The sequence below is a fragment of the Carassius carassius genome, chromosome 38, assembly GCF_963082965.1.
Source record: "Carassius carassius chromosome 38, fCarCar2.1, whole genome shotgun sequence".
Classification (NCBI taxonomy): Eukaryota; Metazoa; Chordata; class Actinopteri; order Cypriniformes; family Cyprinidae; genus Carassius; species Carassius carassius.
Window position 1 is genome coordinate 26,467,468 of NC_081792.1, and position 69,008 is coordinate 26,536,475.

Here is a 69,008-nt window from a genome sequence, read left to right on the forward strand (position 1 = left end):
AATACACTACAAAACTTTTAAAAATATAAACAGCTTTTGAAACACTAGGCTTAATAGACTTCACATATCTGTAGTATCATACACTAAAAATGGAGAATTCAGTGATTCTGAATACAACAAACTCGCAAAGAAACATTCACCTCATTGCTAGGAGATGCATGAAGTGATAAGGTTGGGAGCAGGCTTCACTATGTTTTTTTTAGATTTTCAGAGTGCTGGCCTTATATAACACATATGAAACAAAGTAAAGAGGCCGCACTATGCATATAAAACGTTTATTTTGCACAAACGCGTTTCGGCGTGTGCCTTCTTCAGTGTGCAATCAGGAAAGCTTGTAACCAATCTTAAATACCCACACCCATTGTCATTGACACACCCATCGTCGTCAACATCATCAAAAGTGATACCAGGACCAATGGTGTCGCTATATACTGCAATATAATACACATAATACATCAAGAATTTTAACACATTCCATACACATGTAGCATTAACCTGCATTTATAGGAAACAGCTTAGTGACAGATCTTCATTCATCCCGTGCGGGATGCAAGTATTCAAATTAAAAATATGCCAAGCCTCTCGCTGCAAGAGGAGGTTCTCACGGTCTCCACCTCTTGGAGGCCGATTGACCAGCTCCAAGCCCATAAATTTGAGCATGTTGGCATTATGTCCCACAGAATTAAAGTGTCTTGCAACTGATGATTTATCGTCATTCTTTCTGATGGCACATTTGTGTTCGAAAATTCGGGTTTTCAATTGTCGCTTTGTTTTGCCCACATAAAGTAAACCACAAGGACACGTTAGTAGATACACAATAAAAGTTGATAGACATGTGATTCTGCCCTTTATTTTATACACCCTGCCTGTTTTTGGATGTGTGAAGGAATTTTCTGTGATCATAGAATTACAAGCAGCACAATTCAAACATTTGAAATTCCCGTATGGTATTCTAAAGGGAAAAGGCGAGTGAGTTGGCGCAGAAAGGTGCGAGCGCACTAGCTGATCTCTGAGGTTGGGTGCACGTTTAAAGCAACTGCGCGGCGGATCTTGGAACGTGTCGCCCAAGTTCGGGTCACTACTTAGAATGTGCCAATGGCGATGTACAATATTCTTTAAGTTATTTGAAATCTGACCATACGTGGATACACAAGTCACTGCAGTGTTAGCGTTATTCTTATCAGTCCGTTTGGTCAACAGATCAGTACGTTGGATGCTGCGTGCGCGTTCCAAACAGTCACGTACTAAATTATGTGTGTATCCCCTGTCAATAAATCTTTGACATAATTAATTTGCTTGTCGCTCAAACACCTCATCATCATCACAAATACGGCGTACTCTTAATAGTTGACTGTAAGGCAAACTGCGTTTGAGAGCAGGTGGATGGAAACTCTGGAAATGTAGGAAGGAGTTACGATCCGTTTCCTTACGATAAATTTCAGTGTGTAACACATTCTCTACTTTCCTTACCAAAACATCCAAAAAGGCCAAGAGCGTATCGTCATGGGTCAATGTTAATTTGATTGCTGGCAATCTCGTATTAACAAAACCATGAAAGGCAGACAATTCCTCTTTTGAACCCGACCACACAAAAAAAAATATCATCTATGTATCTGTACCACACTTTTAATTGTTGTTTAAAAGGATTATTGTTATGGATAAAATCCTGTTCGAATTTGCCCATAAATAAGTTTGCATAATTGGGAGCCATGGGAGAACCCATGGCAGTACCCTGGGTTTGTAAGAAAAACTTATTTTGAAACATGAAATAATTTTTCGTTAAAACTTCATTAGCTAATAATAAAATAAACTCTGAATGTGGTACTTTATTTATCTGTAGATAATATTCCAAGGCTGCTAAGCCTGCATCGTGAGGGATATTAGTGTACAAGCTGGTCACATCCATGGAACATAACACATCGGTTGGATTCAACTCTCCAATACCTGACAATTTAACCAAAAAGTCAGTGGTATCTTTTAGAAACGAGGGCAGGTTATGCACTAAATTTTTAATATGGTGATCAACAAATTTAGACAGCGGCTCAGTCACGGATTGATTTCCAGAAACAATTGGGCGACCAGGCGGACAAGCTTTCCTGATTGCACACTGAAGAAGGCACACGCCGAAACGCGTTTGTGCAAAATAAACGTTTTATATGCATAGTGCGGCCTCTTTACTTTGTTTCATATGTGTTATATAAGGCCAGCACTCTGAAAATCTAAAAAAAACATAGTGAAGCCTGCTTTACTTTTTACTTTTTCCTTTTTCCCACACTGACGATGGAAACGCCAGCTGATAATTGGGAAATGCAATACAATCAGCTGGAGGATTTACGTAAGAAAGAAACAAGAGCACTGATGCACGGAAGTGTACTCTCCCAGTACTGGAGAAATAAGCGCATACCCAGAGGATTACGGATAATGAAGGAACCTACATTGGGTCGGGATGATCCAGAGTTCTGTAAGAAATGGTGCGATATCCTCAATAAGTGCTCTCTTGATCTGATGCTGTTAATTGTTGACAATCAAAACAAGAAACTCGTTACAATCAACCAGGAGATTGCAGACCTAGAGGCACAACTCAAGACAAAATTCTCCTCATCGCAACTGAAAGAACTCATACAGAAGTGTGACGCGCAGATAAGTACCTATAAGACGGAGACGCAACATAAAAAAATGGAGAAATATCGTAGAGACACTATGGATTATCGCAACAACAATGTCTACCCCTGGCTTCGGGATAACCATGGCCTTGGAGGTGGTAGGCCGAAACCAAGGCAAAGGCAACGTAATACCGTGAGTAGCGCCTCATCTGGAGACTGGAGCACTGACACCGACTCATCCACAAGCAGGCGTTTTTTACGCTCCAACACCAGGGCTTTCCAAGGACCTCCCCGCACGTTTCAGGGCGGCACTACATGACGCGGAGGGGGAATAAGAAGCGCAAGAGGACAGAGTTAAAGGACAACGTCATTAACATCTCATCCAAACAGCTAAGTCAAGGTCAACTTTCTGTTTTATCCAAAGGTCTTTCATTCGTTCCTGTAAAGGGAAATGATCCTTTTGTGACTAAAATTGAATTGTTTAAGTTTTTTAGATCTATTCGTCTTAAGGCATTCTATTCAAAAGGAAATGTAAGACAATATAACCAACATGTGACTATCACATCTGAGGAACCCTCTCCCGTCTCTAAAAAGACGCTGTTTAAACCTAAGAGCACTTTTCTTCCTCCCATGAACAATTCTTCAGTAGAAACGTTTTGCCGGTTGGTAGAACAGGATGTTTTTTCCTGTCTTAAGCCCGGCAATTATTCGATCAGACAAAATCTTCTGACCTCGGAGAAAGAGGCATTACATGCATTAATGACTGATGATGACATCGTGATTAAATCTGCAGACAAGGGGGGTTCTATTGTCATCCAGGACAAGACTGCGTATGTACAAGAAATTGAAAGACAGCTTGGTGATGTTAACTTTTATGCTCGTCTACACGGAGACCCCATTATGAGGTTTAGTGAAGAGATAAAATCTATAATGAAAAGAGCTCTATCTGATGGAATCATTGATGAAAAAGAATACAAATATTTGTTACAGTCTAACCCCTTAAGACCAGTGTTTTATACCTTACCAAAAATTCACAAAAGGTTGGATAGTCCGCCTGGTCGCCCAATTGTTTCTGGAAATCAATCCGTGACTGAGCCGCTGTCTAAATTTGTTGATCACCATATTAAAAATTTAGTGCATAACCTGCCCTCGTTTCTAAAAGATACCACTGACTTTTTGGTTAAATTGTCAGGTATTGGAGAGTTGAATCCAACCGATGTGTTATGTTCCATGGATGTGACCAGCTTGTACACTAATATCCCTCACGATGCAGGCTTAGCAGTCTTGGAATATTATCTACAGATAAATAAAGTACCACATTCAGAGTTTATTTTATTATTAGCTAATGAAGTTTTAACGAAAAATTATTTCATGTTTCAAAATAAGTTTTTCTTACAAACCCAGGGTACTGCCATGGGTTCTCCCATGGCTCCCAATCATGCAAACTTATTTATGGGCAAATTCGAACAGGATTTTATCCATAACAATAATCCTTTTAAACAACAATTAAAAGTGTGGTACAGATACATAGATGATATTTTTTTTTGTGTGGTCGGGTTCAAAAGAGGAATTGTCTGCCTTTCATGGTTTTGTTAATACAAGATTGCCAGCAATCAAATTAACATTGACCCATGACGATACGCTCTTGCCCTTTTTGGATGTTGTGGTAAGGAAAGTAGAGAATGTGTTACACACTGAAATTTATCGTAAGGAAACGGATCGTAACTCCTTCCTACATTTCCAGAGTTTCCATCCACCTGCTCTCAAACGCAGTTTGCCTTACAGTCAACTATTAAGAGTACGCCGTATTTGTGATGATGATGAGGTGTTTGAGCGACAAGCAAATGAATTATGTCAATGATTTATTGACAGGGGATACACACATAATTTAGTACGTGACTGTTTGGAACGCGCACGCAGCATCCAACGTACTGATCTGTTGACCAAACGGACTGATAAGAATAACGCTAACACTGCAGTGACTTGTGTATCCACGTATGGTCAGATTTCAAATAACTTAAAGAATATTGTACATCGCCATTGGCACATTCTAAGTAGTGACCCGAACTTGGGCGACACGTTCCAAGATCCGCCGCGCAGCTGCTTTAAACGTGCACCCAACCTCAGAGATCAGCTAGTGCGCTCGCACCTTTCTGCGCCAACTCACTCGCCTTTTCCCTTTAGAATACCATACGGGAATTTCAAATGTTTGAATTGTGCTGCTTGTAATTCTATGATCACAGAAAATTCCTTCACACATCCAAAAACAGGCAGGGTGTATAAAATAAAGGGCAGAATCACATGTCTATCAACTTTTATTGTGTATCTACTAACGTGTCCTTGTGGTTTACTTTATGTGGGCAAAACAAAGCGACAATTGAAAACCCGAATTTTCGAACACAAATGTGCCATCAGAAAGAATGACGATAAATCATCAGTTGCAAGACACTTTAATTCTGTGGGACATAATGCCAACATGCTCAAATTTATGGGCTTGGAGCTGGTCAATCGGCCTCCAAGAGGTGGAGACCGTGAGAACCTCCTCTTGCAGCGAGAGGCTTGGCATATTTTTAATTTGAATACTTGCATCCCGCACGGGATGAATGAAGATCTGTCACTAAGCTGTTTCCTATAAATGCAGGTTAATGCTACATGTGTATGGAATGTGTTAAAATTCTTTATGTATTATGTGTATTATATTGCAGTATATAGCGACACCATTGGTCCTGGTATCACTTTTGATGATGATGACGACGATGGGTGTGTCAATGACAATGGGTGTGGGTATTTAAGATTGGTTACAAGCTTTCCTGATTGCACACTGAAGAAGGCACACGCCGAAACGCGTTTGTGCAAAATAAACGTTTTATATGCATAGTGCGGCCTCTTTACTTTGTTTCATAGGAGATGCATGACAAATGAAAACCTGTGATATAAAATATCAAAATATCAAATATGTTTGATATCATCTGAATGGATGGAATCATAGTCTGAATAAAAAAAAAATAATAATAATAATAAAATCCCCTTTTCTGTGAAGTTTGTCACTGGATTCCCAAAATCATCAGACTGGCTCTGACTTTCTTCAGCTTGTGTCAATACTAGCCGGGATTCCATCCAAAGTTGCAAATTTAACTTATGCGCAAAATTGGAATATCATGCAAAACATATGTGAACAAGTAACGTTTCCATCCAACGAGTCAAAGAGAATACTTCCTGATAAACTGGCACTATATACTTCACTAAGAAAAGTCGGATAATCTATTGAATATAATAATTTTCCTATATAATAAAAAATTATTTGCACCTCTGAATGAGTAGATGAAACACAATAAATTTGTTTTTTGTTTTCGGAGGTGGATGCTACTGTTTGGGAACACAGTTGTTTAACAGTTCTGGGAGGCAATTATATAAAAATACTTTGACAGACTTTGCTCAGGCATTTCCGAATGACCATATAACAACATTTCAGATGCTGTGGAACAAGATCGGTCTGCTGGTTAGTCAGGATTTGCCGCCCCATAGCACAAAGTCATATTACTTTTTTTTATATGCTTGGAGGAATTTATTTTCACAAAATGCATTTCCATCTCCCATTATTTGCATTAACCCTTTTTTTGCACAAGTCAAAAAACACCTCAAGCGGGTGTCAAAACTTTTTTGCGAATTTCAGTGTTTGCATCACTCAATTCTGATGCGATACTTCAAAATGCTCATAAAAGCAGGGTAACAGAAACCCAGCTACTTACTCCAGACTTTTAATCAGGGGAATAATCTGGGCAAAAGTAGCAAAATTGAAGGCTATTCCACCTTTAAGATGCTAAAAAATGTTGAATATAACAAAAAGTGGTTTCATTTTGTACGAACAGTCTAAATCACAAGACTCAGTATCTACAACACAGGAAACTGTTTAATGAGGTTGATGAACTAAACAAATTAGGGCGTTATCAAATCATAAAGTGTACTAAGCCGATGTTACAGTATGTACAGTACATGTGGTTAGAATTTGAAAATCTAATATTGCACACAGAGGAAAACGATATGCAATATCCTAGATGTGTTTAGCTGAAACAATACATTTGGGCACTGAGCTGTCAGTATATTTCTAGACAACAGGACAAAAGTGGTACAATACTAAGAGTATTTATTTTTACAAAATGCAAGCTGTCAAGACAGTCCGTAGTGATCTGATGTTGACTGTTTGATTAAAAGTAGTAAAGTTGACAAAATCAAAAGCGCTTTATGATGTTGGGGGGACAAAATGGGTAAATGGGAACTTATGTACTGGAAACAATTGTCAATGAAGATTTAACAGAGTTATTGAGAAGAGGAAGGAGAGTTTCGAGCATGATCAAAGAGGCTGTCTCATGTGACAGCGCCTCTTCTCATCATCGTTCTGAAACCCATATGTGGCTGAATGACCCCATTCCAGATTTGCCATCAACATGCGCCAAGCACGAAATCTGTCCTTGCATTAAAGAAAGTGGTCAGTTTCTGTCCATTTTTCTACTCCTCTTTTTCCAGGCCATTACAACACTAAGCTGAGCTTAAAAGTCAGCTGACGTGATCAAAGATACCAAATCATATTCCAGCTAACGAGACCCGAGTGTTCCCAATGCATGGGAGAGACCTCCCAGAGGACGGGGACCTGCGCCATCCACTCCGACATGGGAAAGGACAGACTTTTGTGGCCCGACCCCTATTACCCATTCCCATAATTCCTTTTTCCATTGTCGTTGCCCACTCTTCCTTCTTTTGCCTTTATTGTAAGCATACAGCTAAGGAAGCCTCTTGCATTCATCAGACTTGGATAGAGGGATCTTTTCTTATGTCCCCCTTCCATAATGTACATTTGGAGGGTTCGTGTTGAGCCTGCTTTTCAAGACATCATTGTCCACTCAACGGCAGCGAAGTCTAGAAAGGAACAAGAACAACAGGGGTCCCTCTTATTTGGCTATGCACTTATCTAGGTCTGGATGGGCTCTTTGTTTCCCATGGCCCCTGAATTGCCTCTTCCACCTGACCGACAGAAAAACATCAGGCTGGAGTGGTGCCTATTGAAAGTTCTGCTCGAGAGTCTCCACCTGGGCTGGAGGGAGGGAGAGAGTAGCCAACATCAACATGCCCTCAAATGGGTCCAAGCCCCAGGGCAGAGCAGCTGTGTTGGATGCGGGGGCTTGAAAATGGGGGATTAGAAGGGGAATGTGTTGGGCTTATCCACTATTATGTGTCGGCCCTTAGGTCTTTAGTGACCTCAAAGAGTATAAGGGCATTTTGCCGCCCAGAGAAAACAGAACACTGTCCGAGCAATATCTAATACGGTGGCAAATTTTCCTTTTTCCTGTATTTGCGCTAGTAATGCTAGACCTTGCTGTGACCTGTTGTATCCATGACAACCCAATATCTTTATTTGACAGATCTGGAAAGACCCACAAGAAATTGCTAATTGCTAATAATTGGGGAAGTCGTGGCCTAGTGGTTAGAGAGTTTGACTCCTAACCATAGGGTTGTGGGTTCGAGTCTCGGGTTGGCAATACCACGACTTAGGTGCCCTTGAGCAAGGCACTGAACCCCCAACTGCTCCCCAGGTGCCGCATTATAAATAGCTGCCCACTGTTTCGGGTGTGTGTTCACTGCTGTGTGTGTGCACTTTGGATGGGTTAAATGCAGAGCACAAATTCTGAGTATGGGTCACCATACTTGGCTGACTGACACTTCACACTAATTCGGTAATTTTAATGGTTCCGTTTGCTCTTGCCCCACGACTGACAAAAGTTTTCTGGCTTTGCATGTTTTCACTCTTATGTGATAGGAGGTGCTATTACACATATTTAGAAAGAGTACCAAATGTCTGGATCAAAACCCAGTGAAGAAGAAGCAGAAAAAATCAAATAAAAAATGTAATCAGATGCATATGTAAAAGAACGCCATCATGAAACATTGAACAGCATATACTGTAAATCAAATCTGCCATTACTGAGTGAAATGCCAACCCATGAAGCTGTGTAGGACTGTGAAGCTTTGGGGTGTTGATGGAGGCGATCTACTCCATTTATGTTTTGACCAGCATTCTGGATCCGATCCAGACGTTGACTTTGACAAAATTGCTATTTTCTCAGCTTTTTGTTCAAAATATTATTTTTTCATGAAACTCAACCACATTCAAGCATTGAATTTTTTTTTTAATCCTAGAATAAGACAGGTTTTTGTTTAAAAGCAGAGGCTCTGTTCTTTCTTTTGACATACTGCATATTCAGATATTCATACCACAGAATATTTTGGGGGCCATCAAAAATATTGTGAAGATAAAAAATGCTGGAGATGGCTGGCAAAGTGTTAAACTATATACTCATAAACTATAGACTCAACCTTTTTGCTTTACCTAAATCACCATTTTGCTAATTAATTTCCATCCAATTTCCAAATGCAATCTCAATGATACCATGAAGTTCTCTTCACCGTTCTCTTGTATCTCTGCACCTCCTATCATGTGAAGACAAGCCATTCCCTCCTCCAGCAAGTAAGGATGAGCAATTTGGTTCCCCCAAGCACAATCGCACTGACTTGGGGCCTGTCCCAGCCCGGCACCAGAATGATCCAAGTCTTAGCGGAAATAAGAAAACAGTTCATTGCAGTAACCACTGAAGTCATCATTCAGCCATCCATCAAAATATACCAACAACGCCACCCTCTCTCCCTGTTTACACAAGATTTGGTTAATTTTTTAAGTAACTTGGTTAAAGAGATGAGACGATATTTTTTGTGTATTTATGATTCTAGTGAATGAGAGCTGTCAGGGTAATGATTTAACAAAATGGCCTTAAAATGTCCCAGTCATACAGTATTTTTATGTCAAAAAAGATCAAGAAAAACTACAGATTATGAGGGGGAAAAACATATAGTTTGATATACATGGACACCACTGATATTCATTTACTCAGATGTTTTTATTTTCATAACTTGCATAAATGTTTTTCATTGCATTAGAGATTAGCTACTCGCTCTGGTAAATAAACTGCAGGACATGGCAAAGATCTAAAAAGTTAACTTTTAATATAATTTTCATTGATTCAAATAACTCATTAAAGCTTGCCAATGTGTTAAAATCCACTCCATTAAATGATTAACATTTGATTAACGAATGATTGACAAAGTCTGTAACTTTTGTCCTGTTGCTCTAGCCTCATGGAAATATATATACTCAACTTCACTCCACTCAGGACCATTCCACCTATCAACCACCAGATGTCACTTGGACACTAGCACCTCTCATACTGTTGCACCACAGCTGAACTACATTCCCCATGAGTCACTGCATCACAATCACCCTGCCACACCTGCACCTCATTCATCAGCCAATTTCCTTGCCACACCTGCACCTCATTTACACACACATAAAAGCAGCACACTCACTCTCACTCACTGCGAAGTCTTGTTTAGCCTGTCTAACATTTCCGAGTGTTTCTCCCTGTGTTTGTCATTCCCGTGTTTGATCTTTGGACTGATTACTCCGACTCTGATTCTCTGCTGCCTGCCCCAATCTTAGCTTGTTTCTGGTTTCGATTCTGGTTATCCCTGACACACCTGATGCCATTCCTGATTTCTGCCTGTTTGACCATTCTTTAATAAAGCGCTGCATTTGGATCCGAACATCTCTGGCTCATCATTACAGTCAGCTCCTGTTAGACTGCTGTTTTTCGGCCAACTTTTCAAGCTGTAAAGTTAAAATTAATTTTGTCAGGACCAGTCCTGCTGCGTCCGGCTAAATCCTGCCCTGGGAGAGACGTGCTGAGTCTGTCTCTGTGGAAACCACTAATGGATACTTTCAACCTCCTCACTTTCATCTAATGTTTTTTTCTGTGAATAGAGAGAAAACAAGAAAAACTGTGCCTATTTAGCCTCAACTGACACTTCTCTGAAAGGGCACATCATTGACTTCTCGGAACTGGCGGTTTCTTTCCCTTTTGCTCATTTCTTTACAGGAAGAATCAATTCTCTGCAGATGACCTTATCATGGGACCTGGTTTTGACATTAAGCGCAGTGCCCTAAATCCCACCTTACTGTAAAAATGTAAGATGCCGACACTGAACTAATCACCTTTTTTTATTGATTAAAATCTGTGATATCACTGACTCTGACATCATTGGCTGCTGATTCAAATGTTTATTTGCATGTGCTCTTTACGTCTGAATCAAATTTTGCTTATTGTATATATGCAAATCGGAAACTGCAAAAAAAATTTTTAATAAATATATGTTCTTATCATAATGTTCCTTGTTGTTAATTGTTCAAAGCAAAAAGTGTTTTATATAGACTTTGGTGTGACTACACTTTGCGTTAATAAGCATTATTTACATAGAAATTTAAATATTTGATTCAAATACTATTTCTGTTCATTTAGCACTTGGTAAGATTAATTTTAGGTGGTTATCAAATAGGGATGAATCATGACAGCTGACGAGTTATCCAACAAGTTGATTAGGGATGTCAACTTCTTGTTGTTGTTTCTATTTTTAAATAATTGTAGGTTTGATATTTTTAGCAATGGTGCTTTTATTAGCATACTAATGGTATTTTAGCTAAGTAAACATTAAATTCATCCCCTTTTAAAGTAAAATTTTTGACTGTTGAATTTCGTACAGTTTAGAGCAGGGATCAGCAACCTTTTCGGCATGACGTGCCATTTCTTATTTTTATGGTTAACCACTGTGCCAAGTGTGCACAGCCCCCCCCCCCCCCCCACCCCGATATAATTCTGTATTTAAACGGTACATACACAATTTTTTATTATACGATAAAAAAAAGTTTAACGTTTAATCAACGTTAATGCACTGCTTTAATTGATGAACGTGCACACACAGACACACACACACACACACACACCACTCGCACACAGAGATCTGAGATCGTGCTGTGCAAAAAGTAGCATTCAGAAGCTCATAAACCTATGAGTGTTGTCACGCTACTTTTATTAAGCGATACTGAATCGCTACATTATATTTCTCAACAACAAAGGGGCAAAATCGCTTCATTGTCTGCAGAGAGACAATTAACCCCCCCCCCCCCCCCCCCCACTTTCTTTCTCTCAAAATGGCCATATTTCAGAAAATTTTTCATCACTGGATATAGCTTTAGGTCATTTAACATTTCTATGGTAAAACGTATTATTAAAAGTTGACTAATGTTAATTGATTTGCAGCTTCATCTTACCTCACTCTCTTTAACGTTAAACTGACGCTTCGCGCTCTGCTTCTGTGAACAGTAAACCCCGCCTACTTTGATCTGATTGGCCATCTCAGTCATTTTGACATTGACGAGTGCTGTTAGACCGAGGCTTTGATCTGAAGCACCTAGTATGTGCAGTGTTTGCACGTGCATCCATGCAAGTTAATTCTCACACTTTAATAGTATTTGTAGCTCCTAACAGGCTGTGTGACTATGAGAAGTTATTACATCAAACTGTTCGTCATTATAGTTTTCCTTATTGCTTGCGTGCCAGCGATTATCCCTCTGCGTGCCACTGTTGGCACGCGTGCCGTAGGTTGCCAACCCCTGGTTTAGAGGGACTTTCCATAAGTATCATGTCAACGTGAATTGAGTGTGAATAAGTTGACCTGAAATTTAAATTAATTTTAAATACATGTTATTGTTATTTTAGTGTCATAAAGATACTACGGTGTTGAAGTAGTTTTTATTTTATATTTTGCTTATTTTAATTATAGTTAGAATTTTAGTAAATGTGTTCTTTTTTGTCATCTTATACACACACACACACATATACTTATATATATATATATATATATATATATATATATATATATATATATATATATATATATATAGTACTGTACACTCAATCCATTTTTGAATACAAGAACGTTAAACCTAACAAAAAAAATATCCAATCCCACCATCCTAATTATGCATATAAAAACATGTAGTACTGCACATCCGTGTTAGTGAATGAGACACAGGTTGTTTAGTGAATTTGCCCCTCTGTGTCCCATAAGGCTCAGGGGTGATTGCCATTATTAACGTCTGATAATGGAGTAATACAAAAGATCTTGTAAGGACACAACAGAGCATGTTTCATACCGCTTGGTACGAACCACGGATAACTTCTAAATTAAAGGCATATATACATGTAATACTGTATCTTATGCCAGTCAGTCACAGTGTTAAGGCTTTGCTTTTCGTTTCTATCCTAACAATAGCCAGCCACATACAACACAATCCCTGAGGCAGACAATGTGGTCTGTGTCTCCCTGAGTTTGTGTGACATGGCGGGTAGCCCCACACAAAGACAGCATACAGCGATGACACATGCCCGAGAAAAGGACAGAGAATGCGCCATCAAACATGCAAACAAACTTCATGTGACAGTTTCTCCATGAACATCAAAACACAAATAAATCAAACATTTAACTGGAAAGTGATATACGTCACAATTTGAACTGGCCAACAACGATGCTAATTATGCACACAAGTCAATGTCCTCATGTAAGGGTCAGATGGACATGTGTGGGGTGAGAAGATGAAAAAAGAAAACATACAACACTACAGAAACTGCTTCCAAAGACACTACCATTGAACTCTGAATTATTTTGCATTTGTTTTACATCTCATCAGCTCAAACAAAAGACAATGGATGTGTGGTAACAGTAAAGGTCTGCACCAGGCATCCGAACACCAGCAATCACAACACTGTAGACTCCTAAGTATATTTTATAACATATTAGCATGAAGTCAGGAGTGTGTGGTCATTGCTAATGGCTTTTTGCCATTTTCAGGGTGGTTTCCCTTGCTGTCTTTAATCACTGCCAACAAACCTACCAACAAGACTTTCTCCTCAAAGGATTAGAAGAACACTGCCGATGATGTACTAAAGTGGTATTTTGCTATTTAGTCCCTTTCCTTAAAGCATACTTAGTTGTGTATATTTTGTGTAGAGCACATAAATTGCAAGACGCATAGTAATAAAATTAAGGAATAAAAAATAAAATGTAAAGAGATATAAATATGCTGCGACAAAATAAACATACAAATGCGAAAAGGCAAATGAAATGTACTTATGTGTACAGGTAATATAAATAAATAGAAATATATATATATATATATATATATATATATATATATATATATATACATATATATATTCTGTACTGATCTTGTATGCTGATCTTTTGTACTATTACTGCAGATTTTTGCTGTTTTTTAAATAATTATCTTATGCTCATTAAGGCTGCATTTTTTAATAAAAAAAAAAATTGCTAAATATTATTGCAATTTAAAATATCAGTTTTCTATTTTAATATACTTTAAAATACTTTAATATTCCTGTAATTATTCTGTGATTGTTCCTGTATTCCTGTGAAGCTGAATTTTCAGCATCACCGTTTTAGTCTTCAGTGTCACATGATCCTTCACATGAAATCATTCTAATATGCTGAATTATTATCAGTGTTTTTATTTTTGTTTCTTTGCTGCTTAATATTTTTTGCAACTTGTGATAATTTTTTCAGGATTCTTTTGATGAATAGATTGGAACCATTTTCATTCACAAATTCCTTGGAAAATGATGTTGCGATTAGATACAACATCTTGGAATTTGTTGAGATAATTTATAGCTAAACTAAAGTTAAAGCAAACATGAACACTTACTTTTTAAATTGTAACAATGCATTATTTTTATTCTAATGTTGAATTAAAGTTGTGATAACTTAAATTATGAAATATTTTTTGTGTATTGACAATGAAACAGCAAGACAATGGATTATGTGGTAGAAAGACTTACTCCAATAATAATTTTATTAAGTACAAAAAAAAAATAATAATATATATTTTTTTACAGGTATTATTTGATGTCTAAAATTAAATTAAACATAGTTTTTTTGTTGTTTGTTTGTTTGTAGAACACCCTTGGTTAAAGTTGGTTAAAAAAAAAAAGGTTATTGATACTGTGCTTAAATATACTTTGCACCCAGTGTAACAGGCCCTTCAAGTAACATTTTGACTGTAAGAGTCATTGTACCCATTAGTCCCTGGCATTCTGCTCATGGCTAGTTCTGCCCACTCCTCAGCAGTGAGAGGCACACAAGAAGAACTGTTTGTGCTGCTAACAAGGGGAGGTAAAGACACACGAGGGGTCTCATTGCAGCTGCCACAGTTCACCTTTCACATTCACAGTATCTCTAATAGCTGTTTAAAAAGTGATCTTTGCGGTTGTTTTTAAAGCAGGTACCATTTTAACTTTTTTACAGAATGGATTGTCTAATAATGTATATTAATAATAATGCATGATTACTGCACCGAGATAATCTGATGTCCTTCCAAAAAGGTTTTTTTTTTCAGTAAGTTAATTAAAGGACTCTATCTATTAATTAAAGGACTCTATCTATCTATTTGCAGCAGTAAATTACTTTGTAAAGCAGATGGAAGAGGAGACTCTTTAAGAAGTAATTCTAGGTGTCCTAAAGACAGCTTTGAATATAATTGCAGATGCAGTTGTCCAGAAAATTGCCTGTACCAGGCATAAAGGAGAACAAATATGTGTGTGTGTGTGTATATATATATATATATATATACACACACCTCAAACAGGTGGTGGTGGGAACAACTTGGAGTCATTTCAGAAAATGTGTAAAACAGACGCTCAGAACCATGCTGCCACCTACTGCAGTGTTACGGTAGTGCATGAACTAAATCCCTTGCCAAGTCACTGTTCTATGTAGAAAACAGAATTTATGGATAATGAAATGGGTGGGGAAAAAATTAAATGAATTATATTTAAGAAGGGAAAACGAGCACATCATGACCACATCCCACAACATCTCAGCATCATGTCTGTGAGTTCTGCAAGACTCAATAAAAATATACTGCATTGTTATAATTTAAAAACATGTCGCTTTTATTTAGTAATTGTTGGAATGCAAAGTGGCAAATGTAATCTCTGAAAGCTGCCATCAAGGAGCACAAAATGTTACAACTGTATTTCAGTTCCTGAGACAAGAATAGTTTGAATTAAATTCTTACAATTTAGGCAAAAGAGAAAATACAAGTCAACTTGATTGTCAAGTCTGCTCCCCTGTGATACGGTTTCATATTCATGAGTTTTTTTTTTACAAAAACACGATCCATCAGCAGTCCTCCATCACTTATTAAAAAATAAAGAAAGAATAAAACACAGAAGCTAGTCTGCATGAGGCTCATAACTCAACCTTGTGATTTTCAGCTGTAGAGTCTTTAGGTTCTGTGGTCGTTGGCTTGGTTTTCTTGTCATCTACAGTATTTTTAACAGTTGGTTTGCTTGTTTTCTTCTTTTTGTCTGATGTTACAGGTTTTGTCTTGTTAGCTGTTTTTGATTTCTTTTTCTCAGCTGTTGTGGTTTTTGTTTTGTCTGACTCTTTGCTCTTTGTTTTGTCTGCTTTAGCTTTTGTTTGGGTTTCTTTTTTTGCTGGCTTTTTTGATGTTTTTGCCTTTGGTTTTTCACTTTTCTTCACCACTTTGCTGTCAGTTTTCTCATCCTCTGTAGCTTTGGTAGGTTGTTCTGCAGATGTGCTTGTCTTTACGGTGTCTTTTTCAGTTGTCTTAGTAGAAACTGTTCCTTCAGGTTCAGAGGGTTTCGCTTCACTGTTCATTTCTGTTTTCTGGACATCAGCTTCAAGTGGGCTGGAAAACTTTTTCAGAAGTTCTTCAGCCTGTAAACGTTCCTGTAGACACAACAAAGTGCAACAAGGTTAGACAAAGAGGGAACTTTTAACAACTACAACTTAAGAGAAAACCGATCTGTGCCAGTTTAGTAGCCTATTATTTATATACTATTATAGGATCTTTTTTATTATTTTTATACTTGGAATTGGCTTTTATTTTTATATTTTCAGTTTTTATTTAACTCTTAGTTTTAAGTTTAAGTAATTTTGTTATGTGCTTTTGTCATTTTTATTAGTATTAATATTTATTTTGCTTGATTATTCATTTCATTTTAGAAATTTTTGTTCTTCAACTTATTTCATTTCAGTTTGTTGTAAAGGCCACATTTCTAATGTTGTTTGTTCTTTATTCAATATTTTAAATATTTAAAATTTAAATTTTAGTTTTAAGTTCTAGTATCTTTATTATTTGTTTTAATGTTTCTATTTAATTTTTATTTATTTATTTAGATTTAGTAATTTTGTACATCAACTTATTTTATTTCAATTAGTTGCAAATGCCACATTTCTAATTTCCATTTAAGTTTTACAGTTTAAGTTTGTTTAATTCAATATTTATTATTTATATTAATTTTATTTCAGCTTTATTTCTAAATTAACTAAATATTTTTAATAGTCTTAGTTAACAACAACAACACGGCAACAGACCCCATGAAAGTCTTAGTTTTCCTGTTTAAATCTTCAATTAATCCTGTTGCTTTATTTTACCATTAACAAAACTGCACTGAAAGTCATACTTGCCTTCTCATTGTGAAGAGGATCCAGAGTGAACCGAAGCACTACAGCACACCTCTGGCCTTTGGTTACTGCCATCACTCCATGAAGGGTCTCCTGTCCAGCTCTGAATCCCACGACTCTACCACACCGAGGCTTCACTACAGACTGAAGAGAGGGTAGAGTCAAATAATATCTCTCTTAGAAAACAGCACATTTTATCAACACAGTTAACAAGCTGCTGCATTGACGTCGACCAAGTCTAAAATAACTCACTAGCATTGCTGGGGAAGCTACCTTGAAATTGTAGTTTGTCAAGCAACAGTGCGATTAAAGTAGATAAAACCATATTTGACTCAGTTTACAGGAACCAGTAAAATAAGGATAAATAATAAAATATGTATTTAAATACAGAAAGCAAACATACATGAATCTCTTTTTTGAACTGGTTCATTGAAATGAACTGTTTGAAAAACTGATTTGCTAAAATAAATCAGACTTTCCAATGCTACTTAACAGTGAAGGCATATTCCAAGGTATAGTGTTTGATTAGTTAGATAGCTAGTTAAATCCTGGCTAAAACTACACATTTTTTTAGTAGTTAGATTACTGAAATATGTAATTTCATGTTAATAGCATTACTTATTTTACTTAGTTAGTTACTCCTCTACACAGCTCAATAGTCTGAATAAAAATAATGCAAAACATTTAGAAATCTTACAGAGACAGTTTTGCCATCTGACTCAGTGAAGATGAAATCTCCTCCTTCAAAGTTGTCATTGAGGTACAAAATGGCACTACAAAGCAACAAAAAGAATGTATTAGTGAAAACACTATAAACTAAATAACCATGATGCTAGACTGGTTCCTCAAGTGGCAAACCTGTAGCCTTGATCGCTGTATGCTGATGGATCTTTGATACAGCCGTTGAGCTCTGAGATGAGCAGACAGTCTGTGCGCTCCTCCTGTTTCTCTGGATTGAAAGAGAGACCAACATAAGCTTGTTTACGAACTAAATAGATCTGTGTCCAAGATGCAAAAATAATGTGTATTTCTCTAAAAAAAAAGAGTTTACCGATGGCAGATCGGCAGACCAGGTTTGAGCTAGAGTAATACAGAGGCGATTCCAGACCAAAGTTGGATTCCAGAATCTTTTGAATTTTCTCACTGAGGTCGGACAACAAACGTGCACTCTTCAAGGGAACCAGACCCTCCTGACCAAGGTATAAGGAAAAAAAAAGCTTTTAAGTGATGAATTAAAATACAATATACCTGTAAAGAAAGTCAACATGTTTCCAGAAAAATCAAAGAGCATCACATTTGTATTTGCAATACAGAGTCTCCTCAATTTAAATCTGCCTAATACCATAAAGGATATTATTTTCATATACTGAAAAAAATAAAGGTTCCTAAAGGTTGTTTTCACAGCAATGCCAGAGAAGAACCATTTTTCGTTCTTCAAATAACTTTTTAGTGAATAGGTCTTCTTTTTTTTTCCTTAGTTTGGAGTCCATTTTAAAAATGTAAAGAATCTTTTTCCCATATAAATAATCTTTTAATAGAACGATTCCATGAACTCTTAAGGGGCAATAAAGCATCTTTAATTTTCATTATGTTTTTTATACATTTAATTCAGTTCAAAAGTTTGGGTCAGTAAGATTTTTTTAGGTAATTAATACTTCTATTCAGCAGGGACACATTCAATTGATTTAAAGTGAAAGAAAAGAGATTTACTGTATAATGTTACAACATATTTCTATTTCAAATAAAAGCTGTCCTTTTGTATTTTCTATTCAGGATTCAAGAATCCTGAAATAAGAAAAAAATAAAGCAGCACATCTGTTTTCAACTGATAATAATCAGAAATGTTTCTTGAGCAGCAAATCAGCATATTAAAAATGATTTCTGAAGATCATGTGACATCAGACTGGAGTAATGATGCTGAAAATTCAGCTTTGCATCACAGGAATGAATTACATTTTAAAATATATTCAAATAGGAAAAATAATTTGATATTAATGTAAAAATATTACTTTACTTTTTATGAAATAAAAAGTGCAGCCTTGGTGAGCATACAAGGATTTTAAACAGTAGTTTATCAACAAAAATAGAAACTAAACAATTGACAAAGTGTTGCATGTTCCTTTAACTGATTAGAACATGGTGCAAATATTAGTTTCATGATTTCATTGAATTCAAGAGGATATTTTAAACCCTTTAGTAACGTAGGTGTCACCTGTAGAGCTTTGAGAACCATAATATCCTGAAACATCTCACTCGCCGACTGAGGGGAGGGTGTTGCTTTAAAAGCATCTTGAATAGCTGCTTCCTGCGAGATTTAGGTCATAGAAAATATAAATATTTAGTTGACTGCAGAAAAATACAAAATTATCTTTTTGTCTACTCTTCTGGGAAATAGAAAGAAATGTTAAGCATACACTTGAGAGGCGATGAAGCTCCTGACACTCGTCTGATGTGATTACACCATCCAGGACGATCCGCTGTGAACCGTTCAGAGATGAGGATGTCAGGGTTTCCGGGAGTTTGTTGGCAGTTTCTGGAGTAGGGGCTGGATTGATATCTGAAAAAGCACCAGTTGCAGGACCAGGTCTTGTAACTTGCTTATCCCTTCACATATGTTGAATTTTATTTTAAGTCTTACCATCTTTCACCAACTTGACCAGGTCTGATGAGTCTTTACTCTTCTCTTCTACAAGTGTCTCGATCTCTTTCATAAGGTTACTGATCTCCTCTGTAATCCTCGCAGCTGTTTCTTTGTCCGCCCTGCGTGCACAGAGGAAACCAACATCAGGTCAGTTTAACTTTTGTGTAAATAAATCACATGCAACAAAGGTATACTTACTTTTGTTTGTCTCTTAGTTTCTTAGGTATGATGTCCTCAGGGGTCCATGTGTCCTGGGACAGAATGAGATTTTATTATAACTATGTTTATAATAAATATGGGTATCATAGCACATATTAATACACTTACTGGATCAACAAAAGTTTTACCAAACATCTCATAGCCAAAGTAAAGAAGCTCTTTTTCCAGCAAAGACCTCGTAATGTGCTGCTTAACAACCTGCAACGAAAAAAAAAAATAATAATAATATATATATATTGTTCAAAATGAATCTGAAGTCTGCACTCAAAGCATGCACCATGTTGCATCATGTATTTCCATTGGAAATCAATTAATAATGTTTTAATTAACTGACATTACAAATGTGCTGTAGATCAAAAGCATGCTTGTGCATCAGTGGCACGTGTGGACGGCACCTCTCTGGCTGTAATGTTGACGGCTTTGTCGTCTCCCAGCACAGCTGAGTAGTACGCCAGGTTCTGAGCCATAACCGCATCCGCAGGGTGGAAGAGCAGGTATGTTTTAGCACACTCAATGGCCTGCTCGTATTTCTCACCTGGGAGAGCAAGAGATTAAACCTTTAAAAATGAACTCAGATATAAATAATACACTATGCATTTAAAACATTCTGCAGACTTTATTAGCAACACCCCAAAATATCTACCTGCTGTGCAAACTTTAATGTACCTAAATATACTACTAAAATATACACACAAATAAAATAATAAATATATATACTCATATATAATCTGATAAATCTTGCAGTGTTACTTTAGCATTATTTATATACAACTAAAATATTTGTTAATATTTGTAATTCACTTTTTATATTGATATTTAGTATTTTTCAGTGTTATTAATTTTGTACTTTCAGTACTTCAACTTATTTCTGTTAGTTGCAAAGGCAAGATTTCTAATTTCATTTTTTGTTTTTCAAATGAAGTTTTTCAAATGTATGCTTTTTTATCTAATATTAAATTTTATTGTAGATTTATTTCAACTACTGAAACCAGTGTTATTATAGTTAACTAAAATGAAAACCATAACAAAACATTTTCGTTATTTGAAATAAAATTAACATTAACTGAAATATATATATATATATATATATATATATATATATATATATATATATATTTATATAAAAATTAAACTTATTTTGTTTATGCTTTTCTATCTAATATTTTGTTTCACTGTAGATTTATTTCAGTAACTGAAACCAGGGGTATTATATTTAACGAAAATGAATTCCATAACAAAACATTTTCGTTATTTGAAACGGAAGAAACTTTAACTGAAGGGGAAAAAAAAACGTATTTTGTTTATGCTTTTCTATCTAATATTTTATTTTATTGCAGATTTATTTCAGTAACTGAAATAAGGATAGTTAACTAAAACTAAAACTATAAAAAAGGTAATAAAATATACGTAACTGAAATAATATATATAAAAAAGTAAACATTTTATTTAAGCTAATTTCCAAGACAACATTTCTAATTTTAATTTACTTTAATTTGACGTACTAAAATAACTAAAACTGAAAAAATAAAAAATAAAATAAAAAAACGATATAGACAGCAGTAAAGCAATATTGGTTTTGGTTTTAGTCAACAATGACAACACAGAAGTCTGGTCCTGAATATGCTTCTGCTGATGATGAGTGTATCGTACTGTTATAGTATGAGAACTGAAGGTAGTTAAAGTGCGATGGGAGGAAATCTTCAAAAGGCTTCTCTCTTCCAGCGGTGGATGCCAGATCCACAGCGCAGTTCTGTTTGCAGTTCAGAACGTGAAGGTAATGATCTGTGATCAATGCAAACATAGACATGAATCCCTCAAATAATAATAATAATAATAAATCCATATTTATAAAACATTTAGTGTAACAGAACTACAAATACCATTACTGTATATTTCAAAATAATTGCACCACTTGGTGTTATGCACTAATTGGTATTTATTAAATCAAAAGCATCAGAATACCACGTGCCTGTCATAGATTGAAAGAGATCGGCGTTGTACTCCATGTAGTTGTAACCATCATAATCGAAGGCTCCTTCGCAAAGAACTCTGCATTCTTCATAAGCAGTGAAATATTCTTCAACAGCAGCTTCAAAATGCTCAATGGCTGGGGCAAAATCTTCTGCACTGTAATGAATCTTGCCCTCTAAAAATTCAGCCTGGAAATCAGCAATTATAAATATTTTATAAGGCGGTAAGATTGTATGGACAAATTCTAGACGTATTCAGATTAATAAACATTGTTCGTACCATGTGCGGTCTCTCCTCCAGGTCCTTGAAATCTGTCTCTTGCACCCCGGCCATCATCATGTAGTACTCTAAATTCTGTTTCATCTCTACGTGGTCAGGGTTTGCTATGAAAAATGTATTTGCTGCTGCCACTGCCTTGTCAAGCTTGTTTATCTGTAAGTGCAAAGAAATATTGGTTAGAAAACACTCATGCTTCCCAAGTTATACTTTAGCGACAGAATTGGTCCTAGAATATAAATAAAACTTCCAAATAAATAAAAACATAAATAATCAGATTAAAAGTCATATTCTAGAATTCAGCACAACTGTTTTCAACATTAGTAAAAATTAATAATAATAATAATAATATTGCACATTACTTCTGTTTTACTGTATTTTTTATCAAATAAATGCCTTGGTGAGCATAAAAGAAAAATGATATGTTAAATTAATGACTATCATTAAAGTAGTGCTGTTGTCATTGAAGAAATCCCTGAAATGTGTGATAACTTTGCTGTTCATACTTGTTGATACTATAGTTTTTTTTTTTTTTTTAATACAACAACGATGCTTTTTCATTATTCCTAGTGGTCTGAGGATGTATATCTCATTTAAACCATCAGTTTTCAAGGCAGTGGTATTTTAAAGCCCCTCGGCAGTTCTAAAACTCTGCAAGGCTCCACCTAAAGACGTGGCACAGTGATGCGAGTTTAGGGGGGTTGGGGAAACGTGGAAGAGCTTCTTAAACGGTTAACCATTCAGTGAAAATGCATAAATGGCGTGTACAAAATCTGATCAAATGTATCTGATGCACTTTTATGCAGTGATAGAATGTATTGATAACTTGATAATCTTTGTTTACAAAAAGCTTCTTCTGAAAAGCATTATGCTATGCACTGATTTTATCCCCATGCCAGTTTACTAAAAAAAAAAAAGCCTTTGCGTTTTTATAAACAATTTTGCATGCATTTTTCTGGCCTCTTCTTTACCTTAAAGTAAGCTACTTGCAGGTAATTGTAAGGCGTCCTCTTCTTGAACTCCAGCTCTATAGTCTCACTAACTTTATGGAGTGTCGGTGGTCCCATTTTCTCGCGTTCACATGCATCCACACAATCGGCCCGTTTGAGAATCCTCTGGAAAAACGCTAAATCCTCCACGGCCCCGGTTCCTGGGATCGGGACACCCACACCTGGGAAAGTGTCCCCGAAAGCGGTGTGATTCGCGCAGGATAAGCGGCAGTGCGTCTGGATTTTACGCAACGCTGCTTTATTCCGTAAAGCCCTTTCCATGTTCAGGATCACAGCCAACCAGTCCTGCTTATAATACGCCTCCACCGCGTTATCAAAAAGCAGATCGTACGGCTCAAATATTCCATTGGCTTGAGTGTCACACAAGGTGAAATGGACACTGGAGAGGATTGATATCAAGGACAGTGAGATCCACATCTCGGAGACTGGAGGCCTGTGAGGTATGACTCGGTTTTGGAGAATGTCCGAAAGTCTTTGGAGAGGGTGGAGCTCCAGGACTGTGTGAAAGCCTGCCCTGGGCGAGCTGAGAGCCACTGTGGTCTAGTCACGGATTTAAAAGGTTTGAGTGACGCATTTTCAACTAAAACTAGAAAGTATTAATACTCTATAGTTTTAGTTGAAAATGCATAAATTATATAGACCTACAGAAACAGAATTGAGTTGGCAATTTTAGTTTTTGCTCTTTTATTTTTTCTTTGACTTTTATTATTATTATTATTATTATTATTTTTAATCCAGAATATAAGTAGTGTCTATTTCTATTTTTGTATTCGGTAACACTTTACTATAAGGTTCATTAGTTTACTACTTTAATTAACATGAACTAAGCATGAACAATAATTCCACAGCATGTAATCTTAATGTGAATTTCAACATTTAATAATGCTTTATTAAAATCAAAAGTTGTGCTTTTTAACATTAGATAATGCACTGTGAATTAACATGAATGAACAACTGTATTTTCATTAAGATTAACAAAGATGAATAGATGCTGTAATAAATGTATTCATTGTTTGTTTCTGTTAGTTATTATAGGCTAAATAACATTAACTGATGGAACCTTATTGTAAAATTTTACCTTATATTCATTTGCCGGGAATAAAAAAAGCTGGCTAACACTACAGTGACCTTTATTAAGTCATTAGGAAACATAATTTACCTCTTAAAAGTTCAGCAGTTTGTATACGTTCTCATATAATAAAATGTAGTATTCTTGATATTGGTCTGGTAAGCATCATTTAACCTAATGTAATTAATTATTATTAGTTATTGTTAAGTTTTACTGAATGTTCAATTTCACAAAAATAAATAATATATAAATTACCTGTGATCTTTCCCTCATTACAAATTATGCTTTATAAGGTTATTTTTAAGTTTTACTAAAAGTTACATTTCGCAGACTTTTTCCATATAAATACATAACCTGGATGTACTGTTGTTGTTGTGTGCAACTTCTTGCATAATTCAATAATATGAATCAATATTTTTAGTGCAAAACAAATGCACGGACTATCGGGCAGTTTTTTGGTTTCATAATTTCAAACTTAAATCTTACATAACTGCAGAAAACTCATATTTACTACATTTTCTGCAATCTACATAATAGGACAGAAAGGCTACCGCTAAACATGCATGATCGCTTTGTATTTGAGTTATCGATATAATAAATATTAATATACATTGTGTTGTTCAAAAGCATTATTTTAGAAACCCACGCTATAGTTTAAACACTCATTAAATATGTGTGTAAAGTATTATATGACAAAAATATAGGTATTTGTACACAGGCAACTATCACGACTACTACTCGATTCATTAAACACAGTAGGACCCCAGAAACCAAACTCCTCCTCCGTGTTTTGTTTTGTGACTCCTGTGAGAAGTCTCGTGTTAATTTGCTGAGCGCGACGGGAAGTTTAATTACAGAATGGACAAAACAATCTGTCTACCACAACAACCCAACAAAACCACCACGGGTAAGACAGTGCCTTCAACGGTAAACTCAGAAATTATTTTTAGTTTAGGTTTTCTGTTTTATTGAATTGGTCGAGTCAGTCATTCCACCGCACCATAGTAATGATCAAAACAGTGGTTAAATGTTTTAGATCCATTGTATTATCAGTGACAAAATATATGCTTGTTATAAGTTGATAATATTTTTGTAATGTTATGAAATGTCCCATTATTGCCATTATAGTCAGTGGTACTAAGCTACCAGCACTCACATGTTCAGAAGTTATAATTTGCCTTTATTTTAATTTTAAAACAATCTTTAATAAATAAATAAATAAACCTTAACACCACGTAGATCTACTCTGCACCTCCAGAGGCGCTTACTTTCACTCTTAAGAGGTTATCCAACCTGTTAAATAACAACCTTTACAAAATTCTCTGTAGTTTCTTGAAGAATTACTGTGGGATCTCAGATCAGTGCAGTGTATGTATGTATGTGTATATATATATATATATATATATATATATATATATATATGCGTGTGTGTGTATGTATATATAATATAATGTATAACACACACACACACACACATATATATATATATACAACCCGAATTCCGGAAAAGTTGGGACGTTTTTTAAATTTTAATAAAATGAAAACTAAAAGACTTTCAAATCACATGAGCCAATATTTTATTCACAATAGAACATAGATAACATAGCAAATGTTTAAACTGAGAAAGTTTACAATTTAATGCACAAAATGAGCTCATTTCAATTTTGATTTCTGCTACAGGTCTCAAAATAGTTGGGACGGGGCATGTTTACCATGGTGTAGCATCTCCTTTTCTTTTCAAAACAGTGTGAAGACGTCTGGGCATTGAGGCTATGAGTTGCTGGAGTTTTGCTGTTGGAATTTGGTCCCATTCTTGCCTTATATAGATTTCCAGCTGCTGAAGAGTTCGTGGTCGTCTTTGACGTATTTTTCGTTTAATGATGCGCCAAATGTTCTCTATAGGTGAAAGATCTGGACTGCAGGCAGGCCAGGTTAGCACCCGGACTCCTCTACGACGAAGCCATGCTGTTGTTATAGCTGCAGTATGTGGTTTTGCATTGTCCTGCTGAAATAAACAAGGCCTTCCCTGAAATAGACGTTGTTTGGAGGGAAGCATATGTTGCTCTAAAACCTTTATATACCTTTCAGCATTCACAGAGCCTTCCAAAACATGCAAGCTGCCCATACCGTATGCACTTATGCACCCCCATACCATCAGAGATGCTGGCTTTTGAACTGAACGCTGATAACATGCTGGAAGGTCTCCCTCCTCTTTAGCCTGGAGGACACGGCGTCCGTGATTTCCAACAAGAATGTCAAATTTGGACTCGTCGACCATAAAACACTATTCCACTTTGAAATAGTCCATTTTAAATGAGCCTTGGCCCACAGGACACGACGGCGCTTCTGGACCATGTTCACATATGGCTTCCTTTTTGCATGATAGAGCTTTAGTTGGCATCTGCTGATGGCACGGCGGATTGTGTTTACCGACAGTGGTTTCTGAAAGTATTCCTGGGCCCATTTAGTAATGTCATTGACACAATCATGCCGATGAGTGATGCAGTGTCGTATGAGAGCCCGAAGACCACGGGCATCCAATAAAGGTCTCCGGCCTTGTCCCTTACGCACAGAGATTTCTCCATTTTCTCTGAATCTTTTGATGATGTTATGCACTGTAGATGATGAGATTTGCAAAGCCTTTGCAATTTGACATTGAGGAACATTGTTTTTAAAGTTTTCCACAATTTTTTTTACGCAGTCTTTCACAGATTGGAGAGCCTCTGCCCATCTTTACTTCTGAGAGACTCTGCTTCTCTAAGACAAAGCTTTTATAGCTAATCATGTTACAGACCTGATATCAATTAACTTAATTAATCACTAGATGTTCTCCCAGCTGAATCTTTTCAAAACTGCCTGCTTTTTTAGCCATTTGTTGCCCCCGTGCCAACTTTTTTGAGACCTGTAGCAGGCATTAAATTTTAAATGAGCTAATTAAGTGGATAAAAGTGTAAAATTTCTCAGTTTAAACATTTGCTACGTTATCTATGTTCTATTGTGAATAAAATATTGGCTCATGTGATTTGAAATTCCTTTAGTTTTCATTTTATTAAAATTTAAAAAACGTCCCAACTTTTCCGGAATTCGGGTTGTATATATATATATATATATATATATATATATATATATATATATATAAATATATATATAAAGAAAGAGAGAGAGAGTGCTTTATACAATACTGATTGTGTCAAAGCAGCTTTACATTGTCAAACAGGAAAAAAGTTTGTCATTAATGCTGGAGGACAGTGACACAGAGTCATTTTTCCAATTAAAGTCAGTTCATTGATGATTCAGTGATGTCATCATCCAGTTCAGCTCTTTTCCAATAGTGTCTGTGCAATCAGTCATCATGCAATCAGGGGATCTGTGTCTGGGGCTCTTCTAGTTGACATTCAGGGCTGTAGAGGTCGTCTCCAGGTGCTGATCCACATGGTTTGGATCCATATGGCTACAGTGACCTCCGAATAAGAATAAAGGAGCCTGATATCAGCGTAGATGTCTTTTTTCTTACTATGTAACGAGTATTTATCTTATTATATATATATATATATATATATATATATATATATATATATATATATATATATATATATATATATATATATATATTAATATCTTATTTGAATTTCTCTTATTATGGCAATGGTGTAGTATACTTTAAGAAAAAATGAGGATGTTGAAGATCTCAGTAAGGATGAATAACATTGACAAAGTATATGTACTACCTTGGGTTCAACAGAGTTAATATCTTAAACTCTAAAAACCTTTTATACAGTTACAATTTACTACTCTTAATGTAAAAGAAGTTGCTTCTGTTGTAACAGCTGTGCTCTGTATGTTAATTAAGTTAGACACCCCGTTGTCTTAGATGATTCTCGGTGTCACATGGATGTGATCATCCCAAATCGAGCAGAAACAACATAACTGTTGACTATCTCCTTCTCTATAATAATAATTTTGGAAGATGAGCATGATTTAACATGCATTTTGGAGTGGAATCTGCCACTAAAATCATCTCTGTGCTGTGCAACTATTTTACATGTCAACAATGTTAATATTATAGTAACTTTGGTGGAGACCAGCAGAAACCCGAGTGGAATGGCACTGGTGAGCCCCTACCAGACTAACCGTGTTGGGGATCCCATGGATGTAGTTGCTCTGGCACAGCAAGTACAGAAGGTAGTGATACTTTAGCTAATTACTTTACTGATATTGATATAGTTATTTTTTTTTTATCATGGATTTATTTATTTCTTTTGGGAATTTTAGGGAGATGACTTTATTAGAGCCAATGCTTGCAATAAACTTACAGTAATTGCTGACCAGATAAGATATCTTCAGGAGCAAGCAAGAAAGGTGAGATTGAACTGTCACTCAAATGCTCATTTTGTTTTACAGCAGTACCGCAAATGTCCCTAGACTTAAAGGAATAGTTCATCAAAAGTGTTTTTTTTTTTCAATATTTAGGTGTTTCTTTTTTCACCAGAACAGATTTGCAGAAATGTAGCATTACATCACTCGCTCACAAGTGGATCCTCTGCATTTAATAAGTGCCGTCAGAATGAGAATGCAGTTAATAAAAACAATCTTCAAATAATCCACGATTCCAGTTTTGAAGTTAAAAACATCTTGATGAATTTATTTCTCGCAAACATGCTTTTTTTTACTTCACAAGTGATTGTGGTTTACTGTTGTGTATTTATCTTATTCTGACGGCACCCATTCATTACAAAGTAATGCTACATTTCTCCAACTCCGTTCCCATTAAGAAACAAAGCCATATACATCTTGGGTGGCCTGAGGGAGATTCATTTTAAGCTAATTTTCATTTTTAGGTGAACTATTCCTTTAACGTTTAAATATCTGTGATAAAAATCTAACAAGTGACAAATAAGTAATGGTTAAATCATTTTGTGTTTGCACTTTAGGTTTTAGAAGATGCCAAGAAAGATGCTGAGCTTCACCATGCTGCATGCAATGTTGTGAAGAAACCAGGAAACATGTATTATCTTTACATGCGTGAATCCGGACAGCGGTACTTCTCCATTCTGTCTCCACAGGTGAGTTGATTGCCACATTATGAGTGTCTGGGTCTCATCAGTTGACATGAGTGAGAAGTGAGGTCAATCTAAACTGGATGGCGCCAACTAGTAGTTCATTAATTAAAACAAAATATAGAAAAGACCACCAGAAAACAAATAGTTGTGTTAAAATAAAATATTTAACAGCTAATTTATTTAATCTCTTACAGGAATGGGGTCCTAGTTGCCCTCACAAGTTCCTTGGTGCATACAAACTCCAACATGACATGTCTTGGACACCTCAAGAGGAGGTTGAAAGGCGGGATGCTGAAATTGGCATCATGGATAAACTGTTGAACAGACAAACTGCTCTACCAGCCTGTACTGAGCCCAACTTTGAAGGTCTTTCACAGTGAAAGGGCGCAGCTCACTCACAGACTGTCTTATCTGGTCATGAAAGCCATGTTGTCTTAAAATAATTGTTTGTTAATAGAAATTGTTTGGCAAATTAAAATTTTCAGTTCTGCATACTGAAAACTTTGCCTTGTCACTACTACTGGACCTGTAAATCTGTCATTCCGTCATGCATTTAATGTGTCTATGGTCAGATTTCCCTTTTCTTTTTTCAGAGCTACATATATTTTTGGGTATGTTATTTTCATTAAATCATTAATCCATTTATTCAGTATCTTATATTGATTTTTCTTTTCATAAAACAGTAGGTTTTCACTGCTTACTCTACATAAAACAGCATAACATGTGCTCATATATATTTTATTAAACACATTAGTCAGTGATTTTATATACAGATACAACTGGTGTTACATAAAAAGAAGTCATAAAAATAAATTGAACTGGTTAAAATCAACTATGTAAATGAACACCTGCAATTCATCCATTTAGTCATCTGTTACTGTTGTGCTACAACGATCAGTAATGTTTTGGAGGTAAGAGTTCACAAAGAGTAACAGTTCCCAGTTGTCCGTTGCAATGCTGACCTGAATAGCATCTTCAGCCTGTGTAATCTTCAAAAGGACATGGCACGTGGGTGGAAGAAAGAACAATACTTTCCAAAATCTTTTGCTTTGCTGATCTGTAATAAGGTAACCCTGGAAATGTGTCTTGATGAGATCAGTAAGACTTTCATCTGCAGTTTTGAAACAGAAAAGACTAATGGCTGATTTGTCAGGATTCCCAGAGGCTGCGGCCTCCCAAATGCGGTCAAACACTTGCTCTTTGCATTCACAGGATGTGTTTGGCGGTAAAGGCAGAGGAAGGAATATCTCAGAGAACGAAACGCTCACATCAGGCAGTCGGCTATGCCAAGAACGTCCATCTTGGGTGGTAAATATGGCACTGACACATAAAGTAGTAGGGTAGGGTTGAAAAGGCTTGAGCTTGACTTTGACCTCAGGTGGCTTTCTATCTCTGAACACACATGGTACATGTATGTCATTTATCTTTGCGTAATTTGAGTCTTTCATCTCAAAATGCAGACAAATTGTAAACACTTTATCGAATAAATGATCTGTGTCTTTTGCATGAGTCAGACTGTATCTCAAGGTGACCTCAGAACCAAATCCAGATGTCTGAAACTGTCCTTGATAAACCTCCAACCAATTCTTAGCCTCTCCCGTTGTCTCCAACGTCTCTGAACTTTCCGAAGACCTTTGTGAGGTTTCTTCTTGCACCTTGATGAGTTGTAAAACATGCCGGTTAGTTTTGTGCACAGTTAGGTTACTAGCGATCCCCTCATTTTCAGCCATAATTGCAGAATGCGACCGCTCTTTGGCACGTCCTCCATCAAGTCCTTTGGCGAGAATCCCTGTCAGCTTTTCCCATGAAAGGTTGGTTAGCAGAGTGTAGTAGAAGCGAGCGTGATCCTTAATGTCCGTGTCATCATAATGTACCGATATGTATTGCAAAAGGTCAGCCAGCTCAATAAACACTTGATCAATGGAGGGATGCTCCAAAAGATTGCGACAAACGGCGAGAACTGCGTTCCCAACCTGCCAGTTGCCCCTTTCACACAAGTTGGAGTTGATTAGAATATTGAGAAGGAGGTAAATGGTGTTTCTCTGGGTAATCTGACCCTCTTTAGCCACTCGTTTCAAAACTTTCAAGTGGCAACTCAAATTATGAATCGTCAACTGCAGTGGAGGCATTTCCATAATGCATTTCTGAAGCCCTATCAACAACTTCACCGACCAGACTGGATCATTCAGATGCTCCTGGATGCGATTTGTGAGGCCAATCAAATTCGGAGCGAGTTGCGAATGTCTGGAATACATGTCGCATAATTTGTTGATCACCTTCTCTGAGAATTCTTTCATGCCATTGAAGTGCATGAGAAAAATGAACAATGCTCTGAAAGAGGTCACCACCACTTCTCTGCTACCATCATTGTCTATGATTTTCAAAAGGGCCATTATGTGTTCAAGCAAGTAGCTGATTCCTTTATCCGCTTCACCCTCATCTGCTTCAAGGTGCACCAAACAAAGAAGGTTTAGCCTGCAGAGCATAGTAGCACTATCATTGAAAACCGTTGGATGAAGAGACGCTGCAAGGCGTGGCGTAACCAGCACAGGTAAACTCTCTTCTCCACTGCTGGATATGGGCCGGTTCTCAGGGAAGTGCAGGATGCATTCCATGCAGAAGAGCTTTTCGGAAATTTTTAGGAGCGGATGCTGGGCTGTGCCCACGAGACGCTTGAGCAGGAAGTTCTCATCCTCGGCTGTGAAAAGACTATCTGTGAATGTGTCCTTCATAAAGAGCGTGGCATGCATGAGTGAAACGTCTGCCGTTCCGAAGAGTCGCAGAAGCTGCGATTTGAATAACGTTGGAGAAAGTCCCGGAACCATGGCGACAACTTCTACAAGTTCCCTAAGTAGGGCAGACTGGGAAATAGGCGTATGCAGGTAAGACTCTTCCAAGAGGGAAGACATTATTGATTTGAGTTCTTTACAATCCAAACCTGGTGGCAAACGTGGGACATGCACCATCATGTTTATTGGCAACAAGGTCATTTCTAACTGATTGCTTTTCCATGCAAAACCTTCATTTCCTCCTAAGATGCTCTTGAACTCTAGGTCAGTAACATTTTTTTGGGTAGTCAAGATCCTTATGGCGTTCTTCAGCCCTAGTGTATAAAGCATACAGTAGGACTGATGCAGAACTGTGGTTTCTTGCTGTTTTAGAAGATGCAAGGCCTCTAACTTTTGAGAAAGAAGACCAGGGCTACAGGTTTCCATTTCTCGTAGACACTCACAAGCGGTGGCCCTTATTGGCTGATGGGATAGACCGCATCTGTAGTCATTGGTGTCCTGAATCATCTGAAATAGAAAGTCCAGCCAATCTTCAGCCATCTTCGTGTGGTTAGCCAGGCAGGATGTGCATATTATCACATTGGTGATGGCCAGCACGACATTGCACTTAAGGATGATGGATTTCTGTGGTGTGTGAGAGAAGACTGACAATAGTTCAAGGGCTGTTTCCTCTCCCACAGAGGAAGAAGGGCAGAGAATGGTTGGATGCTCCAGTAGCACAGACACAATGAGAATCTTATAATAAGGAAGAAAAAAAAAATCACAATATTAAACAAAAGCAAGTCAATTACAAGGGAAATGCACAGCATTTAAACAAAGCTTTATAGTTAATTAATAGGTCTAGTTACTGGAAAAGGCTGCAAACATTGTGGAGTAGAGTTAATATTATTTACTAAAACCATTAAAAAAAAATTATGTAACACATTTAAATTAAAATAAATTAACTTTTAACTAAAATAAAATAAAAATGTATTTTATTTCAGCTAGTAGTCAAGGGAAAAAAATATTTATTTTAACTTTTTTATTTTTTTTTACTAAAATAATTAAAACTGAAATATAAAATGAATAAAAACCATACAATATAATATTATATAAATGAAAATGTAGAATATTATATAAAAAATATAATACACAATCAATTGAATAAATCTTTCAAATTAAAATGAAAGCAGAAAATATATAAACAAAACATGATTTCAAAATGATCATAAAACTATAATTGCATGCATTTATAGTAAAATGACCGTTTATTTTTACCTGTTAATACATGTATACTATTTCAACGTCTGTATACATGCACATACATATACATTTTATAAAATACAGTGTAATAATACGTGTTTGTCTGCTCTCGTTACCTTGAGTTGATCACTAGCCTTATCATTTCTCAGTTCGTGTAGAAGTTCAGCCAAGAAGCTCTCACAGGTGGTGGTGGCCAAAAACTGAGATGGGCTCAGTAGAAAGGCCGATATTTTCTGATCCCAGGGATCTGCGACAGTCATTCTGGAGAGAAACTGTGAAAACGAACAGAGGCATTTTTGTGAATGACATTGACGCCGATTGATTTAATAATGCAACATTAAAATAAAAAGTGCATTTATTCAATTTAACGACTCACCAATCAGATCACACTTAAAAACACAAATAAAGCAATTTGCTATGCAACATCCAACAATTGACGTCTGTGAAAATCATGTGTTCTGAAGCTGTCATATGATAAACCCGGACACTGATCTGTATATTTTTAAAATTAAAGTCTAAGCTGCCACTTTTTAAATATTCCATAATAATTTGCCAGGTTGTTTCCCTTATCGAATTGTATAGTACGTATTTTAAGATTTGTAAAATAATTTAATTTTAATTTTCCACTCATATTTTTTACATGTACATTGCTGAGCAGAAGCAAAGTGCTTTTATTTTGAAACGGTCATGTGACCTTGTTTTTTACAAACACTTTACTGCCATCATGTGGTGCGTCAAATATTTAGAGAAGTAGGTTAAAAAAGCAACCTAAATTAGAAAATTAAATAAATAATTAGAAGTGATAAAACCACGCACTCCACATTGTACACAATGAATACTAAAGTCGTGGTTAGTAAGATAAGGTGATGTAGTCTTGACACAAACAGCGAGCTTTGTATAAACATTGTTGCTCGTATTGCAAAAAATCGCAAAACAATAACATAAAGAGTAACAACATATACGTAACGCAATTAAGTAACATAATATTATAAACCTTTTGAAATTAAAATATACTCAAAATTCATAGATCAATGTTGTATTCATATTCTTATTAAATTACCACTAATAATATTTTATATACAATGTCGTTCAAAAGTTTTTGGATCAGTAAGATTTTTAATGTTTATTTTTATTTTAAGATCTTCTGCTCATCATGGCTGCATGTATTTGATCAGAAATACATAATTTTTTATTGCAATTTAAAATAATGTTTTTATATTTTAATATACTTTAAAATATAATATTTTTCTTTTTTTAAATGCTTTTATTTAGCAAGGTGTTAAACTGATAAAAAAAATTTAAATAAAGACTAACGTTGTTAGAAACAATTTAGAGTTTAAATAAACACGATCCTATTTAAATTTATTCATCAAATAGTCCTGAAAAAAATTAAGCAGCATAACTGTTTCTAACATTGATAATAAATCAGCATATTAGAATGATTTCTGAAGGCTTATGTGACACTGACTATAGTAATCCTGATCAATTTCGCATCACAGAAATAATTATATTTCAATGTAGCCCTATTCTAATAAAAAATAGTATTTTAAATGGTAATAATATTTTACAGTATTATTGTTTTTCGGTATTTTTGGCCAAATAAATGCAGCTTTGATGAATAAAGAGATACTTCTTTAAAACACATAAAAAATCTTAACATAACAAAACAAAAAACAAAAATGAATTAACTCGTAAAAGGCAAATTACTTGATTTCAAGAATCCAATTTCATCTTTTCTTTCTCCTTTTGAAATAGGCCTATTAATTGGATCTTAAATCAAATAACTCAAATAGAACCATCCACAAAAGTGGTTGACTATGCATATCAAAGTGAATTTATAAACCGTTGCATATATTCTGTTAGCTTTGCATTTAGCAGAAATCTTTTTAATGTCTTTGGTTTTAGTGAAGTGTGCTGGAGTGACGCAGCGCGCGGCTCGCCCCTGCTCTTCAGTTCTGGAAACCCCTTGTGCGCGGACCTGCCAACGCCCGGCGCAGAGAAACAAACAGAAAGGATACGGTGAGTGCCAATGACGCTCAAAATGTTATCTACATTTTTCTTTCTATAACCAATATCAGCTCTCGACTTGGTGCGTTGTCGAATTATGAATATGTACGGTATGAGTATATGTATTTTAAATAGGTATTTAACGAATTTAACGTGTTAAATGGTACCGGAGGCCAGTTAGCATAGGCGGCTAACGCTAGCTGAGGCTGAGGAGAACCGATCATATTTTAACCTCAGGCTCTTTAACAATTATTATCATGCTACTGTATTACATATGTAAGGTTTATTTTAATATAATAGTTGATTTATGCATGTATTAAAAATAAAGCCATTTCTGGCTTTCAATATGTCATCCATTGCAGTCGAGATAACGTTAACTGTCATACATTATTTAGATTTTCATATTAGCGTATTCATTGTAGACATGTGGATTCAGTGCTGATTGAATTATAAATGGATTGCGCAGTGCATGTTTGCTTTTAAAATTGTTTAAAACAGTGTTTTCGGTGGCCTTCAGTGGTACAGCATCATTGGAAACTGAGAAGGCGCTGTATTAATTTATAATTATGTGGCATTGATTCTGAGTTTGTGTTTGTTAAGCATGGTCGACACTGTCAGGATTGTTATTGATCTCAACATTTTATTGACACACACACACACACATATGCAATAATCAGATAGGGTCATGTTATAGCACTAATTTCATACATTTTGAGTGGTTCTGTTCTGTCTCTCTACCACATGCAGACTAGAGAGCCCTCAGTAATACTGCTATTTACATCCATGTTGCTGTTTTTGATTTCTCCTTTTAGGCTAAATTATGTGAAATATTAAAGCGTTACTGCCTCTAAGTCTTAGATGAATTTGTTTGGTAGAGGAGGAGGACACAGCATTTTATTTATTTATTTATTTTTTTTACTTGCATCATTATGTATTTTGCAACAAGTGCTCTTTCACTTCTGGTCATTTAGGAAATGCTTTTCCTGCCACAAATAAATTGTTAAACTATCACAGAAAGAAGGCAGGGCTTGCACAAGAAGAATGGACAAATGAACTAATCTTTATTTAAATAATCTTTTACTAATATTCTTACTGTAATGGTTCATTAATGTTCTGTTGATAAATAGCACCATTTGGTGGCTCTCTAAAGGAGAGCAACTGACAACGGCTTAAGTAATCTATTTAATTTGTTGGGTGGATCATTACTTATGTTTTTACACAACAGTCATTTGTTTTCAAGTGAGAAATGTGTAGCTAAATAATTAGACAGGTGGCAAAACTGATTGGCTTACATTTACATTATTAATGTTTGCCAATAACAAAATATTTATAGTAAATTGCTATTATTCACATATTATTTCTGTGTTTTATCAGGCTGTTAATGCATAATGTATACATGTAATTTGAGCTCATCATCCATCACGTCTATGGAAGCACATTTAAACACCGCCATTAAAAAAAAAAGTTAATTCTGACTTTTTAATCTCCAAATTTTTACTTTTTCTTGAAATTAGAAGAAATCAGAACTGTGTGAAAAAAGTCAGAATTTCAAGATATAAAGTCAGAGCTTACATTTTGAATTTCTGCGTTCATATCTGAATTGCGATTAACAAAGTTTGAATTGTGGTGGAAAGAGGCTAGCCTAAATGCCGAAGTAATTAAAGGAAATGTTTTAGTGTGCAATTGTGTATTGATCTATTTAAAAAAACAAAACAAAAAAAAAACAATACTTGACATTAAAATCCATATAACCACGGTGCTTTCAATTATTTTATGTGTGGATCATCATAATATAAATAGCTTTAAATGCATAGTCAAATTATTTGAAATATTTCCACCCGAATAATCAGGGTGGATTTGGGGAAAAACAAGAATTAGAGGTGAGGCTGATTCAAAGTATAGGCTTGTCCAAATGTACCCTGGTTTTAAAGATCATGGATTTAGTGTCTAGGTTTGCACATGAATCTGGATTATATTACTTTTCTCAGTCTAGTGCTTGAACTGAACTGAACTGAATTTTGGCCTTAATACAGTTATTTCCAGTACACAACTTGCCACTCACGTTCCGTCTTCATGGACGTGCCGATCTGATTGCTCATGCTTTCAGCGGTATTGTGAAATAAATTGATGCATGTCATACAGTTTTGAGCATGTGAGTTTTGTAGATTAATCCTTTTCTGAAGAATTATGATTCTGATAAGAATTTGTGTTAAGACCTGTGACGGCACCCACCAGATCCCTGTACTTTTGTTTGTGGGTTTTCCATTGATGCTAGAATGAGGTCAAGCCTTGCATCTGCAGATTTCTGTCTGCAAGGGGAAGGAAACAGCTGGGATGGGCTTCCATCTCCTTGTCCTGACCATCTGTGAGCTTGAAGGCTCACCGCTTACTGCTGCATAGCTCTGCAGAGGCTTAGCTGCTGCTCAGGAGCGACGCAAACAGCAGGAAGCTAGTTCTCTTTCCCCTCTTCCCCTCCACACACCAGAGGAAAGGGATATTGCAGTATTGTTCTTTTCTGCTCCCGTGTGTCCTCTCCACACACTTGGGGTCTGTGTTGTGTGGATAGTGGTTTAGCATACTGATCCGCTGTGAGAGATGTGCTAAAACCAGTGACGTTATGCTTGAGTTTAAAGCTGCAGTGACCCACAATCAAACCAGGGGAGAAACCGTCAGAGAGGAGAAAGTGTCGATTAGGGCTGTCACGATATTAGATTTTTCATATCACGGTTAATGTGGTCAAAGAATTCACGATATTGGTATATCGTGATCTCTATAGAAACCTTGGGGGGAAAGAGATTAGAGTTGTATCCGATTCCGATACTAGTATCGGAAATATCGCCGATACCACAACAATTTCTGGCATCGGCAAGTACATGAACCCATATACCGATCCAATACCATTTTCTTAAACAACCTAGTTATGACTGCTAGCTTTGCCTTACCGCTGCACGGTTCTTCTTCGCTGCTCAGAATGCATTGAAAACACAGGAAGTTTTTCTGTGTTGCCACAAGCAACCCCTGTTTAGAGCAGTGAAGAAGAAATGAAAACGTGTTAGCAGCACTGATCTATATATGACTGGATCGCTCATCGCGTTCTAAACTGCCAACAGACAGTGAAGCCGCTTCTATATTATAGATCAGTGGTTAGCAGTATGTCCGCTGTTTAGCAGTATTTCAGACTGGACCAACCAGACCGTAAAACGGCGACTAGGGATGCCACAAGTACTGGCACTTTACTACCAAGTCGGTGCTGAAAATTAAAAAATGTGATGATACCAGCGTCTCTGTAGAACCGGTAGTAAGTTTGAGTATATTCGTTACCCGCAGCTGCGTTCAGTCGCTTCCGTGTTAGTCTAAGTGCAGGGCTCCATACTGTAGCCGAATATATCTACTAGTGTCTGTGAATATTAAACTGCAAAATACTATTTAAATATTACTCCTCTGTGGAGTAATGGGCGTGGGTGATCTCTCTGTGGGTGATGGGCGCAGATGCGTGGGAGCTCGCTGTTTTGTAGTCTCATGCCGTGTGTCACTATATGAGGACACGAACGCATATACCGTCACTTCATGAGAATTTAACATTTCATTTGAGAAAACTGTTCGGTTTGTTAGATTTTGCCGTATTTGGCTGAGCAGTAGTTTGGGTGGCTCGCCAATGTACTAGATTTCTCTAATACATAAAATAAATAAGCTTGACCAAAGTTCTTGTGGGGAGAATAATTTATTGAAGGTAGCAGTGTAGCAGTTCTTCAGCAGTGATGTTAGCATGTCATCCTTCAAACAGTCTTAACCCAAAGTACAATGATAGTGTAACCTTTTGATGACTTGAAAGGATCTCTCCCATGGAGAGCCCATTCATTGACCTGATGTTGACCTAAGAGGCTGATTATATGGGCCAGTTGTTTCACACTATTGTGAACAAAGTACAGTTGCCTACAGTTGATTCCAAATACATTCAACCAAAGTTAATTAAAAACAAATAATCTTTCAGGTTTAATGTGAGTAAATTGACAATATATTAAGCTACTGTTGTACCCTACAGTAGATTTAGCTATGTCCATGTAGTAATAATAATACGTCTCTATTAATAATAATAATTATGCCTCGACGGTTCCTTCTTTTTTACTTGTTTTGTTGTAAAGAGATTATCTGATTAATATATAATTTTTTATATTCCTAGACTTATTTGTTGCAGTTTTTTATACAGTTATATTGTAAAACTAAAATACCTTTTTTAGTTTGCGGTGTTAGATTTTTGGCTGCATTTGAAGTTCTTTTTCGCTTAAGAAAATAAATAATATTACTGTCAAATTCATGTCAGATAATAACAATACTATAATAAATACAGTAGTTCACCATGTATTTGTTCATGTTTTATTAAGGGATAAGTCTGAAGCACACCATAAAATAATTCTAGCAACTAACACAGGGCTAGTAGTATATACAGCTGTATATACAGATTAGGGTTGTGCCGATAGGCGATAGTATCGTGTATCGACGATCGTCAGAGATATCGACATAAGCAGATTTCTCTGTCTATAATCAAGACGATATTAGGCTCATTTTCCTATTAATGTATTAGATTATAGTAATAATAACTATTATTTTTATTTTTATTAGGCTGCTTATTATAATTCGGCTATCAAACTGCCCAGCTATTTCACTTCAGCACCGCATTTCACACACACACACACACACATATACACACACACACAGCGCGCGCGAGCGCAGGAGGATTAGACCCTGTAGTCACTGAAATTGTCCGCTTTGACTCTGATAACTCATAAGTCCATGAAATGAAAGAGATAGAAAACGAGTTGGTGTCCCACACATTTAATGGCTGCTACACTAAACGCGATATGACAGTTGCATCTGACTATGTATGAACTAGCTGTTTTAAATTCAGTATTTTTATATTTAACGTTAGTTTATCAGTATGTTTGAAAGTATATTTTTTCGATTATTGGTGATTCCATAGGCCTCTCTTGCGCACCTGCGCGGTTTAAAACACTCAATAGTTATGATTTGACAAGGACAAAGAGTCTCTCTCTAGCTCCACCCATCCACGATAATATCGTGTATCGTCGATCTCACAGGCTGTCGATATGACGATCCGAAAAATGACCATATCGCCCAACACTAATACAGATACACACCCAGGTATCGGAACAGTACTCGGTATCGGCCGATACCCTGAGCCCAGGTATCGGTATCGGGAAGAGAAAAAGGGTATTGGAACATCTCTAAAAGAGATATCAGTCAAATTATTTTTTTCTTTGTTTATTGCGTTTTTCTTTTTCACCCGACGGACATAAGGATACTAATAAATGCAGGGCACAAGACACTTTGGCTTTCTCCATCTTCTTTAAAGCCCCTATGAAATAACAAGAAGGAAAATACTGTCAGGTTTAACAGTATGATGAATAAATATTAATTGTAACTTTTTACAATAACATTAATGTATAAAATAACATGAATGAACAATGAACAATACATTTATTACACAATTTATTAATCTTTGTTATTAAAAATAGTCATTCATTGTTCATGTTAGTTCACAGTGCATTAATGTTTACAAACACGACTTGTGATTTTAATAATGCATAAGTAAATGCTAAAATTAACATGAACTAAGATTGATAAATGCTGTGTAAATATTGTTTATTATTATTTGCTATTTATATATGTTAACTAATGTAATTAAAATGACTGCAGATGAGGCATTAAGTGCATGGCACTGCGACCAACTTAACATTTTACAAGTTTAATGCAGCAATGTGGTTGCAGTTTTTCAAGATCACTTTTAATCATGTAACTGTTAATAGATTTAAACAAAGAAATAGTTACTACGCACAGGCTGTATTAATTGCAAATACACAAATAAGACGAGTAAAGAAAACATGGTACTTAGGCCTAAAAAAAAAAAAATGTTTGGTTCCGGTCTCCGACCGACCCTGTCAATTTATGTGCAACCCAAATTTATTTTATGAGACTGGGGAAGAACGGTCTTTCACACATCATTAATTAAATTACAGTTTCCTTTAAATGCTGTTTTACACTTAAGTAATCCGTTAAAAACCATTAAGTATTGCATCAAAACCCTTTAACTGTCAATTCCTAAAGTGAGCTATAACTTAAGGTTTGGAAATCGTAACATTAAGAGAAACACGGGGGGGGGAGTCAACAATATATTGCGGAACAGAGAGGGCACTGACAGCATGCTGACAGACAGGACATTAACATTACCAGCTTACTTTTAATATGAAACAAAGTCTCATTTGGTTATTTCACCTTTCAAATGTGGTCATTTTTTAAAGAAATGTAAACAATAAATACCGTTTTGTGGCTCTTGAATGTGTCGAATAGATCGCTGTAAGTTAGATCATCAGTTAAAAACTAACTGATCGTCTCTTGCTTCTAGTTAATTTATAGCATCAAAATCAAATAAACCACATAAATGAACATAACAAAGAATGTTGTTTGACTACAAAAAGATGTCTGTACACTCCGTTTTTCAAGTTCAAATCCTCCATGTTAATCTACTATGAGATCGCCTGTCAAACTCCCGCGAAGGCTTTTTGTGTGTGTGTGCGTTTTGCGTGTCTATGGCAACAACAGACTTTAAACAGGAATACAGAATCACTGTCGTAAAAGTACCGGTACACACATTTAAAATCAGCGCGTGTGTGTGTGTAAAACTGCCACTGGAGAAAAAAAATAAATAAATTAAAAAAAAAATAAATCCCTACCGACCAATGACCTCAACTGACAACCAACCGGAACCAAACTTTTTTTTTTTTAGGCCCTACTGATAATTACCCTTTACTTCAATATATGAACGCAGAAACAATAACACAATCTCGATAATTGTTGCTTTGAATATCACTGTTATCGTCAATACCGGTATATCGCGACACCACTAGTGTCGATGTTTAAATGTGAAATATATCAGAAATAGGGATTAAAACTTTTGTTCTCGCTTTTCCTTCTTTCTTTGTGTTTGCTGCTGGTTGTGATGTAATTTTATTGCACTATATTGTATGTACTTATTTTTGTTCAATTTCCCTTGTCAATTTGACTGATGAGATTTAAGATGTTAATGAATTCCTTACTAGACAGTTTGATGTTAAAATACAAATTGACTTTTTAAACGTAAAGAAATAATTGTGTAAAGATTTTTAGAATTTTTTTTTTTTGAATTGCCATATCTATAGTCTCAGTTTTTAGTAAAGCAATCATTTGTAACAAATTCATTATTTCATGATTTTCACAGTATGACCATTGAAAGAAAGGAAACAACATCTTAATAGTTTTGTATTTTAGGCTTTAGATGATTACATTTTCTGTTAAACTACTGGTTGGTGGTGCACAATGTATTGTGCACATCTGATATATTTATTCTTATTATATAGTTAATTATTATTGGAAACATTTGAGCAGCTTTCAAACTAATATCTCAGCTGTGTTTTTTTTTGTTAAAATTGAGAGTATGAAGTTGGATTTTGTTTGCCTTTAGTGCAGTTTTGCATGAAAAATATGGCAAATTAATCATATATTATGTGAAGTTTGGAATATCAGTTCTAAGATTAACAGTGTGCGTCTTTTGCTGATGCTCTTCTAGTATGTGTACTTCTGATTAACAGATTTTAAACTCAAACTGGTTGTCAGTATGTACATATGTTTTTATATATATATATATATATATATATATATATATTAGGGCTGCACGATGTGTCGTTTAAGCATCGGCCCTTGACAAATGTGATTCGCGGATTGCAAGGCTTAACCATTATAGAGTGAAAGTTTATCATTTGCATGTGTTTTTAAGTCCTGTCAATTTGACAGGGCAGAGTGAGAGAGATAGAGAGAGAGAGCGAGAGCACGCGCGCGAGAGAGAGCACGAGAAAGAGCACGAGAAAGAGCGCTGCGCGTGCGAGAGAGAGAGCGAGAGAAAGAGCGCTGCACGCGTGCGAGAGAGAGAGAGAGAGAGAGCGAGAGAGAGAGAGAGCGCGCGAGAGAGTAAAAGTCGCATCAGTCCAAAAATACGTCATGATGAGGAAAAAAACATATAAGTCGCACTGGACTATAAGTCGCATTTATTTAGAACCAAGAGAAAACATTACAGTCTACAGCCGCGAGAGGGCGCTCTATGCTGCTTAGTGTATGCTACAGGAGCACCGAGCAGCATAGAGCGCCCTCTCGCGGCTGTAGATGGTAATGTTTTCTCTTGATTCATTTTTAGTAGGGGTGTCACGATTCTCCAAATCCTCGATTCGATTGCATTTTCGATTCTAAGGTCACGGTTCGATTCGATTCTCGATTTTTACATTTATTCATTTTAAAGCACAGATTGTCATTTTTCAAACTAGACTTTTATGCAATATAATATCTGACCTTTGTTTGCAATGAACCACACTACATTGTCAAATTTAAAACTTTTATTAACAACATAATGTAACAATAACTTATATCTTTAGTCAATTGAAAACTTAAAATAAACTGCCATCCAGTTTCTCTTTTGTAAGTGCAGTCTTCTTCACAAAAGATGACATTCAAGTTCACAACAAAACAAACAAAAACAATAAAACAGACATGTCCATAGTCTCAGAACAATTAAGTGTCTTATTTCCGAACAGATGAACATATACCACACTGATAACTACTTTTTATCCCCTGAGAATGATGACTGTATTTTTTCATTCTTTCATGTCCTTCCTAAAGATGGATATGTTGTTTAGAGCTGCTCTTTGAGTTGTCAAAAACATTAACATTTTTTATAATAGAACAACACAAGACAACTGTAACAATTTTGCAGTTTTAAGTTCTTCTTAAAGAGGAATATGGAAAGAGAACTGCTAAAATATTACTAAAATATTGCTAAAATATTAACTATTTACATTTCTATGGGTAGACGACAACTGTGATTTTTTTTTAATATATTTTCATGTTCTCCTTTAAGAAAATGAGAATGTCCACATTCTCTGGAGAGAGGGCTGCTCTTTGAGCTGTCACAATGTCCCCTGCTGTTGAGAACACTCTCTCACTTGCCACACTTGTTGCTTGTACAGCAAGATAACGTTTGGCAAGCTTGGACAAATGTGGGTACTGGTGCTCATTATCTTTCCACCATTTCAGTGGATTTGATTCCACAGAAATTACTTTAGCCATTTTGTATAGCTGAATCTCGTCTTTCACAACATCAGGCCATGGTTTGGTTGCTGATGATGATGCAGTGGAGGCTGTGCTGAAAAAATCACCAAACAGTTCACTGAGTGCTGTTCTCTTTGTTGGGGGGCTGCCTCTGCTGGTTGCTACAGTTTCTTGATCCTCTGCAGGGTTTTGGCTGGACCCTTCTCCCGAGGCATGAGACTGAAATAGTCACAAAAAACACAGTTGTTTAAGGTAATGAACAGGCAGAAATTATATTTAAGTGTGACAACAAGAAACAGAAAGCATATTGTGATTAGTCCTATTCCTGAAATATTATGAATGTGAAGGAAAAAAAACTACTTTACAGAATAAGATGGTTATTTCATCACATTAGACTAAATACATCACATACCTGTGTGGGGTGCTCTTGCAAATTTTCTCCTCCAGACAATTAAAGATCTCATTCCGAGATTTGTCATCCAGGTGGGGTAAAGTCTTAAACCTAGGATCCAAGGCAGTGCTCTCATTCAGGAACTGTTGAAGTCTTGGGTCTGAATACCTCTCTTCAAAGTTTGCCTCTATAGCAGATTTAACATCCTTTACAATTGTTGAATCTGTGTCACTGTGTTTCATTGATGTCAGGATGGTGTGTTGTAGGGGCATGATCATAGACACAGTAGGCTGCTGTTCGGAACTCATCAAGGTTGTGACTGTTTTCAGGGGCTTCAGTACCTGACATACATCTTCCAGAACAGTCACATCTTGATCAGAGAGGGTGATGAGGTCTTTGGCATTGTTTTTTATGTCTTTTTCTGCAAGTGCAGAATAGACAGCAGCTTGTTGCTCTAAATAGCGTGTGATCATGTCATAGCTGGAGTTCCACCTTGTAATGACATCTTGAACCAGCTTGTGAGAAGGAAGCTGAAGCATGTCTTGTTTTGACTTTAAGATGGCTGCTGCAGTGGTACTTCTGTGGAAAAAAAGTGACCACCCTCCTGACTCTGCCCAAAAGACAGGAAATCTGGTTTACTCCCAACCCCTTCTGGGAGGCCAGATTCACAGTGTGGGCTAAACATCCAATGTGTGGTGACAATCCTGCTGCATTTGAGGCATTGACAATGTTCTTAGCATTATCAGTTGTCACAGGGATGTTTGAATTTTGTCTGTCCAACTTCCATTCCACTACCACTTCCCTCAGCACTTATGCTAAATGTTCACTTGTGTGTGTGCTTCATATATGGGGCGAGTTTGAAGGACTGGATTTTGAATTTCCCAGTCATCGTTAATGTAATGTGCTGTGACAGTCATGAAGCTCTGTGTTGCTTTGGATGTCCAGCAATCTGTAGTCAAGGCAACTAAATGTGCACTGCTCAGACCTTCAATAACTTTCTCTTTTACATTATTGTACATGGAGGGAATCACCGTAGCTGTGAGATGCGTTCTACTTGGGATTTCGTAGCGTGGCTCTAGCACGCTAATTAAATGCCTAAAACCGGAGTTTTCCACCACCGAATAAGGTCGCATGTCCGCGGCTATGAATACTCCTACCGCACGCGTAATTGCATTTGCACGAGTTGAGTTGCTTGGAAGTTTAATTCCAAATGAAGACGGAAGAGTAGTTTGTGTAGTTGTTGGTTTAACAGATAAATCTATGTTTTTGTGGTGCCTGCGGAGATGCCCTGCCATGTTAGTCATGCTGCCAGTGAGAGAATATGGTACACGCTCATAGCACAGCTTGCAAACTGTTGTTTTTTTGTCGACAACGCGAACGTTGTCAACATAACTCACTGGAAATCCAAAATACTTCCACACCAGCGACTTCAGTGAAAGAGGAGGGGATTCGAGTTCTGTCGATGGTTCTCCTGCATCTGCAGTTGCCATGCTATCTTTTTGAGTGGCTGTTAGGAGGTTGACTCGCAGCACTTCAACACATGTTTTTTTCCGCTTGGCAAGTAACCAGACGCAACATGGGGCGTGGCAGCATCGACGATTCCATTTTTTAATTCGAAGTTTGAGACTGTGACTTAATTTCGATCGATTTCGATTTAAAATCGAAATCGTGACACCCCTAATTTTTAGTTCATTTCTCTTGGTTCATGTCAAATTAATTTTGATAAATAAGCCGCACCTGACTATAAGTCGCAGGAGCAGCCAAACTATGAAAAAAAGTGCGACTTATAGTCCGAAAAAATACGGTATATATAAAATTACTACTCCCCACATCTCCCCAAGCACTGTCTTGCTTAAAATGTTTGACCTATTGTCTGAGTAAAGAATGATTTAGTAATGGATGCACCTACTAATCTGCAATCAGAACACAATAGAAGACAAACCCTGTTAATCTTAAGTATGTGCAATTTTCAGTCTAGTAGTGTACACTTGGCTTAAATCTGATAAGTTTTAGGGTTCATTTGTTTTCATCAGCTATGGGTAGGTGGGTAATAGAAAAGCCATAATGCATTTAAGCTATATGACTTAAAGTTTCAATCATTGCATATACCATTCTGTTGATGTATATTATAGAAGTAGGGCTGCACGATTATGACTAAAATCATATTCCATTATTACAATTAAACATACGAAATTTCAAATCACAGTAACATTTTACAGTACAATTTATATTATTAGGGCTCCAGATAGTGTTGTCACGGTACCAAAATTTCAGTATTCGGTACCGATACCAGTGAAAATCCACGGTTCTCGGTACCGATTTCGGTACCAAAGCAAAACACAAAAATATGCTAATTTAAAAAAACAACAACTTTTTAGCACTAAAAATAAAACCAATGCCATTCTTTATACTTATTTACAATTGTGTTTAAAGTTTTTCTACAAGTTATATAATTATGAAAAACAGTAAACAAGTTTCACCCAAATTTAATTTATCTTTTAATTTATGGAATTTAAACACATTTAATGTTTTGGTAAATAAAGAGGATTTGCTATTAAAATTAAAACATGGAAGAAATATTGTGATTTTATTTCTTTAAAAAATAAAGTTTTATACATTTTTTCAACAGTAGTAGCAGTATCACATACATTTTACTAAATAATAGTAATATTTCTAGCACAATGCCTTTATGTAAAAATTAACTTTTAGGCCTAATGAATGCATATTTGTCATTTTAACTGTACTTAAGACTGGTGGTGATGCTTAAGATAATTTTGGTCATTGAGGGTTTCTGTAAAAAAAAATAGTAATAGATCATATTAATTATTATTAAAAAATACTACTACTACTAATTCTACTATCATACTAATGTATATACAATGCACTTTGAATTGATGAGCTGCTGGGTTCATGAATATTAATCACGTTGTCTGTGTTCGGTCAAACTGATTTGCTGAAAACAAAACAGGGAGGGTACTAGATCAGCGCCAGCCAGTGAAATTGCCATTTGCGCATTAGCTCCGCCCACTACCGGAGAAACCGGTGTCTTCTGCTTGTTCGAAAATGAATATTAATAATTCTAAATGAACTCCATTATTTTGACAGAAGACAACAAAGAATAGTTTACATATAGCGTGTTGATTCAGAATGGTAAGACTCTTGCTCGCTCTCTTTGCATGTGTGAGAAACAGCGCTATCAGTAAAGCGACGGTGAGTCATGTGCCTTCACAAAGAGTTTACAGAGCATCGAATACAGGTGCCGCTGTGCGTCCAGATGAACTGAAAAGTTCAGATCGCTTGATGGAGAGAGAACTCTGAAGCTCAGATGCTGAAATTAATGCAAGCGTCATGCGCTTCAGTCTATGTAGTAAACAAACCCGCACGTCTCTGCCATTCATTAATTCACACAGAGACGCGCAGAACACGGATTCATATTTCAAACAACTTTTGCGGCTTAACATTTACAGATACTGGTCCATATGGAGATTTGATTTAATAAATGTATGCTAACTTTGACAAATTCCATGACTGTCCATATTAAAATGTAAGTTTCATTTTCATGACTGGATTTTGAGATTCCGTCCTCGTTTTCTGCTTCGCGGAAATCATAGCGCTGAACCGGGTTTGAACGGGACCTCGGTACTACCGGTACTACCGGTACTTAAAGAAACCTGGTACCATCACATTAAAATTTTTTTAGTACCTACTTGGTACCGAAGTACCGGGTCTTCTGACAACACTAGCTCCAGACTAGCATTTGAGAGCAGTGGCACCAGCACCTGATTCTGAAGCACTGAACATTAGACTTGTGCCGATATACGGTAATGCGATATATAGCGGTGATTAATATGCACGATATTGTTATCATGGGCATTTATTTATTTTATTTATTTATTAATTAATTAATTTATTATATATATATATATATATAATTATAAATATCGCAATCAGGAATGATCCCATTTCCTTATTTACTCTTTTTGCTTTCCCTCTATATATATGTTATAGAATCCAGTAAAATTAGATAAAATTCTGTGTTTCTAGATATATTTTAATAGATGTCTTCCTTCAGTGTTTGTCCTTTGCACTATTGCTCTGCACACGTGATAGTAGTGGACAGAGAGAGGAGAGGAGTTGTAATACACGTGCTTTAGTGTGTCTCTTTACACCTTCTCGACTTGAGACTGACACACTGGTAGTAAGCCAGATGTTTCTGAATAAAGTGTCTCATGCAAACACTATTGTCTTTCATTGCAGATCTTGAATGAGAACAGTGGTTTTATAAAAGCACAGCTATGCAGACGATCAAGTGCGTCGTTGTTGGTGATGGTGCAGTCGGTAAAACCTGTCTATTAATCTCCTATACAACTAATAAATTCCCCTCCGAATATGTACCAACGGTAAGTAACATCTTCCGCTTCCTTTCATGTTTACTTACGTTATTGTTATAAGTCTCATGTCTTGACCTGTCATGTTTATGACTTTTGTAGCTGGATTTCAGTGGCTCTAATCCTTTTATTGTATGAAAACAAACAATGTTTCCTGAATGTACAAAGAACACCTTTTTTTTGTTTTGCTTTGCTTACAGGTCTTTGATAACTATGCAGTTACGGTTATGATTGGTGGAGAGCCATACACCCTTGGGCTGTTTGACACTGCAGGTACAGCACAAATTACCTATAGCTTATTAATTAACATTCATCATCATTAAGCTGTAATAAAAACAGTTTGTCTGTAGGAAATTCTCTGGCTTTAAGAGTGTCTGTTTGAGAGGGTGGAGCTCATAGGCTGAAGGGAAAAAAACATTCATGATTATCAGTAGCTGCATTTACATGGACCCTACTAATCCGATCATAGCAGTACAATCAGAGAATAAAAAAGTCACATGTAAACAAGTAAATCAGACTAAAATTTAGATAGGATTGTAAGGTGGGGTTTATTCCTTTTGTAATCAGAGTGAGAACATGTAAACACTTGATCGTATTGAAAGCCGAAACTGGAAAGTACTGCGCATGCGCAGTGACGTAGGAAAATCGCAATTACGTATGACGCGTGGAACGAGCTGTTCTTCCTGGCAAATAAAGTGTCATAAGTTGCCCGTCATTATAAAACTCCCCTTTCACTTTCTTACTTAGCGTCTGTGAAGTGGAGCAGTACAACATTTCACCAGAATCCTTGTTTAAGACTCTCATCAACAAACAACTGGTTTTGGGTGCTGGCAGGGGCACTTTTAATGTATTTTTTATTGTAGTTAATTTTTTTAAGTAAGCAGCACAGAACAGTTCATGTGCTGGTCGTGCCATAATTAGAACCCAAAGTAGATAAATATCACGTGTGCTTTTTAAAACCGTATGCGACAGCAGCGGGAAACTCTGTATAATCATGCAGTGTGCGTATGTCAAAAGAGTAAATCCAATCAGAAGCATGTGACATATAAATGCGCATATCAACCCGATCATTTTATTTAGCGTTCATGTAAACACTAAGTTTGGATTCATCAGTCAGAATGAATTAATTCCCAATGGAAGCAAAAAGTTTCCATGTAAACACACCTATTGTTATAGATATGAGACCTCAGGAGCTTTGGAGAATTCCTCACATTCCTGTGGAGGGTGGTTGAGCTTGAAACCGCTTTTTTGGAGGATTGCGGGATTGTGGGAGTCTTTTGCTGTGCATGTGTTCAAATGCACCATCGACAGCATGACTGAATGAAGTTTGTTGGCTGCTCAGGATCACACATGCATTCTTGGTTTTTATTTGTCCTTTAATTTCCAACTCTTTGCAGGTCAGGAAGATTACGATAGATTACGACCCCTGAGCTACCCTCAGACAGATGTCTTCTTAGTCTGTTTCTCAGTTGTTTCACCTTCTTCGTTTGAAAATGTCAAAGAAAAGGTGAGCTTGAATAATTAAAACCAGCCATGACATGCATCTTGTTGGTTGCACTACTCTATTTTTGGTGTGCAGTGCTGTCTGTCTGTCCAAAATGATCGCCTGAAGAGTTTCCCACAAGATTTAGTAAAACTATTGGGCATGGACCTTGGTCTTTCTAGAGGGATCCAGGGACATACGAAAGTTAAATGCATTAATCTGGGGAATTTTCAGAGTTCAAACTTATCTGTGTCCAAATCAGACAGAAAAGTATTTGAATTGACTCATACCTTGAACCTCTTTTTAGTTGTGGTAGTGTGTCAGTCTATATTACATTAACTACTTTATTTTCTACCTATTACACAAGTTAATTGGACAAAATTATCCTTTGGCATTTGTCCTACAGTGGGTACCTGAAATCACCCACCACTGTCCAAAGACCCCCTTCCTGCTGGTGGGGACGCAAATTGATCTGAGAGATGATCCTTCAACCATTGAGAAGCTTGCTAAGAACAAACAGAAACCCATCACTCCGGAGACAGCAGAGAAGCTAGCCCGCGATCTGAAGGCTGTCAAATACGTGGAGTGCTCCGCTCTGACGCAGGTAAGTGAGGTCTTACGCACGGCACACAATTGTAATCATATGTCCATGAATTTATATAATTTACATTACCAACAGAAACTGCCTCTTTAGTTGGTCATTAAAAGGCTAAATTATTCTCAGTGAGATTGTGTGTTCTCTTAGATTTCAACATTTAAAAATGTTTTTAAATGCTTCTAAGTGGTTAGAAGTGTCCTGATGATACAGTGTTAAGATTTGGCATTTGATTATTTAAATGAAGTCTTCCAGGTGTGTTTTTATTTTATTTTACTACATGTACACTGTACCTTAAAGTTCCCCTATTATGCCTTTTATAAATTACGCATATTACCTTTCATACAGTGTGACATGTCATGTATGTGGACATATAATATCTGCAAAGTTGTGAAGCTGACAGTGCACGATTGTGCACAAAGTTATTGTCTATCAAAAAAGAGTGGGCTCTCAATCGCCTAAACGAGTCGTCAGGAATTCAAATCTTATTCTGATATGGCTGTAGGTCACAAAGTAACACATTTGTATAATGTTCGCCCACATTCTACTTCGCCAACTTGGTTATCATGTCGAGAAGACACTGTATCCTATGCTGTGAGAGTATATTCGTTTTAACACATCTTATAATTACCACAAACTTGTTAACACTTGACACTTATCACTTAGTAATGTCCTGCTCCAGTCATACTTGCGAATCAGTCTCTTGATGTACATCTTTTGCGAATGTCTTTTAATCACTTAATTAGAAGCACCAGAAATTAAAGTGTGTCCCATCAGGTAATACAAAGTTGTACACACACTTGTGGTCTTCATCCTCTCTTGAACACTTGGGCCAAATACAGGAAATACGTCATATAAGTAGTCAAGTGATCAAGTTCAAAGACCGCAAGTGTGGGTATTTGGACAAGGCATCAGTCTTTCTAAAACCCACCTTTCTGTGAGCCTGCTCTGCTCTTATTGGTCTGTTGTGGTACTGAGCCATCTTTCAAGAACAGTTGTTAGTGAATCCCTAGTTGAACTCCCCGATTTTTTTTTTTTTTTTTTTTTTACTCCCAAAGATTAAAGAAGCAGTCGTCAGTAAAATTGTGTTTCTGGGCAGGGTCAAGTTGTTCGCTGCTGTCCAACGTAGAACATAGGCGGAAATTATGCAAATGTGTTACCCAGTGATGTGTAGCATTTTTTTTTTTTTCAAATTACTAATGGCTCGTTTAGGCTGTAGAGAGTCAATTCTTTATTTTGCTTTTTCAGATTTACAGCTTTGCTGATCAGTTACATTCACATTAGTGTTGTCACGGTACCAAAATTTCAGTATTCGGTACCGATACCAGTGAAAATCCACGGTTCTCGGTACCAATTTCGGTACCAAAGCAAAACACAAAAATATGATAATTAAAAAAAAAAAAACTTTTTATCACTAAAAATAAAACCAATGCCATTCTTTATACTAATTTACAATTGTGTTTAAAGTTCTTCTACAAGTAATATAATTATGAAAAACAGTAAACAAGTTTCACCCAAATTTAATTTGTCTTAATTTATGAAATTTAAAAAAAAAATATTTTTTGGTAAATAAAGGGGATTTGCTATTAAAATTAAAACATGGAAGAAATATTGTGTGATTAATTTTTAATTAACAGTAGTAGCAGTATCACATACATTTTACAAAATAATAGTAATATTTCTAGCACAATGCCTTTATGTAAAAATGAATTTGTAATGAATGCATATTTGTCATTTATCTGAAATTAAGAATGGTGGTGATGCTTAAGATATTTTTGTTCATTGAGGGTTTCTGTAAAAAAAAAAATAGTAATAGATCATAATAATTATTATTAAAAGATAATAATACTACTAATTCTACTACCATACTAACAATATACAATGCACTATGGATTGATGAGCTGCTGGGTTCATGAATATTAATCACGTTGTCTGCGTTCGGTCGAACTGATTTGCTGAAATCAAAACAGGGACGGTAAAAGATGAGCGCCAGCCAATGAAATTGACATTTGCGCATTAGCTCCGCCCACTACCGGAGAAACCGGCATATCTTCTGCTTGTTCGAAAATATGAATAATTCTAAATGAACTACATTATTTTGACCGGAGAAGACAACAAAGAATATAGTTTACATGTAGCATGTCGATTCAGCGTGGTAAGACTCTCGCTCTCTCTCTTTGCATGTGTGAGAAACAGAGCTATCGGCAAAGCGACGGCGAGTCGTGCTCCTTCACACAGAGTTTACAGTTCGGCAAATACCATAGACAGTAAAAGAGGCAAATACAGGTGTACTGTGCGTCCATTGAGATGAATTGAAAAGTACAGATCGCTTGATGGAGAGAGAACTCTGAATCGCTCAGTCAGTGTTCAGCGAGTGAAAATATATCTGCGCCAATCTTATAATAGCCTCGAACACACAAACACTGGCGAGTAAAATCTAAGAATTTTTTAGCCAATGGCTAACAATAGACATAATTTACTCGCCCTGAGTAAAATTTATTCACTGTTTTTGACGGTTTTCCGTGAATACCTTTAAATTGACACTGGTTTTACTCAAATGAAACGGTAAAATGCTTGTGAAGTGACTCAGAACAGTTCTGGTGATGTTGTATGTCCTCATTATTGCAAGCGTCATGCGCTTCAGTCTATGTAATAAAGTTAAACAAACCATTCATTCATTTCAACCAACTTTTGCGGCTTAACATTTACAGATACTGATCCATATGGAGATTTGATTTGATTAATTTATGCTAACTTTGACAAATTCCGTGACTGTCCATATTAAAATGTAAGTTTCATTTTCATGACTGGATTTTGAGATTCCTTCCGCGTTTTCTGCTTCGCGGAAATTATAGTGCTGAATGCGTCAAGAACCGGGTTTGAACGGGTCCTCGGTACCACCGGTACTTACAGAAACCTGGTACCGTGACATTTTCATTTTTTTAGTACCGACTTGGTACCGAAGTACCGGGTCTTTTGACAACACTAATTCACATACAGTTACATTACACACTGCATGAAAGGCAATATTGTAAATGAAAATAGGGGCACTTTAACAAGAAAGTGGAAGCTTTATAGCATTTGGTCAGAGGCTCAGAGACATTGGTGACTTGTCTGAATATTTATTTTTGCAAAATGTTGAGGATTAACGTTTGGTTTGTGATCAGATGTTTGGTTGATCTGTCATTGACTTGATGTTCTCTGCCTATTGATGCTTGCGAATTAGAATATAATTTGATATGAGACTGCATAGGGGATTTTTATCTAATGGTGTTATTGGGATGATAAAGACAACATAAAATAACACACAAAGTATTGATTAGAAAAGTATTATGCTTTGAGTCTTTCACAGTAAGACCAAGAATATACATAGTTATTATGATTTCTTTTTTTGTTTGGCACTTGTTTTGCTTTTTAGGAAATAAATATACAGGGTTATCGGACAACTGGCATAACCGTTCATAAATATCTGCATGCATCTATTTGAAAAAGAAGACTGTGGTTTGAGCAATGGAGATGGCATCCTAAATTTTTATTTTTAGTACACCAGACTAATGTATCCATTTTCCTAATTTGTTAGTGTCATCTGTAGGCCTGCATGGCATCTGCACCTGTAGAATTACTGCTTACTGATGTGTCTTTGTGCGACGAGCTCTCCTTCAAGCCGCTTCTCTTCCTCACTAGCTGCTGTACTCTGTTGAAATGTGCTAGTTCCTCTCTTTATATCTTACCTCTTCTCTCTCTATCATGTTTTCTGTAACTTCTAACATTGGTGCTTTATTCTGTTTCCCTTCCCTTCTGTGTTCATAGCGAGGTCTGAAGAATGTATTTGATGAAGCTATCCTAGCTGCCCTCGAACCTCCTGAAACACAGCGAAAACGGAAGTGCTGTATATTTTAAACCGTCTCTCTTTCTAATGCCCCACTCTTCCCCAGATGTTTGCTGCTTCCTTTAGTTACCTCTTGCTCCACAGAAATGACAAATTTCCCAATCTCTTAAGTGACATCATATGTATCTTCTTTCACCAATACTAAAAGATTTTCTTTTGTATTTTCTTATTTTCCCAAGTTTTTTGTTGTTGGAGACTGCTAGCTTTAGTCTCCTGGGAGTGACATTTGTCTCCTTTCTACAGATTTCTTTTATTACTGTTGTTATTTGCACTTTGAGTTTGAAAATAAAATGTGGAAGTTTACAACGAAGGTTTGCATATATATATATATATATATATATATATATATATATATATATATATATATATATATATATATATATATATATATATGTGTATATATGTATATGTGTGTATATATATATATTTAAGTACTGATGTTGCTTTAGACATTAAAGTTCATAGTCTTTTTCATTGTTAAAGTCTTAAACTTTAAGAGCAGACAAAGGTAAGTTCAGTACTTGGCTGCTCATTTTTTGCATTTCTAAGAATCATTATTCCTTATGTCAGTGTATTTATTTTGTACTGCAACAATTGTATCATATAAAGTTAATTCTAAACGTATTAACATATGGCTACAGTTTGCAATTTGGTGCCATTCTTATCCATACGATGTCTTGAGAGTTTAAATGGCTTAATATAATCCTGTGAAATGATTTGTGCCATTAATAAAGGACAGCTGCAATTGCCATTACTTAATGCGTCTCTCTCGTCAATTATGCATTAATGCTGTTTAAACAGATGTTTTTAAACGAGTTGGGTTTTTTAAATGGCCTGGACCTAGGTCAACTTTGATGCTAACACTAACACTATTCTACATTACCCACATTGTCTTTTTGCACAAAGCACAATCCACATCTACCTTCCACCAGTTGTTTGTGAATAAATCCTTTTCATTATGGCTCGCACAGTGGGTCTTTGTACTCATTTGAGACATGTTAACAGTGCTGAACTGGACAATAACTTCTCAGACTATTCTTCTGAGGACGATTTTCTCAAACAATGTCATACTTGTTGTTTCCAAGCACCAAGCAGTTCCTCCTCTGCCCTAATCTGTGTATGTGTGTGCAGAAAAGTGTATTGTGCTTGTTCTTCCTTGCTCTAGCTGTCGCCTGCTGTTTTTTGTCAACAAACAAAAATAATCATCTCAAAGCCTCAAGAAAATGTCATTCTTGCTCATTTCACCCAGATGAGGGCAGTCTTGTAGAACTTCCACACTGCAGGTCGCATTCTCCCGCAGATCATTTGTCCCAGTGTATGTTTTCTTTCACCCAGAGGCTTGAGTGTCTGTTTGACCAGACCTTCGCCTCACCAACCCTTCGGTCTCTGAGCCTGTGTTTGCTTGCACTTCCACTTTCTTTTTTGATGCCTGGTTTTGTGTCAGAATGACTACACAGCATGGCTGATTCAGTTTACTTAAATAGGAGAGGAAGTATAGAGATGTTTACATTTTATGAAATTGGCCAATCATCTGAAATCTTTATTTTTAGCTTTTTAGTGGGGCCACATGGAATATGTGACCACAGAACTTTAGCAGAATTGGTCATTAATAAAATATGACATTCCACATGGATAGTTCACCCAAAAACGGAAATTGTCATCATTTACTCACCCTGATGTCATTCCAAACCAGTTTTATTTTTCTTCAGAACACTGAAGATATTTTGAATAGTGTTGATAACCAAACAGTTTAATTTTGCATTTACTTCCATTATATGGACATAAAATGAAAGTAAATGGAATGGAAACTGGTTACCAGCATTTTTCAGAATGTCTTCCAGGAATTCCAGGTATCTTCTAGGTTTTTGGTTTTTCAGATTTTCTTTTAAAATAAACAAAGAATTTACAAATTAAATTCACAAATTGTGTGTGGGCCTAGTTATTTGCTTGGTTCCACTGTAAATATTACTTTGTGTTAAGAGCATTTCCTACACATTTAAATTTAGTTTAAGCTTTTTATCCTTTATTTCTACAATGCTGTTCTTTTATATTTTGCATTTTCAAATGTCCAAAATCATCCAATCATGTTGCGCCTGTGGCAGAAATTATTTTATTCCCAACCCACCCATTGATTTTTTTTTTTCTTTTGTCTTTGTGTTGACCCGTGTTGAGTGTCCATCATCTCCCTTGCTTTGTGTTCACAGAAAGGCCTAAAGAACGTATTTGATGAGGCGATTTTGGCAGCCCTGGAGCCCCCAGAGCCCAAGAAGAAGCGTAAATGTGTGCTGCTATGAGCGCCCTCGTTCCCATCTCTCCCCCTCCCTTCTTTGCTCTGCTAAGGCTGGTCCACAGCTGTACACTCTAAAAAGCAATGTGTAAAAGTGCGTTTCTAAATTTGCTCTGCAATAAAGATGTAAAGAGTACCCACCATACACATGCACATAAACACACAACCCACATGCCCATTAATATAAAAACCTTAGAGGGCCTTTTCTATTCTTTATTCCAGGGATCTTGCTTCTGTACTTCATTCATGGTGAGATTTATTAGAGATGCCTTGGTTTGCCGGCTGTATTTTGACATTTAAGTGGGTTAATGTAAGACCATACAGTAATAATGCTGCACGGGCACTCTCAGTCGCTAAAGTCTTTAGTAGGTAGGTTCAGGTTGTATTTCTTACCATCAGGCTCTGCAAACATTGTATGTTGTTCAAAATGGCAACCAAATCACTCTGACCTGATCCCAAACGTCACCAGCCCAAGAAATAAAAGAATTAGCATATTTGGAGATGTGTTCACGAGTCTGCCGGAATCCCTCTCCCACCCTCAAGCAACATCACCTGAAGTGCTTAGAAATAGCTCCTTATTTTTTGCCAATATTCCCATTTGATAGGCATTCAAGACAGTAGTCCTGTAAATGCTTCAGTTGTTTTCAGTGTATAATTTTGGCTTCTCATGAAAAAAAAATTTGTCTATCTCAAGCAGGGAACTTTCTAACAGTGTTAGCAGAACAAGTGGTGTGTTCTAATGCGTTGCTAGGGACCATGGAAGCGTTTTCCCAGAACTTGTGATGCATGTAGGTAAGCCTCCAGGTTCCTTTGGATAGGTAAACATGAATAATAATAATGTAAGCTGACAAAAGATTTTGTAGGCTCCAGTTGTTTTTATTTTACCAATTTATTTTTTTCTTTGTGATTATTGAATTTTTATCTTAATTTTGTTTTCCTCAAAGGTTCATTTCACTCTTGTGTAGGGGCTGGATCCCAGCAATTCTTTGATCCGCTTGTGTTTTTAAGGAAGAAAGCAACCATTGAGTGTTTATCTGTCAGTGCAAGATATCCTGTCTCAGAAATATGAACCAAGTTTAATAGTTTAACACCGGCGGATCAGAGTTTGTTAGATTTCCAGTCTTTTTTCCCCTCCCAAGTTTGTTTTAAATTTTTTTTTGGTGTAAACCAAATGCTCTGTATGAAGTCTCTCCTTTGTACTGTATATGCATCTTTTGAGAGAAAATATATATATATATATATTAAACTCATACCTTAATTGCCTTTATCATGTTCCAGTTCTTTTTCTTAAGGTGCTGCATGCATTGTAAAATGAACACTGCACTTAAAGCTTTACCTAAGGAAACCTCTCTCTCCTAAAGTGCCTGTGTATTTATTATTTATTTATTTATTTATTTTTAAATTGATGGGCAAATTTCTTGATGAATTTTCCTTTTTCCCCAGTTTTTAGATTCAGGACTTTAGTTGGTCAGTGTGATCGTTTCTGCCAGCAGGGTATGCTCTATGACCAGATAGGTACAGGACAGCCTCTTTATCAGTTATCTGTAGCAGCGGAGGTTCACGGAGTATTTTTCAGTCTTTGTATTTGAAAATGCAAGCACACAGGAATAGGGCATTCTAATTTTTTTTTTCATACTACGAGTGGAATGCATATTAGTAATTTATCAGATGCTTTTGTCTAAAGCATCTTTTAAATGTAAATGCCTAATTTAGGTCGATTGAAATTTGCCTCATAACAGCGGCATTATAGTAGGAAAGAAGTAATTTGAACTGAATAGTACTCTCCCATTTCAGTATTTTCTTTTTTTCTGCTGGTTTAACGCATCTTGTGTCACCATTGTGAAGAATTCTCATAGCCATTGTTTTAAACGAATATGCCTGTTGGCCTTGATGCAGATTTGTTTCGTGTGTTTTTATTGAGCTTGACTAAATGCAGTTTGGGTTTAATGTAGTTTTATGACTATTGTTTAAATGTTATTTCCCTTTGTGTGATTTAGTTTATAATATTTTTTTAGTGACCTACTCCTGATGAGCATTTAAATTATGACCAATGGGAAATGAATAGTATGGTGACCACTGAAATCCTTTCTGTATAGAGTTGCAGCTACTAGGTTACTAGGTTTTCCCTAAATAAGATGGTAAATAGCATTGAAATAACTCAGTCTGTTTAATTCATATTTTATTTTCTCACATCCCTGGTTGTAAATTATCAGTAAAGATTTCATTTTTGCTCAATCTATTATTTTTAGCACATAGTCTACTCAGTGTTTTAATTATGCTGGGGTGGATGAGTTAACACATTCCTTGAGTGTTTTATGTGATGGCTGTCAGCGCACACTTACGTTAAACAGCCACAGAAAACCATTAATTATGAAGTGTGGAATGAATGGCAGGCATTCCTTCGTGTGGTTGGTGGGGGTGCACCTGCAGGACTTCACTCATTATCAGTGTGTAGGGTGGACCTACTGACAGCTTTACCAGAACGCCGATGCAGATGATGACTTATGAAAACATCACCAGCTGTGCTGCCGCCATCGGGTGAGTCTCACGAGAATTTGTCAAGAAGCGGCCTTAGTTATATTTCAATCCACAAACCAAAAGGTGGAATTAAGGTTTATTATTATATTGTGTCTTTTAAGTCACTTCAGATTTTTGGCATTTTGACTCTTGTCACAATCAAGCATGTTTTCCAGTTGTCATTACCATAATGTTAATATAATAAATTCACTGTATGTATATATATATATATATAAGCCTAAACTGTATATTAATATGTAATATTGCAATATTTGTTGTCATGCCTATGGGACAAAAATGAGCGGGTTTTTTTTTAATCATCAAAACTATATTTAATACAGCAAGTTTTTTGTTTGTTTGTTCCATACAGTTGAGTGTGTCCTGTTTAATTTTTTTTTTTTTTCTGAGCAAAAAATGACCATCATACATTATTATCATGATCTACATAAAACACCCACTAAAATTTCATTCAGTGTAACAATAGTTCAACAAAAATATTGTTGGGCATATTTAGAACAAGAATCATTTTGTTTTTTTTAATATTTAACCATTTAAAAAAAAAAAATTATGATCGCTTATTCCTTTTTACATAAATATATTTGTTACGTTTAATGACACTGGAACATTATTTTACTTATAATTCACCAATAGTTTTTGATTTCTAAAATAATATAGAATAATATCATGTGCTTAAATGAAAATGTCATAATCCAGTAATATATTTTTCTCCCAACTTTTGTACCTGAATCACCTTGAGTTATGAATTGTGGTGGAAATCCAGTTTTTACAGGTCTATTCTTTCAAAATTTCTTTACTTGGTTCCTTGGATTTTGTGGCCTTGTCTTACAGGAAGGTAAGCTTGTCGTTTTTTCCCCTGTAAGACATCTCTGTGTTTCCAGAGGGCGAGTGTTTGTACTCGTTTATCCATAGAGGTGTGATTCAAGGTCATTGTGATCCTATGCAGGTCTTCTTCATCAATTCATGCTCTGTACTCGCAATTTCCAGGTGGATGATTTTGAAATGTTAAACTTTTATCCGAGAATAGGGGTGATTTGTCATCTGGGCAAGACTTAAACAGATTGTCCAAGCTGTCCACTGCTTTTGGATCTCTCCTGTTCTAAATGGGAGAGCTGTAAAGCTGATTCCCATCCAAAGCAAACACTAGGTTTGATGTTTCATTGCCCTTCCATGCTCTTCTTGGAGAGTGTTGTGAAGTCTCCCGCAGGATGGCATTTCTCTTCATCATGCCTGAAGGGCCAATCAGAGCCAAAGGCTAAACCTGGAAGGCTGCAAGAATTGCAGAAGCCTCCAAAGACCCATAAATATTAGCAGTAGAGGTGACAAATGCAATTCTGTGTCATTCAGTGATGGCGTTGTCAAGCGTAAGTCTGCACAGCGAGAGATGAAGCCACAGATAAGCCAGAAGAGGGCTGGGTTGAAGCCTCAGATGTGCCGGTCAGTTTGGGATGTGTTGAAAGGTTCGGCTGTGGACTGCGACTGTTATGAACCATTGAAATATTACAGTCTTAAATCAGTAACCCACATCCCCTGCTCCCTGACACCCTTTGGCCATCTGTAACGTGGCAACAAGCAGAGCTTAAACTCAAAGAGTTTTTCATACATACCACAACTGCACTGTAAAAACACGCAGACTGTCTTTATGTTGGATCAGCTTTGGGAACATGTTAGTCTCTAACACTTTCTTTTTCCCTTGATCTGAAATACAACTAATAATACTACTTTTTTTGGTTCCTTTTGGTTTGGATGGTCAGGTTTAAGTTTGCAATTCAAAAAGTACGTTGGCTTTAATTTAAGATTTACATATTTGAATTGCGTACACAATTTCCATCTATTTGGATTACACTATTTTAATAAACTAATAAATTACATTTTTAAAATGACTTGTGAAATCTCTTAATTTGTTTATCATATCACAACATTTGGCAGGTTTAGCTTTTGATTGAGTGTTTTGCTTTTAAAATTTACATTTTGTCAATGTATTTCCTGGGATGTAAAATCCAAGCTTTATGAACCTGGATGCACAAAGACAACAGGTCATTTTGATGATGCATATGAATTTTCATAAAATTCTGCAACTGGGGGCTATACAACTAAAAAAAACCACTAACACTATAACCATATGATACATTTAGTAAAAAATTGGTATCCACCTTATGTTGGATGACCTAACATAATATGACTCGGACACCTAAAATATGGCAAATTTTCTTATAAACTTTTTATTATACGTTTTTTTTACAAGGTTTCTGATAATTTACAGGGTTCCATGACAGAAGCTGATCTTCATGCCTTACTCCATTACCTGAAACCAAAAACAAATCCACGTTATTAGTCTAAATACATTACATTTGAAACAAATCTGACTGGCAAGCAGTTTATGTCTGATGATCAAACCAAACTAGAAACGACAAAAAACATCTAGCTCATCTTAGTACCTTAAACCGGTCATGGAGATGCATCTTCTCCAGATTGATTCTCTGTTGTGGATCACACTGCAGACATGCAGAAATCATATGACAGCATTTTATGCAAAAAGACAGGAGATTATGAATTATTAGCTGATACTTTACACTTGCTCTCTTTCCAGCTTCAAGTCTTTTTTTTATGATTTATAAAACAGATTGTCTCTTACCTTGTGAGAGGCCAGGTCTGGTTCATCTCTTCTTACTGATCAGATCCAGGTCGTGGTCTGTGGGATAATTTCTGGAAGCCATCATGAATAGGAGGATCCCTAGTGACCAGACAGTTGTCGGCTTTGCATGGCATCTGCCGTTCACGGTTAACTCTGGTAGACAGTACGCTTTTGTGCCTGGGGAAAAGAGATTTTGTCAGTTTAAGCATGTAGACTATAAAGGATGCAATTCTGTGAGATAATAACAAAGCAGTTCATAACACATACCACTGAAGAATTCGTAGAGAAATTCTTCATTAGCGCACCACACCCAAAGTCAATCAATTTGACCTGCATGGTGTCCTGGTTCATCAGCAAGTTCTCCATATTGCCATGCTTGATGCCAATGTTTGCCACTTCAATGACCTTTCGCACCATCCCCTCATTGAGGCTTTCTCAATGGAGTGTCAAGTCTATGCAAGGCATGGGCCGCTCCATGACCATGATGTAATGGTCTTTGTTGGAAAAGTAATTTAAGAATCAGCCATTAACCAAAACTGTTAATGTGATTGTACTATTGGTAAATGTTCCAAATTTGATGCCATCAGCTAGTGCAGAGGCGCTAAAAAATAAATAAATGCATCACATAGTTTGGTCTGTTGTTTATTATTTGTTGTCAGAATTCATGTCTAATAATATTTGATGGGAATTATATAATTTGCTCTTTCTTGCACATCACGGTGTGTAAATATAGCCGCAAGGGCAGAACTACTTAAAGTTTTTGACACGTTAAAGTGTTGAAAAATGCATGAATGAGAAAATACAGGATACAGAGCGGAAAATGCTTGGGGTGGGTGGCTTGATTCTAACAGGAGGTACATTAAGATAATAAATAGATTATATTACAAAATTCTAAAAAAATTCTTCCACCCCAAATAATGCATCTAAATTGCTATTATTATATATGAACTTTATCTGTCATTTTAATTTGATAAAAAAAAAAAAATCTAACTCCCAGACCGTTTTCAGATCTTCACCAGACATTTCACGTCAGCTCTTCACCATGCTGACAAAAAGTTATCAAAAAAATTCTATAAGCACATACATTTTTTTATGTTTGCTGGTATGACCCAACATGATGTCTATGTGTTAAGTGCACAAAGTTAAAACTTAAACAATGCCCATATGGAAAACAAGTCATTTTGACATGTTTAGTTTCACGAATTTGTGATGCTCAGAGGTCAAACATATAAACAGAAACCAGCTTGGAAGCATCTGCAGCCCAATTTTTTTTTTTTTTTTTTTTTTTAAATGTTTCCTTCAGTAATATGACAAATTGTTCTGTGTAGTATTGTTACATATTATAATTCATACAAATATATGGTTAAAGTCCTTTTTGTAGACTAAAATAACATGCAAGCATATAGCACACTAATCATAAACATCTGCTTGTTGACCTGACCTATGCATCTACTGATCACATATAATAATAATAATAATAAATGTTACTTGCTATTTCTTTGTAATTAATTGTGAAATTTACTAACAATTTCGGAGTTAAAATTGTTTCTGGTGTGAATCCTACACCACTTTTTTTTTTTTTTTCAGTGTATGTTTTAAGTGCAGAGAATCCAGCAGTGAATCCCCAAATCCCTCAGTTTAGTTTATTGTGACACGCCAGTTCGCTCGTGGTGTTCAGATACATGTATCCATAGACGTTCTCTTTCAGTCTCCGCCAAGCAAATAAGAACCCCTCAGGTGTCTTGGGTGACCCATCTTTCCATAAACCCCCAGCTTATCTGTTGACAGCCTGTCCAGTCTGCTGAGAGGCTCAACTCTTTGACCATACTTCCATATCATGGATGCAGAACAACCATGTCCAAACTAGAGATACCAGCATGCAGTCGCGGTGCAGGTGGCTGGGAGATCTCAGTTGGTAAGACACCATAGCTGAGTTTGATGGATTAAGTATAAGGCCTGTTTACGGCCATATCCTCTTTTTTTTATTTTTGGTATTTGTGATCTCATGACAGTTCCTACACCTGTGTCCGATCACAGGATCTGATATTTTGCCACACGGAAAGCACCTCCATAGTTTTAGTAATTGCATCACCACTGAGATATGTGGATACAAATTTAGATTCCTGACTGCCAGGCAGAGGGGGTTTGCATCAGGCTGGAAGGCCTTATATATCACTGCATGATGGATGAGCCAGTGTAGAGGAAATCTCTGTGGTTTATGCTCGAGCAATACTTTGAACTGAGCCGCTGCTTCAGCTTGAACCTTAAATTCATCCACGCTGCTCACAATGACAACCATTAGTGTTTACCTAAAAATGGGCATTGTTGTGTGTAAAGTTGCACTAAGTAATTTATCATCTTTTCTGTTCCACCAAAATTTCCACCTCCTTCAACTTAAACTTAAATGAATATTTTACAGGCCATCCAATAGGAACAGATTTGGAGAAATTTAGCATTACATTACTTAATAGATCCTCTGCAGTGAGTGGGTGCCGTCAGAAAATGAGAGTACAAATTCCATAATAATGCTCCCTCCAGTGAAAAAGTCCATCCCCTGTTGTCCTCTTGCATCAAAATCCACCAACACATTTGTTAAAACTGTTTATGAACAGTGCTTGATCTGTGCAATTTTTTCTCCTGATTTAGACAAGATTACTTTTTCACTGGAAAAAGCTATATTATGGATAGAGGATAGAGATAGATAACACATAGCTTTTCACTTCACAAGATGTTAACTTATTGACTGGAGAGGTGTGCATTTCTCTTGGATTAGTGTGATGTTTGTATCAGCTATTTGGACTCTTATTCTGACGGCACCCATCCATTGTGATGTAATGCTAAATTTCTCCAAATCCGTTCCAATGAAGAAAAACTGATCTACATCTTGGATTTCCTGAGGGTGAGAAATTTTCATTTAGTTTAATTTAAATTTTTGGGTGAGCTATTCTATGTTTGATTGTTTATTAAATTAATTTCATTTCATTAAAAATAAATATCTTATATGTAAAAATAAATCAATTGAAATTGGTTAAATTGTTCTAATGAGGTACTGATCATATTTTTTACAGTGAAGAGTTTGAATGATGTGAGGGTGAGTAAATGGCTCATTTAAATTTTTGTGTGAACACTGGTATATCCACCGTAACCTACTTGGTTCTTATGATCATCTCTTTTATGATAAGGGGGTTTTATACTCTAATTGTTACTCTGCAGTAATGGGTGAGTGCCTGATTCCAGTTTCTTTTTTAGTGAAATACTGAAATGCATAAGGAATATTAGTGCATAATACTACTGCTTGACTCTGCACCAGGGCTTGGTATCAGGATAATGTCTTTGTGAGGGCCCCGGGTCATTGCACAACTTGATGCTTCACAAAAAAAGTGAAGGAAGAAGGGGAGGAGTATGGCAACTGTCATCACAAACAAGAAACAGCTGTCTCATTTGTGTAACTTGTTTTCTTTTAATATGAGAAGTATGTTGGTAGAGATCTTTGAGTTTTGAGGAAGGCCTGATAGGAGAGAGGAGCGCTTTTTTTTTTTTCACTCCTGGAATCATTCTTCCAGACCTTTGGTGAACTTATGGGTTTCTCGACAGACAAATTCTCTCCTTGTGTTCTCTGAGGTGAGTTTAGGGAAATGTTAGTTAGGAGAAATCGATACTCCAAATTAAACTTAACCCCCTAAAAATCCCCACTGGCCCCCTAACAAGAAATATTTTTATAATAATAATAATAAAATTACAATTAATTAAAATTAAACATGGACATCTGTAACACAACCTTAAAATATTTAGACATTTAGACAGAAAAAAATAATTCCATAATGTGTAGAATCAGGGTTGACAAGTCTGCGGTTTTCACACAGAATTAGGCTGCTTTTATAATGTTGTCGCAAGTTGAAGAAAACCTGTCTGCCCCCCTGGAACGTGACCGAGGTAAAACCCCCGGAGGGTGATTTTGGAGTGATTTTGAAAGTCAATTTCCCCCGGAATGCGACTGGGCTACTTTTGATCATGATTGAGTTTTGTTAAGCAGACCTGGCAACCCTGTGTAGAATCCTCTCTTAACCTCTTCCCATTGCCATTGAATACGTGCACCGTGCAGTTGCATTACTACTATTTCCTATTCTAGAGTTTGTGAGAAGAGCAATCATTTACGACGGGGTCACCAGACTCTGTCCTAGAGGGCCTGTGTTCTGTAGAGTTTAGTTTCAACCCTAATCAAACACACCTGAACCAGCTAATCAAGCTCTTACAAGGTATACTTGAAACTTCCAAGCAAGTGTGTTGAGGGAAGTTGGAGCTGAACTCTGCAGGAGTTTGGAGACCCCTGGTTTAAGAGATGCAAAACTCATAAATTAAATAAAATTTCATTATATGCTTTATTTATATATAAATATACTGTACATACATTTGTCTCATCAGGTGTCAATAGTTAAATCAAAATCATATAATTTGCTACTCTTTGGCTAACTGAGATTAGGTTAGTACCATAAGGCAGTATCTGGTTTAAATTTAGTTGTTTTCGTTGCTTGCATGTTGATCGATCACATAGTTTTTAAAGGGGTCATACAATGCTTTAAATTTTACCTTTCTCTCGGAGTGTTACAAGCTCTTGGTGTGTAAAGAAGATCTGTGCAGTTGCAAAGACTAAAGTCTCAATTCCAAAGAGATATTCTTTATAAAAGTTAAGACTCGTCCACGCCCTCTGAAAATGCCTCATTTAAACACCCCCCCCCCCACATGTCTACGTCATGATGTCACCAAATTCAGACATGATTTTATGTCTATACAGCGCAATACGCAAAGCAACATGTAGAAAGACAGTATAATTCATTATAATCAGTAATTATGTCCCCACTGGATGCAACAAATGCTTAGTTTTGTTTGTTTTGTCTCGTCTTTCCAGGACAGAGCATCACAGTATGTTAAGGGGCGTAACATTTCCCTCACACACTTAATGTATTCGGCCAATCACAATGCACTGGATAGCTGGCCAGTCAGCGTACACCTCCCTTTTCAGAACGTTGAGCTTTGTAAAAATTGTTGTGTCTTAGAAAAGTGAGCTTAGAAGCAACAATAATGTACATTGTGGAAAATGTTTTTTTTTTTTTTTTTTTTTTTTTTTTAACCTTAAACCACATAAACACATTGCATTACACCAAATACACACAATAATGTTATTTTTTAGCAACATCATATGACCCCTTTAATGTAAGTCCAGCAGTTAATCTTTAAAGTACTGTATTGGTAGTTTTCGGCATTTTCACTGTAGGGGTTGCATAGACTACAAGAGCGTCAATGCCAGAGGTTTCTATTTACAACCTGTTTTGCAGTATTGAGCAATCACCGACATCTCTGTTGATTTATTGAACGCAATGGCCAATCAGAGGCGTTTAAGTTAGAATTTACTCACCGCTCTGATGTTTTTATTCGCTCACGAATCCTCACATTATAACAAAGTGTAGACACAATATGCAATGCTTCACTTTTTACAGTGCATAGTATAGTTTTGACTATATCTATATCTTTCCTTTTACGGTTGTTGTTGCACCATATAAATGTGATAACTGGACAATATTTGAAATGAATATTTGAATTGAATTTGAATGAACACTGTGTGTGTGTGTGTGTGTGTGTGTGTGTATGTGTGTGTGTGTGTGTGTGTGTGTGTGTATTATAATTATTATTATTATTATTAATGGCCACACATAGCATACAAAGTGCATACTTTCATGCCTTGGCTAATCAAACAAATGTTACTGTTATGACTTCAGAGACCAAAGTCATATTAAAAGTAGCTGAAAGGCTAAAGCCCCTGATCTTTGAGTACCTTTATTGAATTGTAGGTTGATAATTATGTTATGTCCCTGGAAAAGCCTTTCAAATATTAAATTACTGTGTGGTATTTTCCATCAAAGAGGCGGTGAAAGGGCCATTCTGTTGACAGGATTAGATTTCTCATTGTGAAATCTCCCTCAAGCACATTTTAGATCTATTCTCATACACACCGATTTTTCCATATTCATGCCTGCATATTTTTCCCCAAATAGCCATCAGAGAAATTTCTTTCAGCCACAGACAGGTTGTCCTTTCCTAGGTGTATTTAAGTCACACTGAAAACATCCATGTTAGTGTCATCACATCACATATTTCAAAACCAGGCAGCATGAAATGGCAATGAACAAAAACAGTTGTGTTTAGGCCCCAATATCTCTACTTCCACAAACACAGGATATGCTGGATATTGTGAGGAATTTGCCATGATTTCTCCAGCCTGCGTCCACAGATATGCCCCCGCTTTAATTTCCCGGCGCACAATA

At 36.3% G+C, this 69,008-nt stretch overlaps 4 protein-coding genes across 6 annotated transcripts; 2 read left to right on the forward strand and 2 right to left on the reverse strand.

Moving 5' to 3' along the window:
- Positions 1–15,490: 15,490 nt before the first annotated feature.
- Positions 15,491–23,639, reverse strand: LOC132119670 (prolyl 3-hydroxylase 1-like). Its single transcript, XM_059529829.1, has 15 exons — positions 23,130–23,639; positions 22,162–22,314; positions 21,881–22,070; positions 21,562–21,693; positions 20,307–20,446; positions 20,020–20,109; positions 19,891–19,943; positions 19,690–19,811; positions 19,466–19,608; positions 19,264–19,356; positions 18,103–18,241; positions 17,910–18,000; positions 17,749–17,824; positions 17,055–17,195; positions 15,491–16,313 (listed from the first exon to the last, which is right to left on the reverse strand). The coding sequence occupies exons 1-15, from the start codon at positions 23,583–23,585 to the stop codon at positions 15,810–15,812; spliced, it is 2,523 nt and encodes an 840-aa protein (XP_059385812.1). The 5' UTR covers positions 23,586–23,639; the 3' UTR covers positions 15,491–15,809.
- A 1,352-nt stretch (positions 23,640–24,991) lies between these two features.
- Positions 24,992–29,791, forward strand: LOC132119672 (uncharacterized protein C1orf50 homolog). The gene is made up of 5 exons (XM_059529832.1): positions 24,992–25,144; positions 28,304–28,419; positions 28,510–28,596; positions 29,169–29,300; positions 29,492–29,791. Exons 1-5 carry the CDS (start codon positions 25,096–25,098, stop codon positions 29,675–29,677), a joined length of 570 nt encoding a protein of 189 aa, XP_059385815.1. The 5' UTR covers positions 24,992–25,095; the 3' UTR covers positions 29,678–29,791.
- A 228-nt stretch (positions 29,792–30,019) lies between these two features.
- Positions 30,020–33,808, reverse strand: LOC132119671 (AP-5 complex subunit beta-1-like). Of its 2 annotated transcripts, XM_059529831.1 has the most exons (3): positions 33,705–33,808; positions 33,445–33,600; positions 30,020–32,821 (listed from the first exon to the last, which is right to left on the reverse strand). In XM_059529831.1, the coding sequence occupies exons 2-3, from the start codon at positions 33,586–33,588 to the stop codon at positions 30,161–30,163; spliced, it is 2,805 nt and encodes a 934-aa protein (XP_059385814.1). In that variant the 5' UTR covers positions 33,589–33,600; positions 33,705–33,808; the 3' UTR covers positions 30,020–30,160. The 2 variants fall into 2 exon arrangements, with proteins under 2 accessions (XP_059385814.1, XP_059385813.1); XM_059529830.1 differs by lacking the exon at positions 33,705–33,808 and having other exon boundaries at positions 33,445–33,668.
- Positions 33,809–35,192: 1,384 nt separating this feature from the next.
- Positions 35,193–58,785, forward strand: LOC132119673 (cell division control protein 42 homolog). 2 transcript variants are annotated; one of them, XM_059529833.1, is made up of 6 exons: positions 35,193–35,347; positions 49,134–49,276; positions 49,465–49,537; positions 50,662–50,771; positions 51,154–51,351; positions 57,436–58,785. In XM_059529833.1, the coding sequence occupies exons 2-6, from the start codon at positions 49,172–49,174 to the stop codon at positions 57,523–57,525; spliced, it is 576 nt and encodes a 191-aa protein (XP_059385816.1). In that variant the 5' UTR covers positions 35,193–35,347; positions 49,134–49,171; the 3' UTR covers positions 57,526–58,785. The 2 variants fall into 2 exon arrangements, with proteins under 2 accessions (XP_059385816.1, XP_059385817.1); XM_059529834.1 differs by lacking the exon at positions 57,436–58,785 and adding an exon at positions 55,153–55,985.
- The last annotated feature ends 10,223 nt before the right edge of the window (positions 58,786–69,008 follow it).

Coding starts and splice junctions, on each gene's coding strand:
- LOC132119670 (XM_059529829.1), bottom strand. CDS start 23,585: ATGTGGATCTCACTGTCCTTGATATCAATCCTCTCCAGTGTCCATTTC. Junction 21,694..21,880: donor TCTCTTTCAATCTATGACAG/GCACGTGGTATT, acceptor CATTGATCACAG/ATCATTACCTTCACGTTCTG. Junction 20,110..20,306: donor TCAACATTACAGCCAGAGAG/GTGCCGTCCACA, acceptor TTTTCGTTGCAG/GTTGTTAAGCAGCACATTAC.
- LOC132119672 (XM_059529832.1), top strand. CDS start 25,096: ATGGACAAAACAATCTGTCTACCACAACAACCCAACAAAACCACCACG. Junction 28,420..28,509: donor TGGCACAGCAAGTACAGAAG/GTAGTGATACTT, acceptor TGGGAATTTTAG/GGAGATGACTTTATTAGAGC. Junction 28,597..29,168: donor TTCAGGAGCAAGCAAGAAAG/GTGAGATTGAAC, acceptor TTTGCACTTTAG/GTTTTAGAAGATGCCAAGAA.
- LOC132119671 (XM_059529831.1), bottom strand. CDS start 33,588: ATGACTGTCGCAGATCCCTGGGATCAGAAAATATCGGCCTTTCTACTG. Junction 32,822..33,444: donor AGGCTAGTGATCAACTCAAG/GTAACGAGAGCA, acceptor CCTTATTATAAG/ATTCTCATTGTGTCTGTGCT.
- LOC132119673 (XM_059529833.1), top strand. CDS start 49,172: ATGCAGACGATCAAGTGCGTCGTTGTTGGTGATGGTGCAGTCGGTAAA. Junction 50,772..51,153: donor TTGAAAATGTCAAAGAAAAG/GTGAGCTTGAAT, acceptor TTTGTCCTACAG/TGGGTACCTGAAATCACCCA. Junction 51,352..57,435: donor AGTGCTCCGCTCTGACGCAG/GTAAGTGAGGTC, acceptor TTGTGTTCACAG/AAAGGCCTAAAGAACGTATT.